The sequence below is a fragment of the Oryza brachyantha genome, chromosome 3 (assembly GCF_000231095.2).
Source record: "Oryza brachyantha chromosome 3, ObraRS2, whole genome shotgun sequence".
Taxonomy (NCBI): Eukaryota; Viridiplantae; Streptophyta; class Magnoliopsida; order Poales; family Poaceae; genus Oryza; species Oryza brachyantha.
The window spans coordinates 18,148,211-18,220,299 of NC_023165.2; the positions used below are offsets into that span (position 1 = coordinate 18,148,211).

The 72,089-nt window shown below is 41.4% G+C and overlaps 3 protein-coding genes across 4 annotated transcripts; all 3 read right to left on the reverse strand.

Moving 5' to 3' along the window:
- Positions 1-1,224: 1,224 nt before the first annotated feature.
- Positions 1,225-9,253, reverse strand: LOC102717882 (potassium transporter 27). Its single transcript, XM_006650202.3, has 10 exons — positions 8,786-9,253; positions 8,058-8,280; positions 6,145-6,396; positions 5,708-5,758; positions 3,448-3,708; positions 3,294-3,346; positions 3,098-3,212; positions 2,744-2,998; positions 1,775-2,577; positions 1,225-1,611 (listed from the first exon to the last, which is right to left on the reverse strand). Exons 1-10 carry the CDS (start codon positions 8,948-8,950, stop codon positions 1,357-1,359), a joined length of 2,433 nt encoding a protein of 810 aa, XP_006650265.1. The 5' UTR covers positions 8,951-9,253; the 3' UTR covers positions 1,225-1,356.
- Positions 9,254-18,439: 9,186 nt separating this feature from the next.
- On the reverse strand, positions 18,440-24,028 carry LOC102718161 (probable potassium transporter 16). Its single transcript, XM_006650203.3, has 10 exons — positions 23,686-24,028; positions 23,295-23,517; positions 22,951-23,199; positions 22,765-22,815; positions 21,990-22,250; positions 21,717-21,769; positions 20,791-20,911; positions 20,419-20,673; positions 19,240-20,048; positions 18,440-19,113 (listed from the first exon to the last, which is right to left on the reverse strand). Exons 1-10 carry the CDS (start codon positions 23,866-23,868, stop codon positions 18,859-18,861), a joined length of 2,460 nt encoding a protein of 819 aa, XP_006650266.2. The 5' UTR covers positions 23,869-24,028; the 3' UTR covers positions 18,440-18,858.
- A 29,475-nt stretch (positions 24,029-53,503) lies between these two features.
- On the reverse strand, positions 53,504-56,854 carry LOC107303866. Of its 2 annotated transcripts, none has more exons than XM_015835111.2 (3): positions 56,622-56,854; positions 54,130-55,879; positions 53,504-53,990 (listed from the first exon to the last, which is right to left on the reverse strand). In XM_015835111.2, exons 2-3 carry the CDS (start codon positions 55,029-55,031, stop codon positions 53,972-53,974), a joined length of 921 nt encoding a protein of 306 aa, XP_015690597.2. In that variant the 5' UTR covers positions 55,032-55,879; positions 56,622-56,854; the 3' UTR covers positions 53,504-53,971. The 2 variants fall into 2 exon arrangements, with proteins under 2 accessions (XP_015690597.2, XP_015690596.2); XM_015835110.2 differs by having other exon boundaries at positions 54,088-55,879.
- Between the last annotated feature and the right edge of the window lie 15,235 nt (positions 56,855-72,089).

Consider the following 72,089-nt stretch of genomic DNA (forward strand, 5'->3'; position numbering starts at 1 on the left):
GGCGACGTACATGTCACCGGGCTGACGGCGCCCGCCGTGTCACCCTCGAACACGATGGTGACATCCTCACCACCGTCATCCGCGTCGTTGTACCACCACATGACCTCCCCAACGCGCACGGCGATGACATCGCCGGCCTCGAGCCGCACCACCCTCTCCCTGGCTTCTACCCCCACGGGGAGAACCCCGACCACCGCGCTGCAGCCAGGAACGTAGCCGAACTTGCCAGAGTCGGCGTAGTGCGGTAGTGCGAAGCCGAGGGGCTTCAAGACAAGCAGCCCGCACCCGAGCTTCTCCCCGACGACGGTCGGCTGGTCCTTGCCGGACCAGGCGAGGTACGGCCTCATTCTCGACGGGCGGCTTGCTGGCCTTGACGAACACATCAGTCACCGCCATATCTCGAATCAAAACTTCAAAAGCAATCATAGCAAGAAGAAACTTAACTCGTTCTTGGCTGATCAGCGCTACATACGTCCGCTATGACCAACGCGAGGAGGAGAGGTAGCGATTTTTTTATTTTATTATTAGGCTGACAGGTGGGCCCCATATTTTATTGGGTATTTTTTCTGACTTGGCAACTGACAAGTAGGTCCATAAATATTTTAATATATTTTTTTGCTGACTGGGATGCCACGTCAACAAAACCATCCTCCAATACTGCTAAGGGACCTAACTTGAACGGTTTTCGTAACTTCGAGGGCCAATATTTCTGGTATTACGGTCGAGGGACGATTTTGATACTTCGTGACAACTTGAGGGACCTAATGCGAACTTATTCCAAAGAAGAAAAATGACTTGAACCGGTCGTTGATTTAATCGAAACTTTCAGCGATTTTTATTTGGTGAATTTTTAATCTATCTCTTCTGAAATTTCAACTGGACGTCCATTTAATTTAATTGCATTTGGCACAACAAATACGAAACACACATTCACGGCCTTTAGGGTGAATAATTAAACATTTCCTCTTGGTTAATTAACGACCAACTGAACCAACATGCTTTCTTGTAATTCGATTTAACTAAATGATTTATTTGCTTAGGACAAAACATGGGATATTACAGGTAGCTCTCCAAATGATTGGTATTATTGGACAATGTACTTTGATGGTTCTCAATGAGTTTCGGGGCAAGAGAGAGCAGTTGGTGTTGATCTCTCCTGATACAAAAAATATAAAAACGTTTCGGAATATAAAAACTTTTCGGCAGTTTTGGATAAATACTCGATTTGATAGTTTTATGCCATTTAAATATTATAGCCCATCGTTGCAATGATTCATGTTAGAATTAAAAAAAACCGTTACAACAATGTTATGTGAACAACATCAACAACCATGCATCTCTATCTTATACATATTCTTATATCTCATATGCGATTCCAACCTTTAGAACTTGGCTACGAGGAATAGATAACATCTTCTCGCCATTTCTACAGTTCTTTCTAAGAAAAGAATATACATAATTGACAATGATCTTATTCAAGAGTGAGGAGTGAGGTCTCGCCACCATGTCGCTCTCACCAAATATGTACACCACACCATTTTCCATCTCTCTAAGGATGGCCTGCTGCTCCTGTTGGATCTTCTCAATCTTTTCCATGTTCATATTCTCTACCTGTTATCCGATTTCAAACCAGCGTTAGTGAAACTAGTAGCCGAGAGAATTACATAGCATTGAAAAGTAAGCAAAGTCATTTAAAGTCATGCTAACTCCATTTTGGTCACAGATAGGACTTAATGTTTCTTGATAAAAAATTTCATAGTAAAAAATTTGGTACCTGAAATTGTTTGAAATGCTTGCTCCTACCACTAAGCTGCTTTGTGTGCTCGGAGAAGGATTCGGCTGGTGTAAGCATCTCCTCTGCATACACTGCATGCCCAGAGTGTTTCTCATAGCTGGCAGAGCTATCAGCAACAGAACTGGCGTAGCTGGTGGTCCGGAACATCTGCTCACCACCCATAGCATAGAAGTTAACATCTCGTATGTAGTACTGAAGGTTCTCAACAAGTGCATCAACGAAGTCCTTGGCCTCCTCCACGGGATCCCGGTAGCCGTAGCGAGCCACGCACTGGAACACCTTGTACTCCTCTTTGTCGACATGTCTAAAGATGAACCGCTCTGACCTATCGACCGATGGGATCGGGAGGTGCTTGATGGAGACGAAGATGAGCACGGAGTGGATGGAAGGGATCTTCTCGATGAGGTGAGGGAACACCGGGGGTATGCCCTGCACCAGATCGGTGTAGAAGAGCCCTACTCCAGGAACCCTCTGTATGTCACGGCGCTCTAAGAGCTCTTTCACCTTGTCGCGGGGCACGGTGTGCTCGAGCTCAAACTCATACCTCTTCACATGCACGTAGTGCCAGACAGCCATCACGATCATCAGCACCACTGACATAGCCACAGGCACGTACTCACCGTGCACAAACTGGTACAGGACTGCTGACAGGTAGATTGACTCCGATGACATGAAGACGATGAAGAAGAGTGCGACATACCATATGCTGACCTTCCACACTAGGAGCATCACTATTGTCAACAGGAGTGTTGTGATGATCATCACAAGGACCACACATATTGCTGCATGAAAAGAATCGACAATATAGGTTACATATGTGCACACACACACATATATATATACAGATGCATGCACTGTGTAATTTGATTGGATCATTCTCATTCATTCTAATAACAATTAATCAATTTGATCAGAAAAACAATTAATCAACACATTAAAAAATCTTACCATGGGCTTCTCCAATGATAACGGTTGTCTTGAAACAAATTGTTACAAGGCAAGCACCCACACAAAGCAGGAAGTTCACTTCTGGAATATACAGTTGTCCTGAATATTGCCTTGATGTGTGAAGTATCTTAACTCGAGGGAAGCAGTCGAGTGTCTGCAGATGTGAAATAGTCGCGAAGGCGCAAGATATCATGGCTTGGCTTCCAATGATGGATGCAGCAACTGCCAGGATGAACGTTGGCCAAAACATCACATCTGGAATTTTTTCACATGTGGAAAATAAATTAAATTCAGTTCAAGCAGACAGATGTATATATGTATGCAGTATTTGCAGCATGACCATTCTACACATACTTGGAGTTGATCTGTAAAAAGTGTTGGCTATATGCTCTGGATGTTCTCTCAAGTATGCCGCTTGCCCAATGTAGGCGAGCAACACTGAAGGGACCAGGCCAAAGCTGAAGCTTAGCTGAAGCAGAAAGAAACAAATTAATTGCAGTTTGATTCATCCACTGTTTATAGTCGGTATAATTTGTTTGAACATCCTCACCTGAATCGACCTAATGCTGAAGTATCCTAGATCAGAAAACAGAGCTTCTGTACCTGTGGTATGGACGCAGTATGTTTCTTTTCAGTAAACTGAAATACTGTGTTGAGATATTATTGTTTGTTTCAGGATTTCTGAAATTTATTATGCATGGTACCTGTGAAGCATAGGAGTATGCCACCGAGAGAGATCCATCCATCCTTCTTGTTCCTTCGGAAATAGTCGATGATGTATTTGAGATTGAAGGCCCTCAGCACACCGGTGTCAAACTTGATGGTGTTGTAGATCCCAACACCCCCAATGAGCAGCAACCACAGGAGTATGATGGGCGCAAACAAGTACCCAATTTTGTCTGTGCCAAACCGCTGGATCGCAAACAGAAACACTAATGTAGCCACCGTGATCCACACTATTTCATCTGTTGAAATAGTCAGGGAGAGCTCACTGGTCATTATCATGCTTTCTGTAACAATTTATATACTTGCAAGTGATATCTTGCTTTCTACCCTCTTCGTTCCAAAAAATAATTTTAGTTTTCGCTCGTGCTACACGTACTAATACAAAAGCAAAAATGTTACTATATCATCCACTTTATTAAAACTCAGTGTTATTATCATAATCTTTTTGCTTTCTCACTTCTACCAACTCCAATGTAATGATTGATCCAAAGATGAAACTGTTTTAAAGCAAATAAGACGATGAAATATGAAGTGATTTTAGGACGGAGTAAGTAAGTAAACACGTTTGGTCCACGTTCTAGTGCCATGAGAAAAGAAAAAAGAAAGGTAAGAGAGACCTTGAAGGTGATTTGCTCAGAAAAGTCATTACTTGTATTCGCCGCCATCGAAAAATTGACAAACAAATATATTTATGGAGACCGTTTCTCTCAGAGATGCTACGTGTGGTGTAAAATCAAGTCCCGTGTACCATACTAGCTAGTACAGTGCTGCTCCTATTAGGTGTGTACGTCCATACACATATGTAGAAGTTGGTGAATGATCAGTTAAACTGGGCCATGAATCTTTGTAGATTTGATTGGATGACATCAACAATATTACTCGCAACATTAATCAAGATATATAACGGTTTTGATACGAGAAACACACCGGCCACACATACATATATATGCCGTCCTATTAATTGTTAACAATGACAGTTTGCTCAAAGTCAGGCAGTCCAAGAAAGTCGACACCTCAACTTCAATAATAGAAGCGTGTGAACAGGACACCACTCTCAAATTATTTTTACATGAATATATAATTTTCCTGTTCTTTTTCCAAAATTTGATATGCTAGAGAAAATCAAAGTACACCATTTGTACAGTAAATGTTTCACAAAGGCTTTCAGTTGTGGATATAGTTTGACATTTACATTTATACAGGCATTTAACTGTAGGCATTAGGGCTGAAAACGGAGCGGATAGTTTCCGTCCGCTCCGGAAAAAAACGGATATGGAGGTAGCTCGGAGCGGATATTTCCCGGATATTTCGAATACGGATAATTTTCTTCGGACACAAATACGAATACGGTATGACGGTTTCCGACGGATATCCACAGATTGTAATGAGCGGATATCCGTGAACACCTAAAATCAGTTCAGCCCACTTGATTCGAGGTCTGGCCCATCAAGACATCAATCAATTTACTACAAATTGCTTTTGTGCTATTAGACTATTAGTATTTTTTGAACTCATTATATGCTATGGGGTGGACTTATGTCACTTATCTGTTACCCATGAAACTAAATGTAACGTGTTTAATCTATGATGAGGCCTAAAATGACCACTATCTCGATTAAGTTAGCTATATATATGTGGTGTTATTTGTTTTTATGAACGGTTTGACTGGTTTGTATCTTCCGGGAAATATTTGTTTTCGTATTCGTGTTCGACTAGTAATTCGTATTTGTTTCCGTATCCGAGATATTCGTATCCGTTTCCGTATCCGCCTAAAAATATGGAAACAAATACGGTACGTGTATTATCCGTCCGTATTCGCTCCGTTTTCAGCCCTAGTTGGCATTATAATTTAAGAATTTTTTTACCATCCTCGATGTACCAAATATTTTAGTGTAAAAACATAGTATCTAATATACTAAAGGTATTAAAATTTTGCACTAAAATTTTTGATACCTCAAGACAATTCTCAAGGATGGTAAAAAGCCTATAATTTAAACCCCAACAATTTTGGATAAAGTGATTTACACAACTCTACCATAAAACCAAATATGCTTCTCGAAATTTTTATTCTCGGGGGGGATAAGCGTTCAAGTTGGATAATTTATTACCCTCGAAATTTTTCTACGAGACAACGAAAGGTCGGTGTGTAGAGGCCATGGCCATCACCAATAACCCAATGCATTTAATGAAGGAAAGAGGCAGCAAGCGCTAATGTAATTTGTGTTTGGTTTTGTATACCTGTTGTCAGATTCGGTGCTTTCTCTTTCAGCCCACCAACTGCAGACAGAACTGAAAACATTTTCGCAATTAATTAATGTAATCTAGAGCAAAAGCAAAGTTAATATAATTCAGATGAAATTATTAACCATTTGAGATATATATACTCACTCTATTTCACAATATAAGCGTTTCTAGCATTTTAAAACTTGTCTCAAAATTTAAGTAGTTCTATCACTATTCGCAGTATTAATAGTTATCTTATGGATCATTTCCTATTCATTATATTATTTTATCTCTCACATCTCTCACGGTATAGTCTTTTTCTTGCTCTATTGAATAATCTAGACACATGCTTATATTTTTTAAGACGCATGTAGCTAGTATATACACATTCTCCAGTTTTGAGAGGGAGAAATTAATTTCTGTGGTTAGTTAATTAGTACTCTAGTACGTACCTGAAATGGCGGGTGTAAGGACGGCATCGCTGATGACCATGGCGGTGGCGAGGATGGTGAGAAGGAATAGCCAGATCTTGACGGCTCTGTTGGTCTCCAGCAACTCCTTCATCCACCGCGCTCTCCTCAGCGTCGCCTGCGGCTTGCCGGCGTTGTGCTTGCCGGAGACGAGCTCGTCTTCCGCCTGCTGGTTCGGGATCAGGCTCACCTTCGCGTGCCGACTTATCAGCGTGTAAAGTGCAAACGTTCCACCTGATCGACAGTACGTACATGGATTTTTCAGAGCGGTTAACAATAGATAACTAATAATTAAGATTTTTTTTTCAAGATTGATGCTAAATTTGCACATTTTATTCAGAGGGTTTTTATTGTACCCCAAATGCCCTATATTTTTTAGCGTACAACTCGATAGGTTTAAATTGACAACTTTTATGGTTCTTTATGAAATATGTAGTACCTACTATATAAAGTTTTACACCAGAGAATAAGTTATCTCCCGATATGTTCTGGAAGTTGGTAAAATTATCCATCAAATTATTGTATCTAGGGTGTACCGATCATGCATTGCAACTTGCTGCAGGAAATGGTAGTGACGTCCAATAAATGCATTAATGCTAACTGGATGAAAACTAGAGGCCGGGAGACATGGAATCGGAAAAACAATCATGGAGGACACGGCAATGACATTTAGTTTAAGCTAGCCGGACAGGGCAAATCAATAGCTATGTTGTTGTATATATATAACTTAATGATCCAGTTTGCTTGGACGCAACATGCACATATTAACTAGATTAGGAATAGTACTACCTAGCTAGGATACATAGAAAGAGAGCATAGATGTAAACGATATAAGTGATGGACCACCTCACTGAAAATGTTAGTTTTCACAAAAGTATATAGAGAAAAAACTTGCATGTGCATACAGATGGTAGACTAATTATTTTTCCAACTTAATGTATGCATTTTTTCCATGTTCAGAGAGACTCTTATAGTTCTTTGACCTTACTTAGTTGCCATAACTTTCCTCCTTAATGGGTGCAATTATTGTAAAGTTTGACAAGAATCCATCACCCACAAGTTTTAATCCTAGGCAAAGTTTGTTTCCCGAGGAAAGCAAGGGAAAAAAATCTCCTCTTTTTCTGTGAACATGTAATCCAAACGGTCGTATGGAACACTTTTTATATAAAAACAACTTCTATCTAAATGTTATTTTAAAAATTATGTTAACTATATTTTTTTTCCAAGTTTGCAATGTCTCGTACGTTTTACATCATATTCTACTTCTTCTCCCACACTCTCAAACATAGTAAGGCACCCTTAAGCTACAACATTATTTACAGCATATATAACCAAAATAAATAAATATATGTGTTATATGTGTATATATGCATCTGATCGACAAAGTGGTTGGAAAAGGACGATTAATAGTAATCTATCCTGAAATATAATATTTCCTCCTATTAAAAATATTTATCGCTTACTATAAGATTTGGTCAACTTCTAAATTTTAAATTTCAACATAGAATGTTATGTCAAAATAAATTTATAAAACCTAATATGTTTACGATACTATGGTAGTATTTTTTACGAATAATATTTGTATATCATATTTGCCTTGTATTTAAAATAAGCGTTTAATAAATAATCAATGACCGAAATTTCAGAATTTGTGACCACATTTTATCCCAAACAACAGACAAATAGTTTTGCCCAAAGTCAGTACATATAGCAAGACTATAGCAACTCGTGAAGACATATATATGTCCAAGTCAGGCAACACCACGCGCTACCAAATCTAGAAGATGGTAACTCATTTGGGTGGAGTAGAGTAGAGGTACTGGTAGAAGGGCGATTAGTAGAATGAATTACTACGAAGAGTGGACTAGCTAGCTAGGTAGAGTTAGGTGTAGTACCGTCGCCGTCGTCGTTGGCGCGGAGGGCGATGAAGACGTACTTGACGATGGTGAAGAGGGCGAAGCTGTAGATGATGAGGGAGAGCGCGCCGAGCAGGTCGTCCCGGTGGCGGACGCCGTCCTTGAAGGTGCTCGAGTACACGAACAGCGGCGACGTCCCGATGTCGCCGTACAGTATCCCCACGCACTGGAACGCCAGCCTCATCGTCCTCGCCCAGCTCTCCTGTTACCATTTCATTTTATAATTTATATGTAACAAAAGTAAATCTTCCAGGAATTTCTTGTTGATTAACTTGGAAAGTCAATTGCCTTTAGTGTATTTCTCAAAAAAAAAAATGGATGCCACTCGTTTTTCTAGAAATTGTGTTGCTCGGATGTGGAGATGCATACAAACATGAAATCTGCGTCTCTATCAAGAAGTCCTAATAAAACAAGCTTTAATTCTGAATCCATGATTCGTCCATGGATATCCAATTAAACAAAACCCTTAGTTTCAGTATTCACAACAGAATTAATTTATTCGAGGTGTCGATGAATACAGAAAAGCTAGCGATCATGCATGCATGCGTGTTAAATTTGCAACATGGCAATACCATAATGGGATCGAGAGATCATAAGCGCTGGGCAGTACCATATTCAGAAATGAATTGAATTGAAAGGAGCAACGAAGATGGTAGTAGTAGGATATGAATCAAGAAGAGTACGTATAGTAGTTGCGCCAAACAAACCTGGCCTCCACGGTGGTTCGCTCCGCCGGCCCTCGTCGCGTCGACGTACAGAGAGTCCTGCCGCCGCACCGCCGGCACATCCTGATGACCATCGCCGTCGTCGACGATGTCGACGAGGACGATCTCCTCTCGACTCCCTCCTCCCAGGAGCACGGCGTCAGCCATGATTGCTCTGCGGAACCTCCTTCTTCCACGTACGGAAAACAAACTGATATGGAGCAGCTAGCTAGCTAGCTTAGCTAAAGAAAATCTTAATTAACTGCATAAACTACGTCGATCGGTAAACATATATATAAAAAAGTAATCTCTCCGTTAGTTCTGAACGAGATGACAGCCAGCAGCCTCATGCAGCTTCCTTTTTATAAGCGATCTATATATGATCTCCCGTCCTATGGCCGTCTCTCATGGAAGCAGCAGCTGTGGTCGCTCCACGTGTTCCAAAGCTTCTTCTGCTACCTTATCAGGGATGATAACATGTGGCTCCAGATTCAGATCGAAACAAACAAATCGCGCTTTCACATCTGTTCTCGATCTACACTCGTCTGAAACCTGAAACCCTCCCTTGTCCTGTTGCAGGTAGGTAGTTTCTGACCTGCAGTGTCTCTGTGTGTATTTGTGCCAGTCCATCGCGCGTATCCACAGATATATCGACCGATCGACATATACAAGACGCTGTGGTGGCGGCAGATCACGTGCGTACGCGCCAAGAAAGTCGCGGGAAAACGTAAAGCTTGGCGCGCCCATGTCGTTCGCGTCGGCAGTTACATCAGGTTGCAGTGACTGTGACGGCTAGGATCACTGGCTACGCTGCCGAATAATGGTGTGTTCGTCGCTTTGCTCATCCCAGTCAGCGTTTTCATACGTTAAGAGCAACGTATGTAACTGCTACAACGACTGCCCTAGCTTATGTGTGATCAGTCTTCACATGATGGAGCAACTTTTGGGCTGCGTTCTTTTGTCGAAGATAAAATATTATTTGCTTTGCATAATAGGTATATGTTAGAGTATAAATGATGAAATTATTTACTATAAAGTTAAAATCTATTTTATAAATATGAGATAATCAATTTTTATGAATTTTTTTGCAAAAATATATTATTTAACCGTTCGAAAAACGTACGTGACAACAAAGGAAAAGGCTGAGAATAATCTAATAAGAAGAATGCAGCCAATCAGTGTTAATTGTACTGACATATTTAAGTCATATTACATGCACCTACCAGCTGGTCTTCGTATCACAGTAGCAGAATGTTCTCTGTTGAAGAAGAGCTTTGACAGCTTGGTATATGATCTCTGTACATACCTTATTTAATTAAATTCGATGGAATGCATATATTGATAAACTGCATTCCTGCCCGCCCTGGTCGATAAGTAATTCTAGCTCACCTGTCAAATTGGAGACTTCAGACTTGGCACCTACCTAGCTACTAGTAGTTCTTCAGTCAAGAGGTGAAAAGTATGCTGCCGTCAATTAATTAAGATAAAGTTGGTTTGGTCAGGCTAATGAATTTTCTGATGAAGTTGCATCGTACTGTCCACATCTATGTACCGTTGTGCTCTGGGGCAGGCTACATTTGATTAGCGACCGGCGAATTGAAAAGGCTCGAAATGATAAATCGTGAATTCTCTGAGGGCATGTAGCAAAAGAACACAGCGCATATATGCTGACAAACATTTCAACAGTTTTTTGATAATGTGGTGACGCACGAAGAGATGTTAAGGGGTTCAGATCAGAGCGGCCCATTCCTGACAAAGTACAGTATTCAGCAGACAATAGAACTCCCCAGGGGCCAATCAATCCTTGGTATGCATAATCCGCAAGTCCATAATTAGCATGCATGATGTAGAAAATAGAACTTCTCCCATGCACCGACTAGTGTTTTGTTTTGATAAAGAACGGCATCATCATCTCAATGTCATATATGATTAAATTAATGTAGCTGGTGATATTTCACTCTTCTAGATCATATCAAGGAACATCATATCAATGACTTCTAGATTTTGGACGATAGATTTATGATACAAAGTCTCCCTATCTCTTAAGGACTTTTTTTTACCTTGACAAGTATCTTCGGTACTAAAAATTTCAGTATAAAATTTTGGTATTTTAAGATATATTATAACTCAAGATACTAAATTTTTACATTAAAAAATATTGTATCTCTAGATATTTTTTTGAGGATGTAGAAAACACATTTCTTAAAGTTATATTAACTATTTATATATTTGGATGACTGTTTATGGTGCAAATCATAAAAACGAATTCAGTTACTAAAAAAACCCACTATACCTCATTTTTCTAATTATTTTCTTTTCAACAACTAATCTATTGGTGTTATAAAAAACATATAGATCTTTTATAGTATTTGCATTCCTAAAATGACAAAGATCTAATAGCTCACGACAAAAGGTACCTCATAAATGTTATTAGAGGTACAAAGGTACTAAGGGTTAATTGACCACAGGGGTAATTATGTCCAACAAATAATTAAGGTATTAGTACGCACAACGTAAGTGGAATCAAAGGTACTGAGAGGTACCACGTCAGTATTATAGGAAGGTAACGTAAAATTTGATTTACGTGGTGGGATAAAATATTATGTTCTCTTCTATTCTATGATAAATCTTCGTCGTTCCGAGTCAACCTGTTTCCAAATTTTGGCCTAACGTGGTACCTAACAAAAACATTACATTTTTTCCTAGAGACTCAGCTAGATCCAATAGTAGAAAACGATTTTGTACCATGAGTCATTGGTACCTCAAGGTACTTTTTTTTTTACCAGAACAAATCTCTTTTTTCTAATATCTCTGGCTCTAACAAAAATAAGATATTTTTCTCATAAGAAGGGTAATCCTTTATTTATCCATGTTGCTGTTTTTTTACCTTTTTGTCAGCTAAAAAAGGTCATATTTACAGGCAATTAAAACCATGTTCTATGGGTCTATTGTTTAATCTTGTCAGTTGAAAAAAGCAGAAATAAACCTCCATCGCCACCATCCATAAATTGTCATCTGATTATTTATGACTTAATTACGTGGTGGGACAAAAATTACGTTGTCTTCTATTTTGTTATAAATCTTCGGCTGTTTTGATTCAATCAGTTTCCAAATTTCGGGTCCTCTTCAGCAGTTCCAGACCACTTCCTCCAGGTCCTCTTCATCCGCCGCCCCCCCCCCCTCTACCAGCCCACCAACCTTCGGTCAAGCCCCTAGTCACGCGAGACATCATTGGTAAATCATAGATCAAAAAAAAATATGAGAAGATTTACGTATACCGGCGAACACATGAAGTATAGGACTACCTCTGCCGACGAATGACTACAGTCATGGGCCACTTCCACCGGCGTCTCTTCCTCTGCCGTCCCTCCCTCCAGCCCGACCTCAACTTGCTCCCCTAGAACGAACTGAACATAGCTCTCTAAAACAATACAACGTAAATACGTAATAGGGTAATACCTCCTTAGACCTTTTTATTTGCATGAAATACACTTATTCCCTTCTAATAGCATCATATTTACATTAATGCTACCTATTACAATTTTTTCTTTTTATACCTTGCCCCTCGCAGATCAACAGCTCATGTCGCCCCATCTCCGTGCACCTACTTGTACCTCGCAAATACTGTAAATTCCCTCAAAAACATATGATCAATTTACTACAAAACATTCACCTTATACAAAAAATCATTTTTACTGCTGGAATGCAACACTTTGGTGTACCCGGGCTAGCTTTCGCGTCATCTAGATACAAATCAATTCGGCGTATATATGAAAGCAACAACCTTTCCCATGCATAAATTCAAAATCCTCTAGCCTCAAACTCCTCTCCTTTAATATTGGGGGACCATCTGCACATGCACTGTGTCGTATTCTTCTGCCTCCGATTGCGAAACCATGCATATATACAGCAGATGCATTATTGCACTATCAAAATGTACGATCGCTTTGCACATGCACCTATTAATTTGTTTGCTTGTTTGTGCTTCTCTCAGCAGGCTGGTTAATTTGATGCAGGCTCTGAGCTAGTATGATCGATATGAATGTTCTTTGCTCCCCTTCTGCCAACTTGTTGTGCAATTAGGGGGCTGAGATTATTTGGCTTTTTCTGTTAAAAAATCCAAACAACATATCTACAAACGAAAATAATTTATAAATAAAAATTTAATATATGTACTTTTATTGATCTAAAAATTAAGATGGTAAATTAATTAATATAAATGAACCTTAAAATTAATTTTAAATTTAAGATCAAAAATTTAAATTTTAGTTTATAAAGCGCCTTCATTTTGTTTAGTTTACGTACTGATCCGAGTCTTAATTGGGTTGTGGAATAATATGCTGACCCCGGTGAAGCTTCCTAACCAACGGCACATTATATAGCAACTAACCTGATCAAATGCGTGCACTGTACGAACAGTAGAGGTACAGTTTAATTAATGTGAGAATCAAGAAAGGTACATATACTTAATATGCACGACACACTATTTGCATTTGATTTAGAAAAATGAATCCTAATTAATTATAACTATGTGAAGTTTCTCGAAACTCAGTTCAGAAAAAAGAGTTTTTGTTAGGGTAGTCCCAATAGTGCATTAACGGTGATTTCTATTCTTATTAAATAGCTTGCCACATAAGCAAAATGATGACATGATAACATAATTATTGAGGAAAGAGAGAAAAAAATTTAGAAATGGTTTTTCTTATAAAGAAGCCAAGTCTTCTCTTTTGCCAATGCACCAAGAAACCATAAATTCACTATTCGGAAGAAACTATTAGTTTCTAGGGACATGTGTCATATTCATAATTGGTAAAATATATAGAGTTAGGAGAGAAACAGAAAACCATTATTACTCAAAGATATATTCATTGTGGAAGATGGTTTCTAATGATGATTTGTTATACTATGGTACCCGTGTCGGTTTTTCCATTGAGACCGCCCTTACCGTGCCTTCTCTGCTCCACGGGTTCTTACTGCTGTCCGTTCATTTGTTCTGCATATATTTCAAATAAATGGTTTAAAATATAATTCCTTGACGGTAGGCTAGAATAGTACTTTTAAATCTAGTAGTGGTCTTAGGGCAAACCCAATAGCTCATGCATCTCAGTATCCATATTGAAAATAAATGATATGAAGGAAAAAGCAGTCTGCAACAGATCATGCATCCCATCAAACAAAAATAGATGGTCATTTAAATTTAGATATTCTCTCTTCTCCATCTATATTTTAACTTCCAATCATAAGAGGAGAAAACAATATCAATATGAGAGTAGGTGGATGTAAAATATTAATAAAATAAATATGGACGTTGTATTATGGATGACCTCTTCAAGTGAAGGTCATATGGATGAGAAATTTTTTTGATGGTCATCCAAATAGCTATATAGATGATCACATATGAATGTGCTGCTAGGTTTGCTTTTAGGTCAAGTGGTACAAATATAAAAGAGTAGAGATTCTACTTCATGCCATTGAGTTTGTCCTAGTTTAATAATTTACCATTAATATTGTCTCTTTCTATACTATTTCTATACTATAGCACTGAGTTTACCGTCTATTATGCGATATGACACTGAGCTAGTTATTTTTTTTCCAAAAATACCCAGATGCCTTGTAGACATAACGGTTGACAATTCATTAGCCCTGATAGGTTTTATTTAGAGAATTATGGATTTTTTGTGTAGTCTCCTTGCATGATATTGAAGCTTATTTTATTTGTTTCAAGATTATTTTCTGTATGGTATGAGAGGAGTCACTTAAACAAAACATAAACGTATATATTGCACAAAAATATTTAATGTAGCATAGAAAAGATAATTTACATCAATAATATCAACACAAAAATATTTTATATGTCACATAAGAGATAAATTATAATCTATAAAACATAGAAATTGAAAATAGTGAAACTTATACATAACTTTCATGTTATGTGTAGGATGGTACACAAAAAATATTTATTGTTTTTGAAAGTTACAATTGTTAACCTTGTATAACTATAAGGAAATTTCTGGCATTTGCAAAAATGGTGGCTATGCCAATGGCATATCGTAGAACAATTAGAAAACTCGACGGTATTTTATAGAAAGTAGCAAAATCAGTTGCAAATCATTGAATTGAGACAAACTTAACTTAGTGGCATAGAGTAGTTTTTCTCATAAAAATATTCTAAATATCAGTATTTTTTCTAGTGGCAGTAGGGGCGGAGCTAGAGCGAAACAGAAGGGGGTGCCACTTATTTATTTTTCAGTGCTTTGAACTAGATTTAGATTGCTATGGATACCCGAATTTGTATTGGGGTGATGCATATATGGTGAAAATTAATAAACTCTAAGCTAAATTTTTTTCCAAGAAGGGTGCATGGGAACCCCCTCGGAACCAGCAGCTTCTCCGCTGATTGGCACTAGTCACTCCTTTAGGTCAAACAACTTGAATGTTTTGCCAAAATAGTATCATTGGCCATGTCAAAGGTGGGCACGACAATAGTCTATGAAATTTGGGCATCATAATTCAAGAGTTAATACTTCTCTTTCAACATGAAAATATTGTATAAAACTTTCTATAGATGCATGAAGTGATATTATCCGCTACATTTTGATAAATCAACAATAGGAACTAGCATAGCCCAATTTATGCTTTTCTTTTGAAGAAATGGGTTCTAGGTTTCATGGTTTGGGAAACCTTCTTAGTATTTATCCTATTATAGTAAAGACAATTGTTCCATGAATATTTTAACATGTAGATCGATGCTCCATAGGCGAAGCATAAAATTTCTAATTGTAATAATGAAGAGGAGCTCAAGTGCCCTATACCCATATGTGAAAATATGTTTATTTTCAGCGGCAACTCTATTAACCACTGAGCTGTAAAAATCTATTTCCACAGAAAATCTTGCACAGGTTGTGTTGGCTACTGTTCTCAATGGCACCCTCTTAGCACTCATCTAGACTTGCACAGGCTGTGTTGGTTACTGTCCTAATTTATGATTGTGGATTTTGAATTTCGTTGAGAGAGTGTCAATCTTTATTTAATTTGTATTGTGGATTTCAGTGTGTAATGGTTTAATTCTGAATTTGATTTTTTTAGAATGTATGTGTGTTTATGCTGGATATGATTGTTAGCTGTGATTGCAGCCAGTAAGCACACATACCATCATCACCATGTTGACTGTAAGCTCATCATCATGGATCCGTGTTGAGCTTAAATGTTACAGGTTGCGGTTCACCTAATGGGGCAACTATTAAAAATTGAGTCAATTTAATAAACTATATATAGCTTTATAAAGCTAAAGCAAAACAACAGATTTAAGGGTATGTATAAAAAATCTACAGATTCACAGCAAATTTTTTTACAAAACTATAGATATAAAGTATTGTGTCACAAAACTACATATTTAACGTCAATTTTATCACCAAACTATAACTTTGTATCTTAAAATAACAATAGCGGAACACTAAAACCAATAGTTTCTTGATAGCTTCACCACTAAATCTATAGTTTTCTAATACGACTTCTGCGATCTATAGTTTCCCGAGAAATTTGGTGTTAAATCTATACTTTTCTTATGCAAAACATTAAATCTATTTTTTTGTGATAGTTTGGACAAAGTAACTATTGTTTTGTGAAATTTACTTGAAAAATTGATTTTTACAGGTTGGTCTCTTAGGTGAACGCCTGGGAAAAATATTCACATGCCTTTAGTTACTAGTGATCTACTCTACCACCTACAAAATGTTTTTTGATGGTCTGATCAAAGCCATTTTCTAGTAGTAGATTATTCTGGATTTATATTAGTATTCAAATTACAAAAAGTTTTTATGATTCTTTGTTATAGATAAATATCTTAACAAAAGCATGCATGTCCTTGTGGAAAATTGCGATACCACGTAATTCTCCGAGGTGAAAAAAATATGTGCCCTTGTGGATATACCTTTTAAGGGCATAAGAGGAAACAACAACATATACAAATAGGATGCTGTCCTTATCATCAATTATAGCGTATTTCCACTATGGATTACAAAAAATCATAATATTCGTTGTTTAATTTAAAATTGTACCTTCATGTTGGTTATATTTGAACATGACAATAATATCAAAATAACTAGCTTCGATGATTATGATGTATTAGTATCATCCAAGTTAATTAAGGATTTCTATGTTCGTGTCCTTTTTTATATATTGGATTAGAAGAAACCGTGTGTCTACGTTCCAAGGAGGATGTAGATGGCCGCAATATTACATCACCAAGCACTTAGACTTATAAAACGCACACACCAACAAAAATCAAAGGGTACACAAAAGTTTGAAGAACTTCCAGCAACAAATACAAAAGCCACAAAGAAGTTAAAGCACTAGGCTTCTAATATAGCTCTTGAATTCCATCAAGATTTAGAGAAGAACTCCAACATGTATGCTTCCAATCTTTTACACCCGTTTTTTGACTGCCTCTCCATTATCATATCTAAGTAGCAAAGCCTAGTCATGGGCGGCCCAATGCGGCCCCCTAAAAATAACTTTTATAAAAGAGTTAGTTGTTGAGTCATTAAATACAAAATCATTCATAGTAAGTCAAAGTGCCCAACACATTGCCATTGCCACCACAGAAAGCTACTTTCTAAGCTTAGATACTAAGTCCCTCAGCCAACCACCAAAGAGGCTATAACAAAACAAGGCACTTGACAAACTACTAGTACACAAAGAGCATTATAAATTGAACGAGCTACATGGTAATCAAATAGAGATGTTGAATTGATTGTTCACAACTGCAGAAACAACAGTTAGTAACTTCCTTTCCATCTCCTTTTGGCCAAGTTGTCCCTAGCTAAAATCACTCCATTTTTTGATATACGAATGGAAAATCTTGATCTTTAGTGGAATTGTGAGTTTCCACAACCTCCCATTGTACCCTACCAACGCTCTTAAAGGCCACCTTGAATGGAATAGTACCCATCACCTCAAATTGGTAGTTAAAATATAATGTCAGGCATAAAACTTATCAAAGAAAATGCCAGAGATCTTCCCAAAATCTCAAATGTTCTTAATTTCCAGGATCGTAGCTACAAGAAATCCTTTTTAAAAGTCATGAGCCCAGCCCAAAAATGAGAGCATCCCAACCATTTTTTCACTTTAGTAATTGTATTTTTGCTTAGGTACTTTCTTCTAAGCAGATTTTGCGACATAGCAACCACATTGATAAGATTATAAAGCCACTTTCTTAACGACCATTTCTTCTACAGGTCTAAGTAAATTCTAGATGGCAACAATACATGTTCTCTGGGCTTATAAAGAATGCTTATGTCCTCTTGTGTTCATCAATTTGCCAAAAAAATCTAGATCGATAGCAGTCAAGCTTCTTAATGATACACTTATGTACATCAAAAATGGACAACAAGAACACTGCGATTCTTGAAAAGGAAATAATTTTTTCACTTATTTATGAGAAGGAAATAGTTTTTTCACTTATTTTTATATAAAATAAAAATATTTTACCATTCTTGAAAAGGAGCATGAATGTACCATATCTAGTAGTGTACAAACTTGATAGCTCGAGGCACGGGGTATTTGGACATACTAAAAATTTACATAAAAAAATGATATCTTTGTGTACTTTCGGAAGCACCATAAATTTTCTATATAATTAAACAGTGTAATGTTTTCAACTATAGTACAGTCCAATTATTGAATTTTCAACAAATAAAACATAATCTAGTATAGTCCAATTCTTCCTTGACTGAGGGCACAACTCATTTTGTGGTAGTAGTCACAGAAAAGTAATTCAAAAAGTAACCCGAAATGGAACAATCCTAAAAAAGCTTGAAAAGTAGATGCACATGCATCGTTGTATCTTTATATCCCATTGGCACATTTGTCAATGACATTTTTTTCTTTCTTTAGAGTATGTGCATGTAATTCATTTATTTTTCTGTCGTGTGAGTCACACAAGCACACACAATCCATGAGGTACATTTGCATGTACGCCAAAACCCTGCATACATGATGTATGCTTGTTTGACAAATCCACACCATTTTGTGTGTACAAAATTAAAGCCACCATCGTACTGAATGTGTTGGCATGCCTAGATTTCATATGTGATGCCAACCTTGAGCAACTTTCGACGTGGAATCGACAACATCTTCTCTCCTTTTCGAGAGTTTTTCCTCAAAAAGTTGAATATGTAGTTCACAACCACCTTCTTAAGGAGGTTGGAATGTGGTTTCGCTACCACTTCAGTCTCCCCGAGAATGTAAACCACGCCATTATCCACTTCGCGTTGGATCAACTTTTGGTCTTCCTCGATCTTCAGCATCTCTTGGAGGCTCATCTTTGTTGTCTGATTCAAGAAAAAGAAAAAGAAGGATCAGCATCCACGCACAATACAATAACAATTCATAATTGCCATAATCTTGTTCAGCTATCTATGCCGTTAATTTAAGACATGCATCTAATTAATCCTTACCTGGAACTGTGGCAACCGGCTGCTCATACCAACGGGATGCATGGTGAGCTCAGAAAAGGATTGGATCGGCGTGAGCATCTCCTCTGCATAGATGCCATGGCCGGAGGGTCGCCTGTCCCAGGAGGAGAAGCTCTCGGCTCGGACGCTCGGGCAGCTCCCCATCCTGGGTAGTGCCTCCGGCGCCGCCGTGCTGTACAGGTTCAGGTCGCGGACGTAGTACTGGAGGTACTCGACGAGCGTGCCGACGAAGCCGTCGGCCATCTCCAGCGTGTCCCGGTACCCGTACCGCGCCACGCACCGGAACACCATGCACTCCCGGGGCTCCACCTGCCGGAAGAGGAAGCGCTCCGAGACGTCGACGTGGGGGACGGGGAGGTGCTTGACGGAGACGAAGACGATGACCGCGTGGACGGTGGGGATCTTCCCGATGAGGTGCGGGAAGATGGGCGGGATGCCCTGCACCAGCTCGGTGTAGAAGAGCCCCACGCCGGGGACCCTCTTCAGGTCGCGCCGCTCCAGCAGCTGCTTCGCCTTGCCCGGCGCCACGGTGTGCTCCAGCTCGAACTTGTAGCGCTTCACGTGCACGTAGTGCCACGTTGCCATGATCGCCATGAGGACGGCCGACATGGCCAGCGGCATGTACGGCCCGTGCGCGAACTTGTAGAGAACCGCCGACAGGTAGACGGTCTCCGTCGACATGAAGACGACGAAGAAGGCGACGATCCACCAGATGTTCACTTTCCATACGAGAAGCATCACCACGGTCATCAGGATAGTCGTGATAACCATCACAAGGATCACACAAATTTCTGTTTGGAGAGATCAGAGTAGAAGAATGGTCAGATTGCATCATCACTAGTTGATCGATATATCTTGACTATACCCCAGTTTTTTTACCATTGTTAAAAAGTATCTCGAGGTATTATATTTTTCAGTGTAAAAATTTAGTATCTTAAGGTACTAAAATTTTTTTCTGTCTCAATGTATTTTTCAAGTATGGTAAAAAAACCCGAAAAATTATTACGTCAAGGTATAATTTACCTTAAGATACTAGAAAATTTTGTACCTCGCGGTACATCTCAAGAATGGCAAAAAATTCCCTTAAGTGTATAGTTAGGGCTTATAGAAATTCCAAAAAAAAAATAATCTTGTTTTGGTACATTTAGGAGGTATCCTTACCATGAGCTTTGACAATGAAACCAGTCGTCCTGAAACTTAAGGTGATAACACAAGAAAGTAGGCAGAGGACGAAGTTCACTTCAGGGCTGTACAACTGGCCTGAATAACGCCTTGATGTGTGCAGTATCTTAATCCTCGGGAAACAGCTTAGCGTCTGCAGGTGTGACATGGTTGCAAAGGCACACGACACCATGGCCTGGCAACCGATGACTGAAGTCAAGATTGCCAGAACGAATATTGGCCAGAACAGAGGCCCTGAAATTACAAATTAATCGCAATGATATATTCAGTCAGTTTGTAATGAACCTCGACTCGAAGTTTATGATACTGGATAGTGGATATGTACATGTATGTTAATTTCGCTTCACATACTTGGAACGGAATTGAAGAAAGCGTTTTGTATGAACTCCTTCTCCATGTGTTTCCTCAGGTATGCTGCCTGCCCAACATAAGTGCACAACACTGATGGGAGCAAGACAAAGGTAGAGCTCAACTGAAACATGACAAGAGAAAAGGTTGATCAACTCCAAATGTATATGATATCAGTACAACTGTTTACTGTCTATATATATATATATGCTCCTATATATATCAGAGAAATATTAGCAAAACAGCAGCGGTTGAAAAACTCTCTATCAGTAATGTATCCTTTTCTTTGTTCAATCCATCAAGTCAAACTATGGCAAAAACAATTAATTTGTGGTGTACTACATTAATTAATTGGGTCTACTAACAGAGCCACTGGGCTATATTTCGTTTTTCCAACCCTATTCACTTCTGGCTACTCAATTGAACAGGGAAGAAATTAACTATAATTCTTGAAATAAAATTCAAAGTATTACATTTGTATCACATTGAAATTATGTTTCAAGACTCTTCTATGACTCTTCTATGACTCTGCTATGTTTCAATACTCTTTTATCACATTTGTATCACATTGAAATTATGTTTCAAAACAGCAGCGGTTGGAAAAATATTATTTCATTATATACAATTGCTTGTAAGCCAAAATTTAAATTTTAAAACATAATTTTAGACTTGATTTTGTGGCTTTATCATGGTTTATTTTACAATTGTTGCTTTTCCGTTGCTATGGACACGTATATAATGTTTTACCCATAAATTATTTTCGTTAACAAAATCATGGTTTTGCTTCTTTCAAATAGGGAAACGATAGGGGGGCATAGTTTAGTTCAGAGCAACATATTTTACAACTATAGTACGTATAGAAACTAATAAGTAAATCTCTCCAGTCCTTGTTTTGAATAATTCAAAGGTTTGAAATAATAATAGTGTACCTGAATTGATTTGATGCTGAAGTATCCTAAGTCAGCAAAGAGAGCTTCTGTGCCTGTTATAGACGAGACAATTCATTCCATTCAGTAAAAATATACGTCCTAACACAAACTACGCTATATACACACATCCACAATCACAGATACGGTTAACCAAATGAGCAAGGTGAATGCAATATCATCTGAGGAATTAACGTTCGTCTCTTCATTTCTCAGTGACTCAGTCACAGGCATGACTCGCAATCAGTACAAGTAGTAATTAATTAGTAAACTCACCTGTGAATGTAAGTAGAATTTCGCCGAGCTGGACCCATCCTTCCTTCTTGTTTCGTCGGAAATAGTCGATGATATACTTGGGGTTGAACGCCCTCAAGACGCCCACATCGTACTTGACCGTGTCATAGATGCCAATACCTGAGATGAGCAACAGCCAGACCACAACAACTGGGGCAAATGTGTAGCCAATCTTGTCAGTGCCAAAGCTCTGCACCGCGAAGAACACCACCAGGATCCCCACCGTGATCCAGACCACTTCACCTGTTCAATATTAAATCAGTCCAGCGATTTAATTAACTCTGTGTATGCATATGCACCTGGAGAATTTAGCAATTTGTGACAGACGCATAAGCATGTACACCGAGTTAATTCACACACGCTGCAGTAGAACTAATTAGTTAGTTAATTACAGTACAGTGTTTTTAATTACAGAAGATCTCCTAATCTTCTGGACGATTATTTATGTTAGTTTTGCTGCAAGTTGGTCACAGAAATAATATTAATTGTGCGTGCAGTTCAGGGAGAGTGAAGGTGGATCTGCAATTAATTATGTTAGACCTAATCGTGTTTGCATCCAATTTTGTCACATACAACCGTGTGAACTGAAAGAAATGTATATGGATTGGGCCTTTAATAGTCTAGCCATCTATTAGCACCAACAATTTGTTTTTTCATGTTTGATCGATTCTCGACTAAATACCTGCCCTTTTTTTTCAACTGAATTCAGGGATAATGGTACAAAGCCTACTGCTTTCTGTTTTCTCACTTAATTTACCTGTTGTCAGATGATGTGCTCTGAGTTTCAAGCCGTTGACCGCCGACAGTACTGGAGCAATCCAAACAAACACACAAACACCAAAATCACGTCAGGTCGCTCGAAAACTATAAAATCGAACTAATCAAGAATACATTAAGAATTACTACGTGCGATATATATGCGTTAACTAATTAGCTAGTGTACCTGAGATTGAAGGATTTAGCACACAGTCGCTGAGGGCCAGCGCCGTGGCGAAGATGGTGAGGAAGAAGATGGCAATCTTGGCAGCCTTCTTCTCAAGCAGGCTCTTCATCCACTGTGCTCTCCTCAGCGTCGCCGACGGCTTGGCGTGGTCGTTGTACCCTGTCACAAGCTCATCCTCGGCCTGCTGGTTCGGGATCAGGCACACCTTCGCGTACCGCGAGATCAACGAGTAGAGAGCAAATGTCCCACCTGAGAAAGAGAAGAAAACAAAAAAGGTATAACTCATATTGGTGATAGATAGAGTTGCCGTATGTTTGATCGATCGATGAGATGGATGGACGCACCGTCGCCATCGTCGTTGGCGCGCAGGGCGATGAAGACGATCTTGACCATGGTGAAGAGCAGGAAGCTGTAGATGATGAGGGAGAGGACGCCGAGGATGTCGTCCGGGTGCTTGATGCCGTACTTGAAGGTGTTCTGGTAGACGTACAACGGCGACGTGCCGAGGTCGGCGTGGAGGATCCCCACGCACTGGAACCCCAGCCGTAGCGTCCTCATCCAGCTCTCCTGCACGTACACATCCATCACGAACTCTCTCAACTTGTTCATTACTTGATTTTCACGAACTCTCCGGTGGAAATCATGGGTGCAGGCAGCAAGCGCAGGTTCATTTTGATTCACCATGTTCATCGACGGCAAAGTGCTAATGCTTGGAGAATCTATAGCATATTATACCTGTCCATGGTGGCCGTGCGCCGGCCTCGTGGCGTCGCGGTAGAGCGAGTCCTGCCGCAGCACGTCCAGCGGCGGCGCCTCCGCGTCGCCGGCGCTGACGCCGCTGCCGGTGCTCCCGCCGCGGGCGGCGGCGAAGATCTCCAGTCTGCTGCTGCCTCTCGAGCCGCCTGCTTGTGCCGCCATCTCTCGATCTCCAAAACTAACCTTCCTTCCCTCTATAGTACTAGTGCTGCGATAAGTAGCCTGAGCCTCACCACCATGCACTCGTATATACGTCTCTCTGCCTTTTATAAGCAGCTACATATATGCTACCACGGTGTGTAAAAATACTCAGCAACGACGTACGGTGTGTGCCGTGTAAGTTCCCATCCCAGCGCAGCTAAGCTCATGCCAGCTCCTGCTGCTACCCTGCCTTTTATAAGCAAAAGCTACTACGGCTTAGGATGAGTCCTCTACCCTAATTTTACTTATTTAATTTCCGCCCACCTTGTTGGCAACGCAGAGCTGACCTTGGAAAGTTCTTGTCTCTCGAAGGAGCTCTCACCCACTGACGGACCGAGATCAGGCTCGGTGTATTTTACTGGTGCTACAATTTAATACATACTGTTTATTCTATTTTTATCGAACGGTTGTAATTGAATTACAGTACCAATAATATTAGGTGTAGTGGAAATTTGAAGGGGTAATATCATCTTTTTTTATCTTTATTGCAAAAATAAAACAAATACAAAATACTGCTAATCAAGTAATTAACAAAGTAAAAAATACCCCTTTTCTATTGGTAGTATAATACTACCAGTAAAATGTACTGGAGTATTGCCTTATAAATTTACGGGTGTTCGAAGATGCTGTCTATTGTTGATAGAACTAATATAGGCCGTTTATTTTTTTCTAATCCAATGGATCAGATAATCGGATATATTTATACTACCATAATAGTTACTGGTACTAGAATATTTTTTTACTGGTAGTAATATTTTAAATCAATGATCGAGATTTGTATATCAACAGTAACACTAATAGTAATAGGGCTCATATTAATATTGTAGTCGGGCTCTATAATTTAACTTGAATATGGCCTACCTTTAGGCTTAATTTGCTCTTGCATGCTTGCTCAGTTGCTTACCGGGGGAGAGGGTTTAGTTACTAAGTTAGCAAATCGGCCAAGTCGTCGTCGACGACGACGACGAAACGAACGATGCGTATCCTGCAGCCGAATCGTCAGGCTTGACTCGCTCATCCGGTCTCGATTTGCGACTGGGAAGTCGAGCGCCACATACTACACGACGTACGTCTCTGCAGCGTGGGCAGCCTTAGTTTAGGATGTGGACTGAATCACACACACGACCCACCCAACCGAGGTGTTCCAAGTAGCGGGCCAAGACGCTAGCTTAGCGATTGGTCTGCTCAAACAGTTAATAGCAGCAGGTTAAATAAGGCTATAGCGACTAAGAGCAAGGCTAATTACATAGCCAACAACTCGACGGTAAGACTACTCGCTGTTCACATATATAGTAGTTAGCTCTTTATCATTAATACATGATTCACTTTTCTCTCTTACCGAGTTTTTTAGTTCTTGTGTCTGAACTGGGTGTAAGCTTGTAGCCTGCTTCTCCTCTTTCTCTTCCTATCTCTCCTCCGCCTCAACATTTAGCTAGTTTATAGTCTGCTATTATACTTGCTCTAATAGCGACTAAATTGCATGTACGTGGGAGCAAATAGTTAGAACCTCATCAAACAGCTATAGCCGGAGATTTAAAACCATGCCCAACCGCCGACTCTCTCGCAGAGGCGGTAGCAGTTGTTGTGGTGTCGTCTCCGGATCCTCCTGGCTCTTGCTCTTGCGCCATCTGAGCCGGGTAATTAATTAACGCGCGCGAGAGATCGCTCTCAGTAGCGCTAGTTCAGTCAGGACAAAAGTGGTTCAGTTTCAGACATGACGATCTTGAGATGGTCAAGAAATTAACTGACAAATTAACTACCTCTACGAAGAGAAAGAAGGTGATAACTGCTTTGCCTTGCTTGCTTGTCTTGTGTATATGCACGCATGTGCTGCATACTTTTACTCTGAATTCTGAAACGCAGTGGACTTTTCACTGTCGATGAACCATCGAAAGCTTGGTTTTGCATACGGTTTCAAATCAAATCAATCGACGCTCTGTGATACTCCCTCCATATTTTTATGTATGACACCGTTGACTTTTAGGATTACATTTGACCATTCGTCTTATTCAAAATTTATATCCAAATATACAAAATTATAATACATACTTAAAGTTCCTATAATAATAAATCATATTATAACAAAATAATTAATAATTATATATTTTTTTTAATAAGATGAATGGTCAAACGTGAACCTAAAAGTCAACTGCTTCATATAAAAAATATGGAGGGAGTATGACATTTACATTCGTCCGTGGAAAAACCCGGTGTTATTGTTAATATATGTATAACGTGCGAAACTAAAATCTTTAAAAGTATATATGGAACTAATTGTAGACTTCTAGTAGATTGATTTTACTACCTGTTATAAATTATTATTTTTTGTTTCTTTTACATCATCTGTTTGGGATATGATTTGCCAATCGTTTTCGACACTATGATTTGTTTACCTGCGTGGTAAGGCATTGAGGAATTTTACTGAGAATTTTGCTCTAGAGAAGCGCCACGTGTCCAGTTATTGTTCTAAGGATCTCTACCAAAGTGGACTTTTGGGGTTTCAGTTGAATCATGATTGTGGTAATAATGCTAAACGTGTTACGTTGGATTAGATGGAAAACACTACGTTCAGGATAAAAGCAGCATTTATGAGCATCGCATGATATCAGAAAAATCGGTGGTGCAGATTATATAGCGTGACAAATCAAAATGCAGCTGCTCATCTTTTTCTTGGTGTGTATTAGCTTGGCCATCGCTTTGTACATGCATCAGTCATAATCACAAGTTCCAAGTACTACTGGCTGGTAATTTGATCTTTATATAGATTGCTTTGATTTAACATGATCGTCACAGCGTATACGTCGCTGTTATGCTTTTGCTATATCAAGAACATCCTGGTTTTGTTATAAAACTGGCTCCAAAATCAACGTTGAAAACCGAATGATTAATTAACCATACGATAGCAAATCCAAAATCGACGATGACATCAAAGAATGATATTTGTTCATGAGGTTCAATCACATAGCCTAATTCTTGGGGCACCCATCATGGGCACTCCTCTTCAAACTACCATATTACAGTGTACTAGGATATCCACAATAATTTATTGGTAACACCGCCAAGCAACCGTACCCTCACCAATGTTTAAGTTGTTTTAGTCATCGTGTGGTTTTAGTAAGAGACTAGGTTAGAGCTCAACTTTATTACTAACCTAACATATACTATAACTTTTAAATCCTAAGTAACCAACTACGTACACATGTAAAAAACACTAACAGCTTTATCAACATTTTTAATATCATCTGCTACGTACACATATACAAAACACTAACAACTTCCTCTTTTTCTTCGAGCTCTACTTCTTTGAGGGCTACAAGTGCCGGTTGGCTTGCTTGGATTTTGCAAACGTGGCCTTTTACTTCGAGGGCTATAGCAAGCCACAAGTGTGTCAATTGTGCAGGACAATTTCCACACAAAAGGAAACAGAACGAGAAAAAAGGGTGACAGTGACCCAAAATGGCCAGAAAATAACATGATATATACAGCGTTTTTCAAACTCCAGAACAGTTCTCGATCGGTGAAGACCAGACCTAGGGGATAAGAAAAAAAAGAAATGAAGTCAAGCAAGTAAGTTCGTCTAGTCGGTACTCCATCTGAACCAAATTAATGGGAGCCTCACAATAGTACTCCCTCCATATTTTTTTATATGACATTGTTAACTTTCAGATCCACGTTTAACTATTCGTCTTATTAAAAAATATATATAATTATTAATTATTTTGTTATAATATGATTTATTATTATAGAAACATTAATTATGCATTATAATTTTGCATATTTGGATATAAATTTTGAATAAAACGAATGGTCAAACGTGATTCTAAAAGTCAACGGTGTCATACATAAAAATATGGAGGGAGTATATTGTACCCCTAAAACTGATCACTTAACTTGAAGGGCGACTAATATGATAAGCTGTGCTTGAACTGTTCCTGATACACGCGGCTATCGTTATATATACGTACTTCTCAAAATATGTAGTGCTGAAGAAACAGCACTGCAGAAATGTAAGAAAAGTTATATATATTCTCTGTCAGGGAAAGTTATAAAATCTATACGTAATTAGTGATGCAAATACAGCTGGATAATATGTTTGAATTAATGTCAGTGTATTTCATTGTCATACAGGTTTTATACTTTTTTTAAAAGTTAAATAGCTATATAAGAAATATCGGTTGTCAAATTGCAAAATTAAGTCAAGTCAAACCAATTTACTGGTATTAATTAATTTGCATTGTAGGAATTGTATATTTGTTTCTGACCCCACAAAGATAAGCCTATCACATGTATACTAACAGAACGCTGAATGAGCCACCATGTTTGATCATCAAAGTTGAAATGATCACATTATTAAATGATAGAGGCAATTGCAAATTTATCACTGATATTAATTGTAATTTCAAAACTGTCTCAAAAAATACAAAAAATACTACTAAATGGTCATTCTAGTGGTATCCCTGCAATTAAAAAAACGCTGTCAAATTTTCGAAAGCCCCTAAATAAAAAAATATATCATAATATATATATGTTTCCTTGCTCATGGTGGATCTAGATATTGCTATAGTTCCATAAAAACAATGTATATCTACGAAATAGTAATATACATAGTAAACGAAATAAAAATCGACTATCAAATAAACCATGGAAGCGTAGGTCGTAGAATTTGATTATAGCTATTGTCCCAATAAAAAAATTCTTTATATGCTCCTGAAATTTTATCCGGTCCCTTATATGCCCTTGGATTTTGCTAGTTCTCTTACATGCTCTTGAATTTTTATTTTGATCCGTTTCATGCCCTTTTGGTCAATATACCATTAGTTGACCATTTAATTTTTATAAAAATGTCAATTTTGCCATTATGCATGGAAAGAACAAGAATTGAAATATGTGGAACATAGTTTTAAAAGCTATAAGTTTGTTCCATTTGAATATTATATTCTTTGCGGTGTAAGGTATTGTTCATGAAAAAACTATAATAATTTAAAATACATCTTATTTTTTATAAAAAGGTATATGTAATGTATTTTTTAAATGGTAGTACAATAGATCTACTACGTGTATATAACTTGAAAAAATACTATCTGTAACATAAATTTATTATGGTTACCATTTTAAAAATCTTATATATATATTTTTTAATATATATTTAAAATGTTACTGTATAGTACTTTCACATACATCGAACTTATTTTTACAACAAAGTAATCTATTTTAATATGTAAATACTATATTTCATCATTCCTTACATATCCAGGGGTAAAATCACCATTTTACCGTCAACTAACGGGAGAGGTACAGAAGGGGTTAAAACAAATATTTAAGGATATATAGAAAAGTGACCAAAACTCATGGGTATGCAAGGGATTGGCTAAATTCTCAGGGGCATAGAAGGAATTTTCTCCTAAAACAAACCAGTGTGGTATTAAACTTTGGTGGACAACTCCATCTAGCCATACTTAAATCCTTATATATTTATAAAATATTCTTTTCATTGAAATACTTTAGAAATATATTTGTCCAATCTTCTGGCGAGGATTTTTGATATAAACTGCTCTCAGAGAGAGAGAAACTTAGGTGATGCGGCAACCAGTAGGGAGCATGTGCACATGAAATTTTACAGACGGCCTATTCAAGTGGTTTATATGAATAAACCCTCTCAGAGGGTGGGATGAGTATATTTCAAAACTATTTCAAAAACAACATATGTATATGTAAATTTAAAAAACAAATATAAAAATTTCTTTTAATCGGGATTTTTGTAAGATCACCGGGCTAAGTCTCCTAAAAATGTTTAGAGGAGCGCACTCTGTAATAAGAACACGCGACCGACATTACCCATTTTGAACGATATGATCCATGGCCCTCATTCGAACTCAAATAGCTTAATTTTCAAACCACGTACGAACAAGAGGATAACGTATTAGAAACATGTATAATGGGCCAGATAACGTTTTAACAAACGGAGTCACGCATTTATCTGATGAATATTCTAGCCACACAAGTTAAACTGATTTAGGGATAAAAAGGGGAGGTACAAATATATATGTTGGACGTTACTTTCAAGACTAAAGTTCAATCTGGAATGTGTCAAAAGTCAAGAGACTTTCGGTAGAGATATATGTGTGCTATCCATAGTCTATTAGTCTGTTCTTCAAAGTATATGCCATCAATTTGCATTGCATGACTCTAAATTTGTACACTTCTTTGCGGACATATATGCCATAAATTTGCACCTATTCAAAGTTAAATAAAACTAGGAGAAAATTGCACCTGTACCCTCTAAATTTGTGTCATTTGCCCTCTAGGACACTCCAATTTTGTGGTTATAGTTCTGTTGCTTTACTATTGGATACTCCAGTTTTTTGATTATTTACTAAAAGACACTCCGACAGAAATTTTTGAAAAAAGATGACTTTTATCAGTAGGCGCTGATCCTAGTCTGATTTAATTTAAACAAATTTTATCTAAATTTAAACACATTTTGCATAATCTAATGCTTCCTCTAAATTGTGTAAAAGTTAAAATTTTTGAAAAATTGGAAAAAATGAACAGATAATGGCTGAATTTAAACAACTGGTTATAAGTGTTTTCGATCTCCTAGGAGAATCCAGTCAAAAAAATTTCAAATTTAAACCTTGCCAATTGTCACACCCTGACCTAAGACCAAGGACGACATCACGTTGGGATTGACACATGGGAACAAAAGTTAGGTGGTGTTTGGTTCTTTAGTCCTAGGACTAAAAATTAGTCATTGGACAAAAATCATTAGTCACTATTGTTTGATTAGAAAGACTAAAAGCACATCATATATAGAAATTTTGGTTAGGGGACATGTGTGAAACGAAGTTTTAGTCCTAATAAGTACCTCTAAAAGAGACTAATACGATTTTAGTCCCGTTTAGTTCATCATGTCTGAGTTTTTAGGGACGAAAGGAGGCTAAAGTTGAGGGACTAATGGATTAGTCACCTAAACCAAACAGGACCTTAGGCTCCCCTCTCACCATAAACCATTCTTGCCCGTGCCAATTTTATTGCAAAACAAAAGAGTTGAATTTCATAACACTAAAAATATTACTAGATTGTACCTCGTTGCTTTTTGGGTAGACCCTAAGAGGCAAGGCAGGAGCAAAACATCAAAAATAGAGGGATTTTAGAGTGTTTGCAGGGTACAAGGAGGTACCGGGAGGTGGGATGACGTGAGCCGTTGATCTATGAGGAGCAAGATATGGAAAGAAAAAAATATAATAGGTGGCATTAATGTAAATATGATGATATTAGAAGGGTATAAGTGTCTTCTATATAAATAAAAAGGTATGGGGAACCATAGGCAGGGTTACTTGTTTTTCGTTCCCATACGTCGTCTTCCATAAGATCACCTCTTTAACTGCTTCGAGGAATCGCCGTGGTGGGCACTGGCGGAACCACTCGTCTTTTACGTGGAAAGTGTTAATCTACGGAATGACTTGCATTCTCAGGGGGATGGTTGTTTGGCCGTACTACACTATACGGGAGTTTCCATCTCTATGATTGGAGGAGATGATTGCATTGTTTCCCTGTTTTGCTCTCGTGTCATCGGTGTCAGGCAATCTAGTCTGTACGTGCTTAATGCATGTTGGTTTTACCTTTACTGTTTTCAAAACGGACATGCCTGACTACCAATTAAAAATCATATAAGTATATATATATATATTGTATGCATATAATTTAGTGTATATATTTATACTAGTTTACATTGTCGTACTTCATAAAGGAATTATATTTAATACGGAGATAGGTAGATCAAATTATAAATTTTATTTCTAGCATACCAAAAAAAATAAGCTTTAAATTAATAAATAGTCACGGTGTGATAATTATATATTTTTATTTCCTTTAACCTTGGCCGGTTGCTGCGTTGGTATCTTTTTGGGGATTTTTTTATTTTTTTTGTTGTGCAGTGCGTGCATTCCAGATTTTGTTTTTTCTTTACCTTTTGCTTCCTGGTGAATAACTTGAAAGAATTATCAACATTCCGCAAATATAATCTATACCATGTAAAACAGGCTGAAGTACGTTTTGAAACTGAATGAAACAAAACACCGAAGTTTGGAAACCGAATAGTATGGAATGCAATTTCTATTCCCACCACGAAATTCATATTTTAAGTTATCCTCCTAAACTAAAGGGCGGTACCTCATGGTACCTTTAAATTCACTTACATCATACATTTCAGTACCTTCTTAATTTATTAGACATAATTTTCCATGTGATCAATTAAGTTTTTACCCTTGGTATCTTTGTACCTCTAATACCTCTTACAGGTACCTTTTGTCGTGGGCCTTCAGATCTTTGCCATTTTAGAAATACAAACACTATAAAATGTCTCTAAAAAATAACAGGATTTAACACAGGTAGCACAACAATCTACAGGTAATATCGTGAGTCTAGGGACGAAATCTAAACCTTCAACATCTTCAATCTAAATTTAATGGGAGGAGAAAAAGAACAAAATTAAAGAGTGAGTAATTTCATACTAGCAAATTATCGGAAATGTGACTATGCAAGCTGCAATGGGAGCCCATGTTTATTTCACAATCGTTTTAGTTCAAAACAATTCTCGAAAACTCTAAGTATGTGTTTCTACAAAATCAGTCAAAAGGAGATTGTCTGTCTACGAGTTAGTTTGCAATAACTCAAGCAGAGAGAGAAAATCCTTCGTTAACTTCAACCATGTCTTATGTACCGTGTGCCCGCTCGAAATCATCTATCACCTTCTTATCCTTTGGCTTCTCCTTATATGCAAATAAGCTTTATTTATTTTGGGTTCTGTTAACACCAAAATTTGGTAAATTTTCGTATTGGATTCGGATAAGGAAAGGTGCAATCGCCGATAGAAATTCTATCCGGAAGAGTTCGAATTCAACAGGAAATCGTGAAGACCAAGACTTGGCAGTGTAATTTTATCTAGTAGTTAGAGTTAGTTAGGATTTTATCTCTAAGAGATTAGAGTCCGATCGGGACTTGTTTGTTTTCTTTTATCTATTAGAAACCGTGTCGTGTTAGAGATAGAGTTTGTTATTTCTTTTTATCTACTAGGAGTCGTGTCCGACACAGACTAACATCCACCCAAGGGTATAAATATGTATGCCCAGGACCATTGTAAACTATCTACACATCAATTAGATCAACTATTTTCGGCGCATCGCCATCCTCTTCCGAGGTTTCAACTCCGGCGGAACTTGGCACCTAACGTGGGGCTGCATCGTCTCGATCTCCGACGAAGGGTTAAGTCCTACGTTCCACCGGACCACGGTAATTGTTCGGCTAGATTAAAACTATCTTGGTTTGGTCTGATCTTCTAATCTAATCTAGTTGCGTGATTGCTAGTTATCGTATCAGTTTCAACTTAGATCACTTACGTGTTTTGAGTTGATCTGGTCGACCACTTTGAGCGATCTATGTTGATTTCGTATTCGCTATTTGACATATTCAATCTAGTACCATCTCGGTTAGGTCCGATCTAGTAGATTGCGTTTGTCAGATGGTTTATATCAGATTGATGAATTTTACTCGTTGTTTTATTGGAGTACCAGCCGATAAATTAACAGTCATCGGCTCATTGGTTTGATAGCAATCTAGATCTGTTTAGTATCTATCTTGACATTGCTAGGTTTAATATTGAACTGTCTCGGTTGCGTCCGATCTTCTATGATTATTGCAATCTGGGCTAGGTATTTTATAGATCTTAGTTGTTTGTCCGCCGTCTATAGCTGATGATTTTCACCGATCTACATGCTTATCATATTTACATCAATAGTATAGCCGATTGCTTTACTGCATCATTTATATATCAATCGGTTTGATTTAGTTATATCGGCAGTTATTTATATTGCATCGGCTTATGAGAATTACATACAAATTGGTTTTAGCTGATCGTCACATATGATACATTGTTTATTCCAAGTAATTCATCGATTTATTTATTAGCCTTATCGATCTTCATGTCTCCTATAATCATATCATGCTTGATTGCATACTATCTTGGTTAAGTCCAATCTCTGTATGTCTAGTTCGACCTGGTTATAGGGGCTTGTCCGATCGACTAAGATTAATAAATGACTTGGCGGGTTATGTTGGTTTAATATTTATTTCAAGCTTATTTCGATCAAGTTTCTGGCCGATCCAAGCTTTTTATAGCCGATCATTTATCCTATCGGCTAACCGTTGCAGCATCAATATCTGATCGGCTGGATTATTAGTTACCTATCGGCTCGATAGCCGATTGGCTTGTTTTACCGTTCATCTTGTCAGTTGCAGGATCAAACTGACTGGCACGCCCGCGCACCTTCTATGAATTTAGGTCCTGGACTGGATCTATCTAAGATTGACTCCCAGGCCTTCGTGTGTGACACGTCAACGTTCACATTTTGATGTCAACAGGTTCCTCTTGACAAGCCTACTCTATGATGCTTTTACAACATCACGGAACACACAAGCTTGTTTCTAACAACTTGGGCTAGCCATCAGTCGTCCATACCAATATGGTAGTGATTTTCATCACAATCAATAGAAACTACACTAGGAGAAGCACCCACTACTACAGAACCAAGCGAAGTAGACGAGCCATTCATGATCAGGCCCATAGCCCGTCAAAGACCGATGATGCCTCACATCCATGATGGGCCATAACTTACAACCCGTCAGAGATGTCCATGGTCACATGCATGAGTATTTTAATATTTTAGTTAAGCTTTCCAGAGTTTTAATATTTCCACACATGACGGGGAACTAAGGTCGGATAAACATCAATTCTACAAATTCATGACAAGCCATGTCCTCTGCTAACACATGAATACCCCATGCTACAAAAGTTTGTTGAGTCCACGAAAAATATCAGGCAAGAATAACAATCGTCTAATCAAGATAAACTGGGGAAACTTAAACATATGTCCGTTTGCCACTCAGTGGTTCAGCCCACAAGGAGGGTGTAAGTACCACAACTTTGTCTCCACATCTTTTATGTTCCACAACCACTTATATACAAGATATCCCTATGACAACTAGGTACTTAGCGAAGAGCACCTCATAAACACCCGTAGTCATACTGTAATATGTTCAGATGTAATTTCTCAGGGGATGGGTCCTTAGTTATGAATATGAAACCAAATAAGAAAGAAAAATATCCATCACGAGATTTCAAAAACCATCTTTTGTTTTTTGAACCACCAGCTGAATGAGTTGGTTTTCTCTTTTTTTGGCAATGAATAGCATAATATAGGGGCAATAAGAGCAGACAAAATAGCAAACTATAAGCCAGAAATAAACATATTTCAAGGTGATAAGAGAGGAGAGAGAAGAGCAACGAGCTATAGATTAATTTGTAGCCGGCTGTAGCACGGACTCCAAGACGCAATGTGTATATGACAAGTGGGACCATATGACATGTGTAGTATATGTTTTGCAGGTAACTATTGTATGAATTGGCTATTAGATTGATTATAGATGATTTAGAGCTAGTAGTTGGCTATACTGTTGAACTTGCTCTAATATTCCTACTGAATGAGTGAAGATTTCGAAGAACCACAATGATGGGGCCACATGGATAGGGCTTAAGAAGAACCTATGGAAAGTAATGCAAGTACTAGTTTAATTTGTCGGATGCACGCAAAGTAAGGTCAATTAAAATATTTGTCTATACCAGAGATGATATTGTGAACAAACACATTTTATAAGGTGGGAGCCAAGTTGTTAGTGAGAGAGAAGGGAGATATATTATTCTAAGGTGTGTTCCACATGTCATAGGAAGAGAGGGTAGGAGAGACACATGGTTGTACCTCATTGGCTATGGCTAATGGTGGTGAAGGCTGTTGGGAACAAGGAGGGAGGGAAGGAGGATGCATTCTGCCTCCTACTTGATGTGCCAATATATGCACAGGGGTCATTGCCATTGTTGGATGGCAATAGTGAAAAGCAATGGCAGTGGTGAGAAGCACTCAAGCGATGTAGAGAAAGAGAGGGAGTGTCACGCTCAGGAATTACTCACACGAATTTCTAAACTTAATTCTGTATTAAAATCCCTGTCCAGGACAAGGCAGGGTAAACAAATAGACAATGTTGATTACATAACCATTGTTCTTAGAAACAACTGAAAATAACACTTATTCTAACGAAAATGCAGCGGAAAGAAAGGTAGACTAACTCCAACGGGTACGGCTCTAGTCCATAGGCAAACTTCGACGGCAGACTAGCTCACTCCTAAGAGTCGCCTCCATCGGACTCAACTTCTAGCTCTGCAGGGGGAAACTGGACAAGGCTGAGTACAAACCACCGTACTCAACAAGCAGCATGGAAAAGAGGGTAATAAATAATACATAAGGATCATCAAGGGCAGGCTAGGGTTAGTTGCAATAAAGCAGCATTTAAATAAATAACAGCTATTCAGAACTAGTAATGATTAAGTGTGATCCCATGAGCTACTTCTAAGCATGGCTAAGCATTAACTTAGGCCTAACTCTAACCAAGTTACCTCTGGTACAACATGAATAAAGTTGGGTAAACTACAGCACAATAATAAGGATTACCCGAAAATAAATACAATAAATACTTTAATCAAAACAATGCATATTTGAATAAATAAAGTGAGGAATTTGCAATAATAGGTTCAATATAATCAAAGATGAGTGCCACTTGCCTTGCTCTGGCCCCTAGGGAACATCAGCGACGATCTCAAAATAAACCGGCTCTTCGGTGGGGTCCGAATCTAAGCGACAAATCATAAAAATAAATAAACATGCACAAACTCTACTGAAACAGTAAAAGAAAGTATTTTTAGTGGATTCTTCATAATTTTATAAGTTTAATGAAATTTGAATGGACCTAAACGGAGACTAGACGAATTAGATATGAATTTTAGAAGTTTTCTGGGTTTTTTAACTAAACAGAAAAGTCCTAAATCAATTATTACACAATTAATAGGGCTGCTGACGTCAGCGGAGGGGTGAGGTGGCGCCGACAAGTAGGGTCCACCTGTCGATGAGGGAGAGGGGAGGAGGGACTGACGCGTGGGGCCCGAGGGGAGGAGAGAGGTGAGGGGATCGTCGCCAGCCGACGGCTGGGGCCCGCATGCCAGAGGGAGAGGAGGGAAAGGAGCAGCCGATAGATGGGGCCCCCCTATCGGTGGCCCCGGAACAGAGAGGAGGGAGAGGCGATCTTGGCCGCGGAAAGACGGCGCCGGCGACGAGCGGGCGGTGGGGCGACGATGACGGCGACAATGCGAGCGAGCGTGGCGGCGACGGTGCGACCAGTAGCAATGATGAAGACGGCTGCCGTGCCAAGAGGAAGGCAACGGAGGACGGCGCCGGCTCGGGGAGGAGGAGGCGACGACGTGCCGGGCCCGGCGGCGCTCCGGAGGCGGCAGGGCCACCACGGCAGCGGCGAGGCGACGTAGACGGCGGGCGGAGGGGCGACGATGACGCCCAAGGCACGCACGCGTGCAGCGGTGACGACGGCCTCGTTGACGGCCCGCAGAGAGGAAAAGGAGGGAGAGGGGGGACGGCGACGGCCTACCAGTGGCGGGAACGGGTCCGCCGGGTCGGCAATGTCACGGAACGCGGCGTGATGGCCGGCGGCGAGCGGGAGCTGCTGCGGCTCGGGTGGGTGAAGAAAAGGTGGCGGCGGCGCGCGAGGAAGCGGGTTTTATAGGGGGTGGCGCGGCTTGAGCGGGGACTGCGCTTGGAGACCGTGTCGGCCACGACACGGTCTTGGCGGCGGCCGTTGCGGTGGTGGTTGCAGCGGCGGCGCGACGGTGGCACGGAGCTCGGTTCGGACGCGGCGGGGAGGCGGCGCGGGCACGCTAGGCCGAGCGGCCGGCGTCCCAAGCGGGGGGGGGGGGGTGGAAGGGGAGGCGCGCGCGGGGCGGCGGGTAGCTGGGCCGAGCCGCGGCTGGGGCCGGACCAGGAGGGAGGAAGGGGAGGCGCGCGGGAGGAGAGGAGGGAGCGGGCCAGCTTTGCCGGACCGGGCCGGGAGAGGAAGGAGGGGAAAAAGAAAAGGAAGAAGAAGAAGGAAAAAGAGAGGAGGAAAATTGTACTTCGGCTCAATTTTGGGAAGGAGGGGAAAAAGGAAGAAAAAGGAGGAAAAAAGGAAAGCCTCATTTTGCCGAATTTTAGATTAATTTCTTTGGTAAAATTTTATATTTCTCTAATTCGAGTTTAAATCCAGTTAATCGATTTACGAACTTCGATTTAATTAAATTACTTTCTTTCGAGAGATTTTTCCTGAGTTAATTAAGCCAATTATTATTTACGAATTTCTTTTACGAATTTAGGCTTAGGATAAAACTCCGGGTGTGACAAACCTACCCCCTTAAATGGAATCTCGACTCTGAGATTCGGAGGTGCTGGCGAAGAGGTGTGGATGAGCGGCCTTGAGCTCATCTTCTCTTTCCGAAGTCGCTTCTTCTTCTGAGTGGTGACTCCACTGAACTCTGCAGAATTTGATCACATGGTTCCGCGTCTTCCTTTCACTGGTTTCCAGAATCCATGCTGGCTTCTCCACATAGATTAGGTCTTCCTGTAGATCGATGTGCTCGGAGTTGGTTTGCTCTTCAGGCACACGTAGACACTTTTTGAGTTGCGACACATGGAACACGTCATGGATTCCGGCCATGTTAGCAGGGAGTTCTAACTGATACGCAACTTCTCCCCTGCGTTCCATTATTCGGTATGGTCCCACGAACCGTGGTGCCAACTTTTCTTTGGTCTAAAACCGGTGTACTCCATGCAAAGGTGTGACGCGGAGGTACACGTTGTGTCCTACTTCAAAGGCCAAGTCCCTTCCGCGGTTATCTGCATAACTCTTCTGCCTGGTTTGAGCTGTTTTTAACCTTTCACAGATTATTCTGACTTCTTCTTCCGCCTGACTCAAAACCTCAGTTCCAAAAACTTGACGTTCTCCTGTTTGATCCCAGAAAAGGGGTTTACGACACTTACAGCCATACAAAGTCTCAAAAGGTGCCATCTGCAAACTGGCTTGATAGCTGTTGTTGTATGAGAACTCTACATACGGCAAATTCTTATCCCATGTTCCCCCAAAGTCGAGGGCACAAGCTCTGAGCATGTCTTCAAGAATTTGATTTACCCTTTCCGTTTGACCATCCATCTGCGGATGGTAAGCTGTACTGAAATTCAGCCGGGTTCCCAACTCTTCCTGTAACTTCTGCAAAAATTTCGAAGTAAACTGACTTCCTCGGTCAGAAACAATCTTTTTAGGTACTCCATGTAAACACATGATCCTAGCCAAGTAAATCTCGGCTAGTCTCTTCCCTGAATAGATGGTGTGAACTGGTATGAAATGGGCGACCTTCGTCAATCGATCCACGATTACCCAAATCGAGTCGTGACCGGCAGCGGTCCTCAGTAAACCAGTGATGAAATCCATCCTGATTTCTTCCCATTTCCATTCTGGAATCTAAAGAGGCTGCAACAGTCGTGCTGGCCTTTGGTGTTCTGTTTTGACTCGTTGATATACATCGCACAAGGTGACATATTCTGTAATTTCTCTCTTCATACTAACCCACCAAAACTTTTCTTTCCGGTCTTGATACATTTTTGTACTCCCGGGGTGGATAGAGTACTAGGTTTGATGTGCCTCTTGAAGTATCAACTCCTTTAGTTCCTTGTTATCTGGTACACACAACCGGTTTCCCATCCAGATTGTTCCATGTTCATCTTCTGAAAAATCTCGAGCTTTACCAACTCGCATATTCCTCTTTAGCTCTGCCATTAGTGGATCAATTGCTTGGGCCTGACGAACTTGATCCACCAAAGTTGGTTGCGCCTCTAGGGCTGCCACAAAAACTTGTTCAACTATACCCAAATTTAGTCGTGCAAACTCCTGCTGCAACTGCTCACAAACTTCCGTTGATACAACGGCATTACAGTAATTCTTCCGGCTCAAAGCATCTGTAACTACATTTGCTTTGCTTGGATGATAATGAATACTTAGATCATAATCCTTGATCAATTCCAACCATCTTCACTGGCGGAGGTTCAAATCTGGTTGTGTAAAGATATACTTTAGACTCTTATGATTCGTATAAACTTCACACTTGTTACCAGTTCAGTAGTGTCGCCAGATTTTTAAGGCATGCACTACGGCTGCTAGTTCCAAATCATGGATCGGGTAGTTACCCTCATGTGGTCTCAACTGACGAGAGGCATAAGCAACCACCTTTCCTTCTTGCATCAGCACACATCCAAGTCCTGATCTGGAGGCATCACAGTAAACCTGGAAGTCTTTCGCCTGATCTGGCAAGATCAACACGAGTGCCGACACCAATCTTCGCTTGAGCTCTTCAAAGCTGTTGGCGCACTCGATAGACCATCTGAACTTCTCTTCCTTCTTTAACAATGTGTCATTGGCTTGGCTATCTTCGAGAAATTCTCGATAAACCGGCGGTTATAACTTCTGATCTGGGAGACCGTTTTAGGTGGGGTCCACTTGGTCACTGACTCGACATTACTGTGATCCACTGCTACTCCTTGAGCATTGATCACATGACCTAAGAACTTCACTTCACGAAGTCAGAAATCACACTTGCTAAACATGGCATACAACCGGTGCTCTCTTAGCTTCCCTCGCACGATCCGCAAATGTTGCTCGTGCTCTTCTTCGGACTTGGAGTAGACAAGAATGTCATCAATGAAGACGACCATGAACTTATCCAAGTATTGCATGAACACCTTATTCATGAGATTCATGAAGAATGCCGGAGCATTAGTAAGTCCAAACGACATTACCATACATTCATACAAGCCGTAGCGAGTAGTGAATGCTGTCTTGGGAATATCCTCTTCCCGAATTCTCAACTGATGATACCATGATCTCAAATCGATCTTGGAGAAGACTTTGGCTCCCTTCAACTGATCAAACAAATCATCAATCCATGGCAGAGGATACTTATTCTTGATGGTGACATTGTTCAAAGCACGATAGTCCACACACATTCTCTTGGTTTTGTCCTTCTTCTCAACAAAAATAACCAGGGCTCCCTAAGGCGAGGTGCTCGGTCGGATGTAACCTTTCTGAAGCTGTTCATCCACTTTCTTCTTCACTTCTGCCATCTCATTAGCTGCCATCCTGTAGGGTCTCTTATAGGTCGGCGCAGTTTCCGGTACCAAGTCGATACGGAACTCGATCTCTCTTTCTGGTGGCATCGTTGTGAGATAATCTAGAAAAACCTCCGAATACTCACAAACCACTAGTATGTCTTCCAACTTCTTCGGGTCTTTGGCTACTTCTGAAGGTTGCTCTTCTGCATCCATCTGATTCAGACTTGTTTCGACTATTACTGACTCCTGCGACTGATAAGTCACCACTTCACCGCCTTCACTGGTCAAGATGATGGTACATTTGGCACAATCAATCACTCCTTGATGCTTGGTAAGCCAGTCCATTTCCAAAATGACATCTAGGTTTTTGGATTCGAGAAGGATGAGATTGGCTAGAAAGGATGTCCCTTGGATTTCTATGGGTACATTAGGGTTATAAAGGTCCAAAATCATACTATGCCCTGGAGTACTAACCCGCATCGGGTTTCTTAACTCTTCCCTTCTTATCCCAAGCATTCCTACAAACTTTCTTGAAATAAAAATGTGTGTAGCACCAGAATCAAAAAGTACTGTAGCAGGTACGAAGTTGACAGGAAACATACCCAGTATTACTTCTGGCGCAACCCGTGCTTCTTCTGTAGTGGCGTGGTTGACACGGTCTTACACGAACCTCTGCCCGCTGCGCTTTGGCTTCAGGCACTTGTCGGCAAAGTGGCCTTGGTCACCACAGTTGTAGCACACCCTAGGCTTAGAACCTGTATCCTTCCTAGCTGGAGGAGGCTGAGCTGTCGGTGGAGGTGCATTCTGTTGCAGAGGAGGTGGTGCTGGGAGAGCACGTAGAGGTGGAGCACGCTGGGACGAGCCACCGTTGTTGAAGTTGACTGCACAGGGTTGGTCCATGCTGCTGTTGGTTGTTCTGGTGCTGGTTCACGAGCTGTTGTAGCACCTGTTGATGCTGTTGTTGCTGCTGCTACATCTGCTGCATCATTAAGGTGAGCATCTGTGTCTGGCTAGCAAGGATCTGAGCGAGTGACGGATTCTCTGGTGGAGGAGGTGGGAGAGGTCCTTCGGTGCTGGAGTGGTCGGTGTCGCGGTTACCGTTGCGGGTGTTCACCATCTGCAGGAGCAGGAGGGAACAGAAAGAGAAAGAACAAAAAGAAATGACTAAGCAAACATGGGCTTTATTTAATTAATAAACTGTAATTGTCTTGCTTAAGAAACACGGTTAAAAATCACACAACTCCTGACCGTACAACCATAACCCCACTACTGCTATGGTTCACCACTAGCCCCAAGCGAAGCAAACCTAACACACTAAACCTAACACACAACGACTAAAGAACAAAACTAAGGCGACGTCTAGTGCGCGGAAGGAGAGCGACGGTCGATGGCAGGGGACGGATCTTCTTCCTCATCTTCGGAGCGACTCCTAGAGTTGTTGGGGAGACCGTCTTCATCTTCACCAGAGGCGGACTCACTACTGCCAGTGACTGTGATGGTGCCATTGCGGTTTCTTGCAGTGTTGAAGGGGGAGACGCCATCCTCGGGAACCGAGGTCGGAGACATTGGCACCATCTGCATCAGCGGTCTTGGTTCATCCGGGGCATCGGGGTGGGACTGAACTCTTGGTGGCCCGCGGGTTCGCTTCCTTGCTGTGAGGCGAAGTCTCGCACCACCGGGCTCAGGGAGTCCTTTGAGTCTGGCATTCTCCTTCTTCAGGCGGTCAATCTCATCCTGCAGTCGGACGATCTGGGTGAGCTTGGCGTCGTTTAGGGCCTTGGACGCTTCATTGAGGTCGTGATGCATCCGGTCGAGGCCTTGCAGCCCGTGCACATCCTACCGAAGGTAGGGTCTTGCTCACTCCAGGGAGACCGAAACCTACTGACCATGGAATTGGGTCCACGACCAGGGTGATATCGGTAAGCCGAATGCCGAAACGTCAGGTCATGCTCATCAGACTATAGGCGGCCTCCTGGCAGGCATGCTCATGCGAGCCTCTGGCTCCTTCTGCTTCCATGTTAGGAAGGTAACCGGGGATCCCGTGTAGCTCTAGTCTGACGCGGTGGGGAAACTCGCTTTCGAGAGGGTGGATTGTGGTGTACTCCGATTCGTAGGGGTATCCTGCCATGAAGGACACCCTTGCCAACTCTGCCACGAACCCATCCATTCCAAGTCCACGGTGGAATAAGGGGTGGTTGGCCATCTAAAGAACAACAAGGACTTAGAATCAATGGATGCAAAATTTTGTTTCAAGATAAATAAATCATAAAAGAAACAAAGTAATAAAGTTTTACCCGTAAATCAATTTACTCACGCTTTTCAACCAGAGAGATTTAGCTTTTAAATAACTCACCCCTTTGAAAAGCACTAACCCATTTCAAAGCAACTCTAACTTTCACAAACTATGCACAAACATGAAAAGCAGAGAGCTCTTAGGGTTTCCATTGGGCTGATCCTACAGTCAAAGGAGGCTCTGATACCAACTTGTCACGTCTAGAAATTCCTCACACGAATTTCTGAACTTAATTGTGTATTAAAATCCCTGTCCAGGACCAGGTAGGGTACACAAATAGACAATGTTGATTACATAACCATCGTTCTTAGAAACAACTGAAAATAACACTTATTCTAACGAAAATGCAGCGGAAAGAAAGGTAGACTAGTTCTAGCGGGTACGGCTCTAGTCCACAGGCAAACTTCGACGGCGGACCAGCTCACTCCTGAGAGTCGCCTCCATCGGACTCAGCTTCTAGCTCTGGAGGGGGAAGTTGGGCAAGGCTGAGTAAATACCACCGTACTCAACAAGCAGCACGGAAAAGAGAGTAATAAATAATGCATAAGGATCATCAAGGGCAGGCTAGTTAGTTGCAATAAAGCAGCATTTAAATAAATAACAGAGATTGAATTAAACAAAGGTAATTAAATAAATTAAAGAATAAGTAAATAACAGTTGTAAAATACCACAACACTGTCCAGCGTTATACCACATTGTGACAGGCCTAACCACTACTCAACGTTACACCACATTGTAGTAGTCCCAAGTGAAAACCAGTTTACCCAAGTCATTAAACGTTCACTAATCACAGTGAAGCTAGGAGTCCGCCCATAACCGTGGGCACGGCTATTCAAATAGATTATACTCTGATCAAAGGTGTACTACTGTACCCACAAGACACGACTCCACTACACTTGAACGTGTGCCGACATACCACCATGGCATACCGGAAAGAAGACCGTGATAGGACCCATCACATAACCCTCCCTATTCAATCGCACCGTACTTCAGGTTTCACCCCCTCCTTTACACCAAGTCGGGCAGTCCCCTCTTGTGCCTTGGTAGATCCGGAAGCAGCAGACGCTTTCGTTACACCACGATTGCCCGTCCATACTCCATCACGCCTACCCTTACCTTGGTACGTTAAATAGTTCGAAGCCATGCTCCAGATCCTACCTTACCCATTCGGCATGTGGTTAGCACTAACTTAGTTCTAGGGTTTCCCTTGAACTGTTCTTAATTGCCATGGGTACGACTCTCAAAACCATGCACCCACAGCCCACCATTAGCAATATTTTAGTTGACATTAACCCGAACCGAGTAATGAATTACAATTAACAGCTATTTAGAACCACTAATGATTAAGTGCGATCCCATGAGCTACTTGTTCTAAGCATGGCTAAGCATTAACCTAGGCTTAACTCTAATCAAGTTACCCCTGGTACAGCATGGATAGAGTTGGGTAAACAACGGCACAAGAATAAGGATTACCCAAAAATAAATACAATAAATACTTTAATCAAAATAATGCATATTTGAATAAATAAAGCGGGGAATTTGTAATAATAGGTTCAATATGATCAAAGATGAGTGCTACTTGCCTTGCTCTGGCCCCTAGGGAACTTCAGCGACGATCTCGAAATAAACCGGCTCTTCGGCGGGGTCCGAATCTAAGCGACAAAGCACAAAAATAAATAAAACAGACACAAACTCTACTGAAACAGTAAAAGAAAGTATTTTTAATGGATTCTTGATAATTTTATGAATTTAATGAAATTTGAATGGACCTAAACCCAGACTAGACGAATTAGATATGAATTTTAGAAGTTTTCTAGGTATTTTAACTAAACAGAAAAGTCCTAAATCAATCATTGCGCAATTAATAGGGTTGTTGATGATAGCGGAGGGGTGAGGTGGCGTCGATAGGTGGGGTCCACCTGTCGGTGAGGGAGAGAGGGGACGAGGGACTGACGCGTGGGGCCCAAGGGGAGGAGATAGGAGAGGGGATCGGCGTCGGCTGACGACTGGGGCCCGGCAGTGGGAGAGGGGGGAGAAAAGGAGCGGCCGACAGATAGGGCCCGCCTATCGGCGGCCCTGGAATAGAGAGGAGGGGGAGGTGACCTCGGCCGCAGAAAGACGGTGCCGGCGACGAGTGGGCGGCGGGGCGATCGCGACGGCGCGACTCGGCGGCGCCGACGACGCGAGCGAGCGCAGCAGCGACGGTGCGGCCGGCGGCAATGACAAAGACAGCGGCCACGCCAAGAGGAGGGCAACGGAGGACGGCACCGGCACGGGGAGGAGGCGGTGACGACGTGCCGGGCCCGGCGGCGGCGGGGCCACCACGGCAACGGCGAGGCGACGTAGACTGCGGGCGGAGGGGCGGCGGCGACGCCCAAGGCGCGCACGCGCGTGGCGGCGACGACAGCCTCGGTGACGGCCCGCGGAGAGGAAAAGGAGGGAGAGGGGTGACGGCGACAGCCTACCGGCGGTGGGAACGGGTCCGGCGGGTCGGCGATGTCGCGGAACGCGGCGTGACGGCCAGCGGCGAGCGGGAGCGGTGGCAGCACACGAGATCAATCGATGGCGGTGGTGGCTCGGGCACGGCGGTGGCTCGGATGGGTGAAGAAAAGGTGGCGGCGGCGCACGAGGAAGTGGTATTTATAGGGGGTGGCGCGGCTAGGGCGGGGACAGCCGTTGGAGATCAAGTCGGCTACGACGCGGTCTCGGCGGCGGCCGTTGCGGTGGCGGTTGCAGCGGCGGCACGACGGCGGCGCGGAGCTTGGTTCGGACGCGGCGGGGAGGCGGCGCAGACTCGTGTGGCGCGGGCACGCTGGGCCGAGTGGCCGGCGGCCCAGGCGGGGGGGGGGGGGCGGGAGGGGAGGCGCGCGCGGGGCGGCGGGTAGCTGGGCCAAGTCGCGGCTGTGGCCGGCCCAAGAGGGAGGAAGTTGAGGCGCGCGGGAGGAGAGGAGGGAGTGGGCCGGCTTGGCCCGATCGGGCCGGGAGAGGGAGGAGGGGAAAAAGAAAAGGAAGAAGGAGGAAAAAGTGATGATTAATATTGGACTTCAGCCTAATTTGGGAAGGAGGGGAAAAAGGAAGAAAAAGGAGGGAAAAAGAAAAGCCCCATTTTGCCGAATTTTAGATTAATTTGTTTGGTAAAATTTTATACTTCTTCAATTCGAGTTTAAATCTAGTTAATTGATTTGCGAACTTCGATTTAATTAAATTACTTTCTGTAGAAAGATTTTTCCTGAGTTAATTAAGCCAATTATTATTTACGAATTTCTTTTATAAATTTAGGCTTAGGATAAAACTCGGGGTGTGACAGGGAGGTGGGTGATGAGTTTTCGCAAGAAGAATCATCGGGGGAGATTTTCTAGGCAGCGAGATTTCGTATGCAGCGCGGAGTGGTGAGGTATTGGCTACGCTAGTGCCGAGCGGGTGGTCGGGCTAGCTGGCCACACTGACCGTGAGGCAATGGACTATGATGGTGTTGTGTGGCATGCAGGAAAGATTAAATGGCCCAAACAATGCAGTGGGGAGCGCGGGATGGATGGTGTGGCGGCGTGGAGTGAGGAGCACATTGACACAACATATCAAGTGCTTGGTTCCTAGGATACAACAAGGTGACATGATGCAAGATGTGACAAATGGTGGTGACTTTTAGGATACGATGCGACAAGGGTGACTCTGAGGATGATGAAGATAACATGACAAAATGACATCACTCTACATCGATGCAACAACACGATGATAACATGTGTCGGCACAGGTATCGCACTTCCCTTCGGGAGACCAAGAAAGGAAAGAAAAAGTGTGGAATACGAGGTGGGGTATGGGGCTTGGTGCAACGCATGGGAGGGATAACTATGGTGCAAAATGTTGTGCAATTGGGTGGTTCAGCGGAGCAATTTTCCTAACATGCTGCCGGTATGGCTTGAGGAAGAAGGTGACCATGTGGGATAGGGTGGACAATGGCCACACCACAGCGGTTTTCAGTAGTTTGGCCCATAAGGAAGATAATGGCTAGATGCACTCACAGTGCAGTAGCGGTGCACTACTTTTTTCTGTCACCACAAGTGGTGGAAGTTTGTTTGATAATTCGGTATAGAAATCCTAGGATCTTTAGGAAATTATTTTATATTTTAAACTTGACAGTCATGACAAGGGTTTGAATTCAAATTCAATATTTGAATCCTTCAATATTCCAGGAATATTAGGGATGTTATATGTTGAGTGAAATTTAGATAAAGTTTGAATATATGGGATACGATGGAATAATTAGTGGAATTTCAAGGATGTTTTACATTGCATCTTTGATATTTTGGGATTTCTACGATACGAGTCATATAAAGGACTGCTTCGACTTTTCAAAAATGAAATACATAACTTTGATCAATTTCATAGGAATGGTTTTGGAGGAAGTTCAAGAGTGAATATTCGAATATCAATACTTTTATTTGTGAGGGCATTCGGGGCGAGGAGGGGAGGGGTGGGTGAGAATTTAGTTTTGCAAGGATCAAGTAATTGATATCGTTGGAACTAGACCATTGGTACATACAAGGAACCAAAACATTTTTAAATGTACGATTTTCTTATTCCATCCTCTCCGGCCAATTTTTGAATATACGTCTTGGAGCACATGCTATAAATCCAGAGCGTCTTGAAACAAATTGGTCGATACCACATCAAGTTAAACAGTAAAAATGGATGGCATTCATTTGATTCTTTCTCTAAATAACTAATACAAATACGTAGCAAAAATAATGTGAAATAACAATAAATTTTGCGAAGAAGCATAAAATTAACATCTGGATTTAACAGAATCTAAGCAAACTTTAACCTAAGTAAAACACTAATACATATTCACTGAACTATATATATAAACCATAGATTGATTAAAACTAACTGATGCAAATATGCAATAGCGTTAATGTTTCAAGAATAAACAAGGCTTCAATAAGAAACTACTAATGTTGTTCCACCCAAATATGATGGCTGGATCAAAATTCGGAAGAAATCTAACATCGTTAAAAAGCCTATAAAAACGTACCCTACGCGAAATCTAAATTAGAAAACAAGATTGAGGATTCTCTTCTTTATCGATCAATTCCTACATCAAATTAAAGTGCCTAGAAAAGCATACCATCTCTCTCAGCTGTTCTTCTACAAAACTTAAAAACAACGATTTTTATTTTTATTTCTCGTCATCTCTATATGTCTATCTACCTTTTATATTATAAAGTACAGATTATCTTATAACCAAAACCCCATAATCCATGAAAAAACTGAACTACCAGCCCACAAGCTAGTGCAACTCCATCATATCCAAACACCACATACCCAATTTGGTTAGAACATGCCTAACCAACCCAGAGCAGAAATTCCATCCTAGTCTTGGTTCCTCATCACTTCCAATAACCATCTCATCACTTCTTGGTGCATTAGTTACAAAGAAAGAGCAATTTTATAGTCGTTAAGATGGTACCAGGAGGTAACACTTTTTCTATGTAAAATTTTGATACCTCTTGATACCTTAGGTATTAGAAGGTACAAAATTTTACACTAAAATTTTAATTACTATAAAATTGCTCACAAAGAAAACATATACATGAAACAAGTTTTTTTTCCAATTTAATCCACATTAGTCCAAATAGAAATATTTAACTTACTAATCATTGATCAAACATGTTACATGTGGTCTCTAACACAAACCAATTAAATGTTTTTTAGCAATTTATCACATATTATTTCTGAATTAACATATTACAGCTCTTTGTTAGCAGTATATATACTATGATTGTATCATTTTTGGTTCATGATTTGTCCAATTAAGGAAGAACTGGAGAGGCAGATAAAGGCTTCTTGAGAACAACTGCTACCCTTACCACTCAAATAGGAATGTTTATATTTAAAATGGTATGGACAAGGATGCTTCACAAAAATAATACTGCCTCGTGTCTACTTAGTATGTGTGACATCACTACACCCTGACCCGATTAGTAACAGAGTGAAACTACCCCAGAAAGAAAAGTGCTTTGCAGGGTACTACATCGCCTCCGCGTTTTAATGTACGAGACGGCAACTTTTAAACTCGATGTTGGTCATTCATTTTATTCGTAATATATATTAGTACGATATGAAAAGATATATATTGTACTTACTTATAGTAATTAAATAAGTAATAACAAAATGATGTTTAAAAAATTAAATAAGATGAATGGGTTATTAAAAGTTAAAGCTCTGCGCATTTAAATATGGAGGCAGTATCATATTTGCCGTGAATACGTTTCCTGACGGATATATACGTGCCAACAACTATATAACCGGTAAAATGCTGACAGCAGATAACTTATGCCAAATCAAAATTTTACCGATGATATTGTGTGTCGACACGGTGTACTAAAGTAAGAAAGTATTTTTCTTAAAGAAAAAACTAAGAAACGAGAGACATGGTACTCCCTCCATATTTATATGTATGACACCGTTAACTTTTAGGTTTACGTTTGACCATTCGTCTTATTTAAAAATTATATCCAAATATGCAAAACTATAAGACATACTTAAAGTTTCTATAATAATAAATCATATTATAACAAAATAATTGATAATTATATATTTTTTTTGAATTAGACGAATGGTTAAAAGTAGACCTAAAAGTCAATAATGTCATATAAAAAAATATAAATGGAGTAATAAGTAACCAAAACAATGACCCAGCATCCCTCCGTACTTAAATAACGCCGTTAACTTTTTTATACAAGCTTGACTATTCGTTTTATTAAAAAAATATTGTTAAAAATATTTTTAAATATATATTTCCATTTATTGTTCCATTTATTATTAAATATATTTTTGTGCATATACATAGCTTTATATATTTTTAAAATATAAATAAAATGAATGGTTAAACATGTGTCAAAAAATCACGGTGTAGTACTACGTAGCAAATTGAATCACGAATTACTTTATTTGACGAATGTTGTAACCACACAGTTTCCCATTACTACGTCAAGGAGGTACGCATTCATAAATATGTGTGACTTAATTTACTTGCAAAGACTAAATTTCAAACTGGGATTTGTCAACAGTCAAGATACTTTGGTGGTGATACATGACTGTATTGACTCAAATATTCTGTGTACTCCCCCCATATTTTTTTTATATGACACCGTTGACTTTTAGGTCCACGTTTGACCATTCGTCTTATTCAAAAAAATTATATAATTATTAACTATTTTGTTATAATATGATTTATTATTATAGAAACTTTAATTATACATTATAATTTTGCATATTTGGATATAAATTTTAAATAAGACGAATGGTCAAACATGATTCTAAAAGTCAACGGTGTCATACATAAAAATATGGAGGGAGTATATGAAAAGATTATATTATTCATTTTTTATATATAAATTGTGTATATAAGCTAATCGATCTGTACTTATTTATCGTGTACTACATGCAATCAATTTGTATTCTAGTGTTTATCAAGTAATTAATATTCATGGTGATTGAAGCTACATCTTGATAAAAGTACAGTCTGAAATCAAACAAACTAATTTTACTTAAAAAATTAGTAATAAACCATTTTTTTCTTATGTAAATCTGAAGATATATACTCGACAGGAGCTTTATTTTTTATTTTCTTTCATGGACCTGCAAAATCTAGTTAGTTCGGTGCGTCTTTTTCTTAATAAAACAGCTGCTGGCCCTCAAATCCTCAATCCATATATCAACCGGGCTGAAATAGGAATGTTTCGAAAACCATGTAAAAAAAACTATACTATTAGAAAAATAATATCGCCTTAGACTGTAAGCTTATTGGTGTGTGACTTGACTCGTAGCAGAATGAAACTGCCCTATATAATTGCTCTGCATGGCCATATATTAGCTGCGAATGTGTTCACCGGGCACTTAATTATCAACAGCTAGCCTGGTAAGATTGATGCTGATGGCGGATAAATTAATCAAAAATATCATGCTCAATGGTTAACTGCACATGATTATATGTCACGGTGTACTTCACTCCGTGAACTAAGAATGGAGAGACAAAAGAGTTGATTGTTTAGCCTTTTGAGGAAAATTGTAAAACGATATATTTAAAAGAAAGTATGAATAAAACTTATATATATATTCTTAGCGATCTAAAAGCAAAGGCTAAAAAATAAACTACGATAAAAAAACTCCAAAATCAGTTCTATATTCAATGCCGCAAATTTAAATTTTGGGTTATAAGTATAAGTAGAAGTTAAAAATTACGCTGAAAATAATTAAGCAACGAATTCAATTCAATGTGAGGTGATGACCACGACAATTTGCAGGTAAGAAACTGAACTACTAATTTATTATCTACCTGATGAATCCACATGCATTTATATAAATGAAACTTTACTTGCAAGACTAAGATTCAATTTGGAATGTGTCAAAGAGTCAACACAGTTCTGGTGAAGATGTGTGCATATGATTTGACTCGAATACTCGTCTCATGTGAAACCGAGTACTCTTATGATTTCTCAGCTAACATACTTGTGTTATGGAGCATTCAGATCTGCAGAGGCTATATGGACTGTTAATCTACAGAACGGCGTGCACACCGTAACAAAAGAAAAGGTAAAGTAATTGAAAAAGAATGAAAAAAAACGAGTATTTGGCACTGGAGCACCAAGGAAAAACATGGCTCAGCTCTTTAATGGCATTTTTTAAAGTTGACTTCCGTTTTTTTCAGTTCACTCCAAGAAAATAACATCATATTGCCAGCTACATCATGAAACAAACACTGGATTGAATTTCAATAACAAAAAAAACGAGTATTTGGACCCCGACTCACAGAGCAGGCCGTGAGTTACAACTCACCGCAGCTAGACTATATATATATTTATATCAAGCAGAGAGCAGAATGGTTTAACGGTAAACTTAGCAGTTATGAGACGACTGAATAACATTGTACACTATAATTATATAAGACTGGAAAAATATGCCATTTAATTAAGAACTCAGTTTCACAATATAAATATATAATCATTAAAATCAGATTAGAAATTTTAAAAAATAGCACTTCGATATGTTTGCTGGGAAACACCAGGGGAAATAAAACTGAAAGATGGACAAAAGAAGGGGAAGGGAAAGTGAAAAAAACAGGAATTAAATGACCATATCCAACGAGATCGAGGTAACGAACGAACAATCCAAAAGGTCGACGAAGACAGTGGCAGATCCAACTCCCGGACAAGTCGCCTAATTCGCCTCCACTGCAGACCGTGGTTAATGTCCAAAAAAAGATTAGTTGATATCAGAAAAAAACACAACTAGCTAGTTTCTCAGGGATAACCGTGTTTTTGGCACTGCAGCTAGACTAAAACACAGCCATTTCTTCTAAAACACTTGATATGCAAAAAGGGTTTTCGTGACCCAAGGTGTTCTAAACTTGATGTTCACTAGCTCCTATGACCAGGTTCTTGTGACAGCCACGATCTCCTCCCGGCCCTGATATTTATATATGTTGCCAATAATACTTTTAAGAGGTGGCCATCCGTGTAGAGAAATAATGTTACAAAAATTAAAGGACATTGTTGATATGATGTCACTTTTTTTTTACCGCCCCAACAAAGTGAAGATTCTGCGTCATCCTGCACGAATTTAGGCTGGACACATGTTTAATTACATGTTAATTGCAAAGGAGTACGCATAGTTGCACCAAGCCAAAACGCTGAGATTATAGAAGTAATCCAAGGTGCTTCGTTGCAAATATGTGGGAAAGTTTTCTGATCCCTTGAGGGGATGTCCCCTCGTCTCTTGCATACTACTCCCTCCATCCCGTTATATTTGACGCTCTAGTCCAGTTTGAAAACATTCTTTTTGTTTGACGTCGTAGTGTTATCTCCAGCGCTGATTCCATTTTTGCCCCTCCCCACAGCTTTTCCTCCACTGCGCTCGGCTGCTAAGCTACGCGGCTGAATGGCCGCGGCACTCCGCGAGGATGTCTCCGAGGAGACCTTGATGAACAAATAAACCAGCCGGCCTGAAGTAGGTTTTCCATCCACATTCGTGATTACTCACGAATACTCAAATTCAGAGCCAAACTAAGTTCAGACATACTGTTATATGTCTTCCCAAACTAAATTCAGACATAGTGACTTACATCAGATATACTATTATATGTATTCCCAAACTAAATTCAAAGCAACCAACCAACAAGCTTGCTGCTTCCATGGAGATCGGATGTCACCAGCTGATCAGCTATCTGATCAGAGTACTCCACTACAGAATCATCAATTAATCATCAGAGTTAGCAATGTAGGCTAAGTGCAGACATGAACCAAAGAGTTTTCACTCCCAGCTTCATGAAATTCTTCAGGGTTCTGATTCCAATAGGAACAACACTTGATCTTACAACTCACAAGCAGCAATTACTTAAAAGGGAAATTGTCTGAACAATCACTTGTTTTTGAGCTGATGGAGCACAATATCAAAAAGAATGGGTATGATAACACCAAAAAGATAATCTGGTCTCTACCTCCAGCACACCAAAAAAAGACTCAAAAGTACATAATTGTGCTTCTTCGATTCAAAAAAGTACTCTAGCAAACATGAATTTAGTGGTGCTATTTGAGCAAAAGACAAGCAGGTGAACCTCCAGCAGCTTGCAACAGTTAGTAGCACTCTAACAACAGCTTCCAAAAATTTCAGACCAGCATCATCTTCAGGTATCTGCCATTGTCCTAAAAGAGAGATATAAATGTCACTAATCAAAACACATCAAGCAAGTTAACCTATGAGTATTTCATTGAGAGCAAGGCTTATAAAGCGAGTCATTACCCCAAAGAAACTCTAGCATCATTTACTGACTTAGCATCACACCTTAGTTGCAAAGGAAGGTGACCTTGCCTTTCAAGCACTCCTTTTTTGATGTGTGGAAGATCAAAAGAGTTGCCACCATGTACTTTTATGATTTCCCTCATGCATGCATGAAGAGACAAGAAAATCCTGTTTGACCGCCTCACTGAATAATCTTGAAATGCTCGATCAACGCCGGCTACAAGTTCTTCTGTTGTTGTTGAGGTTGACTTATACTGGATGGCCTGAATGGAGTTGAAGAAACCTAGATCCAAGACATTCAAATCTGGAGAATTTGCCGGCTGGCAAACAAGTTTGATGTTAAAGTTGTCTTGCTTCGCAGCCTCACAAAACATTCTGTCATCGGGTGCAATATGGGGCCGAGCATTATCCTGCTGGATGTATATAGGTTTGTCGGCATCTTCACGAGGCCACTTAGCACGAACTGCCAGCAAAACCTTTTCTATCATGAAGTTTCGGATTACTTCCTTTGTGATTGACTCGATGGGCTTCATCTCGATCGTCCCTGCAGGACGGTTCACGCTTGACCTCTTCGTAGCTGTGTGTGTCACAAAAGGGAAGCATCCAATTTTTCCATAGAAAGTGCAGTTTCCATTTGAGTCAAACCTTGGTCTGGCAGGAGCAGTTAAGATCATTATTTTGGGGATGAAGTTTTTGTTTTGAATTGTCCTAATGCGACTCGCGGCAGTTGGAGCTGCGTAATATCGCACCGTCTTCCTTGTGATGTTGAACCACTTTTCATCTATGAAAATGTAATCAAATAGTGGTTTGAAAACAGGATTGTGAGGCACACTCCTTGGGTCAAGCATTTCAAGACACCACTTTAGCCGATCAATTTTGTTTTGATCTATCAAGTAAGGATCCAATGCTCTCGATACACGCTTTATAGCACCTTCTTTTTTCATTCTATGCACCTTGCTTTTGCTAACGCCAAGTTGGGTAGCTACATCTTATATTGTGGTACGGTTCGATATCGAAATATCTTCAAGCTTGGACACATCCACCACCATCTTTTTACTGCCACACCTATATCTTCGACTCACAACATCAACTGGAATGCCTTGATCCAAACAACTTTTGCCTTTTTTCCATATATGCTATACAGTTCTGATAGGCACTGAGAATTCCATCGAAACCTCCTTGCTCTCACGGCCCTTTAAATATCCTTTACTTGCCTTTACAAGCATAGCTTCAAATATTGCTCTCCGTTTGTCATTATCAAGAACGACATTCCTGTGTGTATTCTCCTGAGGAACTGAGTCAACATCATCAACATCAGAGTGAAAGAAAGGATCAAACTGAGGTTGTACATTCTCGTGGCCAGGGTCAAGACCTGTCTCCTCTAGAGTTACTGGGACAACATCATCGGCATCACCTATCTCTTCATCCTCTAGAGCGACTGAAACAACATCATCGACATCGAAGCATGGATCAAACCAATGTTGTGCATTCTCCTGGGGAACTTATCAATACTAGAGTTGACACCACTCTCTTCAGGAACAAGAACAACACAAGGATCTTCATCTTCTACTTCTACTTCCACATTCAAATCAATATGCGACATCTTTCTTGGAGCATATGGTGATTTTTGATATCCTACTAACGGTGACCTTAATCGTACTCTAGGTAATTCAAATCTTGGGGACACTAACATTCTGCTCAACGGAGATCCAAAAATTTTCATGCTCAGGCAAGGGGACTTCCTCTTCTTGCCTCTTTGCTCTCCTCGAATATTAGACATGCCTTGTGCAACCTGCAAGAGCATCATTGTATAAGAAATGCAAGGGCATAGATCTTAACAATTAAATGGAATATATTTCTTTATTGCTGAAAGTATCAGGGTATTGAGGATCTTAACAATTGTCTAGCCTAACACTCAAATCTCACAACTCAGCTCTATCACTCTCTGAAGAAATGAGTACTGCACAAAACTGAAGAACTGCTACAGTAACTGATCAAACTAAAGAACAAAGAGGAGAGAGAGCCTTTTACCAAATTACATAAATACAATGACATTTACTTGTGCCTAATTACTTCATTTGACTATAAATTACATAAACATGTGAAGAATGTAAAGCAACACATGGACAACCCATCCAAAACTAATTTCCAAAATGTGAGTCTGCAGCTATGTTCTAACTAAAACTGAATAACTAAAAAACTGAAAACCAATTAGACCACTTCTGAAATGTGAACCCCCTGTGAATGCAGCACGAGCCAAGCTCTAGTTTATTTGAGTAGTTTAACTGTAAACAACGAGATTATATTCATCACATAAGACAAAGTGTAGGCTCTGGATTTGTCTAAAATTCTAAATTCTAGATAAACAAGACAGCAAACAAACTCTGAACGACGAAACGACATAACAAGCAGAACTCCATGTTAGCAGCAATGCATTTCTTGAGGTTGTAATGCCATTCCACTTGATAATAATCACTAAAATTTATTCTAGAGCAAGATCAATCTAAGACATAGTGTACTGATAGAAGACAAACCTTGGGGAGAGAGTCGTCGAAGACGAAGCTACACCGGCTCACGCGGCCATGGCAGCGGAATGGTGGAGGCAGTCTTGTACATGGTTGTGGCTGCGATTGCCATCGCTAGCCTGCCGTGTGTATGTCTCCACCACCTGAGGATGAGGCTGCTGGGGGAATGGTGTCGTGACATTGGTCGATGATCCGCCGCCGCTGATGCCTTTGTGTGCCATCTTCTTCCATGGCGTGACGAATTTCCGCTGCCTAACCACCCCACCATCCATTGTCAGTGTCAATGGGATATCCGGGCTTGAAAGAACGCCACCGGCGCCGCAACAGCGCCGACGGCCCAAGAGAATGGCGCAGTTGCCGGTGGCTTCGGCAAGAAGGGATGGCAGTGATGGCTCTGGCGAGTACGGGTGGCGGCGAAGGCATTTACCGGCCCGAGAGGAATGCCGTCGGCGCCGCTGCAGTGTTGGGGGAGGGCACCGGCGGCTCCGGTCAGTTGGGATGTCGGCGACGGCTGCACTTTTGTTTTCTTCCGATGCGAAGCCGATGCGTGATCTCCCTTCTCCGGGGTGCTTGGACCAAGAGGAGGGCCTCGCCAGTGTCTGGGGGTGAGCCCCAGTGGCTGGCGCGGCGGCCGGCGTTTCTTCAGGTGTTAGGGATTTATGTGTTGACGAGGAGAAGGCACAGGGACAAAAAAGTCATTTCATAGCTTCCTTAATTTTCACAAGGCTGTCGGAAACGACAAATATAACAGGATGGAGGGAGTATTCTAATAGTCATCAAAAAATTTTTAAAAAATTATAAAGATAGATTAATACAAGATATATCACTACACAAACATGCATGTTCAAATATGAATTCTACAATCCATACCAAAAATAACAAATTGAGCTCTAAATAGTATATGTATAATCACAGTCATATTTGTTATTTTTGCTATGGACCGTAGAAGTCATATTTGAACTTGCATGTTTGTGTAGTGATATATCTTATATTAATCTATCTTCACAATTGTTTTCGAATTTTTTGATGACTACTTGGATAGCATGCAATAAACGAGGGGATATCTCCTCAAGGGTTTAAAATCCACTCCCCAAATATCTCGCCGTCCGTTAGCACTGAAAATAAAAATTCTTTCGGCATGTCGAAATTTCGACCATTTGAGGACCAAGTCACCACGAAATTTGCAAGTTGGAATGGAAGGCTGTTAACAAGTCAAAGTGGTCCACACATCGCTACCAGCTGTTACCTATCAGCACTAAAACCGATCACTTGCAATTCTGCTAAAATCCATACAAAAATCAAGGAATTTCCTTCAGAAAGAGACTGAGGCACCCATCGGTAGGGATGAAAACGGATTGGATACGGATGGAAACTTTAGCTCTATCATATTCATTTTTATATTTTTTCCGAAATCAGAACTCCGAATACGAAAATGAAATCAAATATTATCGAATACAGATACGGAGCAAATACGAAACGGAACGAATACGGTAACGAATAATTACCGAAGTATAAAAACCGGCTGCACGACGTTCCCTGGACCCTTGCTCTCTCCTGTGGATGCGGCGTGGCGTTCTCTCGGTCTCTCCTCTGGATGCGCCGCACCGCACGGATGCACAGCCGCACATGGGCCTTCTAGGCTTAACTGGTTATGGGCAATTGGGCTTATCAAATGTTGGTCTGTGGGCTATGGCATATGGGAGCTGCGGATATCCGATAAAAAGTTTCGGATAGTTTCCAGTCGTTTGCGCTATCCGCCGCATAACAGCGCTACCATATCCGAATCCGTATCCGATAAAAAATATCCGAATTCAAATCCGAATCCGAGAAAATCCGAACCGAAGCTATCCGAATTAAAAACAGGTCCAGAACTCGAAAACTATCTGTACCACTTTTATCTCTACCCATCAGAGGAAGTGCAACAGTAATATCACATAAACCTGGTCAACCCACCTCCATGGCTGGAGTGGACTGGACATCGGTCCTTCCATCTTGTAAATTTCACGCACTCATTGGCAACAATGGGAAATACACGGGCACAAGTGAACGCGCACAAACAGTTGGTGTATAAAAACGGATCCGCGCACCTTCCTGGCTAAAGCATTTGTAATTGCCAACTGACACAAAAATGGCTTTTTCGCTAGTACATAAAACCATATATATACGCACACACGATATCAATATATATATATATATATATACACGCGCGCGCGCACATCCGAGGCATTTTCTGCCGTCTTGAGCAGAGTACACGAAACCACCAGAGACCTCCAAACCGACTGACAACGGAGCTACGGTTATCACACAATTAATGCGAAAACCAGAATCGATAAATTTAAATTTGAAAACTTTGAATTCAAAAACCGCGAAGAGTGAAATCTGTGGTTAAAAAATTCAAAGAGAGAGAAAATAGTGTAAAATTATTTAAAAATAGGAAACCTAATAGGCTATAGTTGTAACATTTATGACATGTTATTTTTTTTATAAAAAAAAGAAACTCTGGCATGACCTCTATTTAATTAGGGACATTGCAACAATTATATATATGACAATTGATAAGTGACAATTAATATAGAACACAAATGGTACTTCAAGTATATGGGTACACCACAGTAAGTAGCGCAAATGTTGTACTATCCATTTTCGTATGAACATCTCCCTAGAAAGTACAAATGTATAACTAAAGATAATTCAAATAGTAACTATTAACTGACAAGTGACTAGTATGATTTTCATTTTCCATATAAGTTTAACCTTACAACATACAAGCATATGGTTAGAGTGCTACACATTATTCACATACTAACGACTTCGCAAGGCAGCGAGGGCAGCAGCGGCAGGGAGCAGCAGGGGAGCAGCGAGGGTGGAAGCATGGTGTGGCAGGAAGCGGGGGCGAGCGGTGGCCGGCAGCAATGGTGCAGGGCAGTGGCACTAGTGGTTCCGCTGAGAGGGGCTCGAGCACATGAATAGTGAGCTCGCAGGAGGCACACGTGGCGAAGGGAGGAGGAGGAGGAGGCTGAAGTTTGGACGAAAAAGTCAGCGGTGTGTGGGCTTCTATTTATATGGGAGGTTAGAGATAAAACTGATCTAACAACCCAGGAATCCCATCCCTATAAAAAAGGGAAAAGGATAAAGAAAAATGGAATAGATAGATTAGAGTACAAGTGATTTTACGGATCACATGAAGGGAGGAGGGGTTGAGTTCGGCCTAGGGGAGGGAGGAGGATATCCAGGGGCGACCAAATACATGGGGAGCGGTAGTCAGCCGGCCTGGGCCAGACCCGAGGCCCACAAACACCGTTTTTGGCCCACGAAACCCTAAGGCTAAAAAACGACGAGCAGATTGCCAACTTTTCTTTAACTTTGAACTGTTTTTCTTTGGTGAAATTTTAGACCATTTTTTCTGAAATTTTAATTTTACGTCCTATCAGTCAAATTTGACATGACGAACACAAAAGCGCGTATCCGCGGCCTTTGGGTTGAATTAATTAAATATTTATTTGATTTAATTAACTCTTGACTACACAATACCACTTCTTTTACTTTGAATTAGAAATTTGATTTCTTAGTTTAGGAAAAACTCCAGATGTTACATACCACATGTTATAGATGGTGGTCTCTCTATTCTTGCAGTATGCCAACAATACAATTCTTTTTATGGCACAACATGGAGAAAGCTCGTAAGTTGAACCTATTATTGTATGATTTTGACCAACTCTCAGGTCTCAAGATCAATTTCTATAAAAGTGAATTCTTTTGCTTTGGTGAAGCCTAAGCTTTTGAGGAACAATATACTGGGCTTTTTTGGTCATTCCATGGGTCAGTTTCCATTTAAGTATTTGGGTATTCCTATACATTATAAGAAGCTAAGAAATGCACACCAGTAAAATGTAATGGAACACTTTGAAAATTACTTAGTAGCTGGAAAGGAAAATTCTTGTCTACAAGTGAACAACTAACATTGATTAATCCAATGCTTACTAGCCTACCAATGTAGATGTTGTCTTTCTTTGCAATACCAAAGGGTACACTATCCGAACTTAACTATTTTAGGTCTATGTTTACTGGAAGAGTGATGATCAAAAGAAAAAGTATCGCCTTACTAAATGGACCATAATGTGCCAACCTAGGGAGCAAGGGGTTGAGGAATTCATGACCTCAACATTAAGAATTTAGCTTTAGTAAGTGGTTATTCAAGTTCCTCACCGCAGAAGTAATTTCGCAACAATTGATAATTAACAAAAATTGGGTGACAAACCACTTTCACAAGCTCAGTGGAATGTTGGAGATTTACATTTTTTGGAAAGTCTCATGAACGTAAAACGAGATTACTTTTGGTTTGGAACCTTGATAGTCAAAGATGCTCCTAAATTTGGTTTTTCGAAAGCGAATGGTCGGGGTATGAAACTTCGAGGAATCAATATCCGTGTCTTTACAATATTGATAAGCATAAGCAAGTTATAATATTGAAAATTTTCCATACTAATCCCCCAAACTTTTAATACAGAATAGACATAATAGGGTCGAAACTAGTGACGTGAAATAAGTTATCACCACATATCACTAATTTAAACAAAGTCATGAGAAAAACGAACTTCGTTGGAACTTGACAACAAATGAGGAGTTCTCTGTGAAATATTAATATCTTGCTCTAGTGCACATGGATGTGCCTAATTTGAATGAACCTATTTGGAAACTGAATGTGGCTTTGAAAGTCAAGATCATGATTTTTCTTTGGTATTTACGACGTGGAGTGATTTTGACAAAAGATAACCTGGCCAAAATAAATTGGAAAGGCGATAAAAATTGTTGCTTTTGTCACAAAGAAATTAAGTTAGATCCAGCAACAAAAAAATAACTGAAAATACACTTGACATTATATGGTCATATACCAACAATGGCTCCGTTTGGGAGATTGAAAGCTTGAGAAAAAGTCACAGCTAAAAGTAGCAATGACAACCTTTACTAAAAATTTTTTGGAGAATGGAAAAGAAGCAGAAGTGTTGTGACGATGAACTGTGACAGAAACACATGTTTGATGCTAGCTTTATACAAGGGGACGGGACGGACTGGGAGTACAAATAGATTTGCAGCTGCATTGCTACTGCAATTCGATGGCCGAAGATGACGCCTTTCCATTTTACACCTATGAACATGCCTTCCAAATTTGGCATGGATAAGCCACGAAGAACATACCTTTTTTCTTCCATAAAAGCTTTGGAAAGGTGTAAATCAGTGCATCGGCAAGAAAGCAGTTGCGTCCTTCTCGGCGTCGTCACTTCTTACCATTTTCTTCTTGGCAATCTTCTCGCACCAAGAACCCAATGGAGGCGAAGAAGCGTTGCAGTGTCGGTGGCGACGTGCACGCACGCATGAGGGAGGGGTTAGGGAGAGGATTACGTACTGTACTGATAGGGTTTGAGAGGCTTTATGTACTGATAGAGGATTACATACTGTTTAGTAATTGTGCAGCCTCCAGTACATTGAAAACAATTACTTATGCATGGGAAAAACAATAGTAGCAAGCATTCACGCCAAATACCTTGCAATGTGAGTGAACCCTGTGTATTACCATGGCTGCCTTCATAATTGTGACAGTCCCTATCGGTCGTCGGAAGTGGAGAGAATCCACCAACTCCAGATTGGTGCGAGAAATATTGAGTATAGGATGAGATGGCAGAGTAAACTGTAATGTCCATCAAAATATTAACATAATATTAGCATTTGTTGCTGTAGATATAGAATGTGTACACGATAGTTTAACTTTTACCAGTATCATATACGGGCAACATTGGCTCATCAGTTGTTATTCCTATAAAATGAAACTATTTATACTCTGTACAAGATATTTTTCAGCGTGAATTTGAAACAAATCATGGTAAGAAGAACTAGGCTGGAATGTTGAGTTAAATTGTCACGCCCTGAGTTTTACCCTAGCTAAAACTCAATAAAATAATGCACTAAAAATAATTTGTTAATTAAAGTTCAGGAGAAAAACAGTGTATAAATTAATTTAATTTAATGGAAGCTTTTCGGACATTCTAAAATGTCCCAAAACATTTTAAATTATTAACAGGATTTATATTTGAATTGCAGTCAGCAAAATTTGCTTAAATAAACTTAATAAAAATCGGCAAAATTTGAGACAATTTCTTTTTTTCCCTCCTTCCTTTTTCTTTTCTTTTTCCTTCTTTCTTTTTCCCTTTTCTTTTTCTCTTTTCTTTTTTTTCCTCCTGGTCCCACCTCCTCTTCCCCTCCCCTCCCCTCCCCTCCCTGTTGTGCGATCTCCTCTCCCTCTCCCAAGCCATGACCAGCCACCTCTCTCACTTAAAAACTAAATCCTATCAATTAGGATTCTCTTTGTTATCTCTTTGAAACATTATCTATTCCTTTCTAATAGGAGATAGATAACTAGATTTATCTCTAACTCCTCCCTATAAATACCCCCGTACACCCTTGCCTCTTTTCCCCGTCTCCCTCTCTCGTGCAACTCCTGCCACCTCCTGTCCAGCAGCAGTGCAGCCGTCCGCCGGTTTCCTTCTCCCGAATCTCAGGTTCGCATCTATTTTATTCTTGCGAATCAATCTAAATTAATCTACCGTTTAATTGTTTAGGTTTACTAGCCAAACAGCGAGGAACAACCGCAATCCGTCGCTGATCTCTTCACCAAATCTCAGGTTCGCATGCGTTTTACTCATGCGCATCAATCTATTTTTGATCTATTGTTTAATTGCTTAGAATTTCTAATCTAATTAGCTAACGTGAGATTGATCTATAGTGTGGACTTTAATTTTGTACGTGTAGATTGATTTTACGTTAAAGTCGTCTAATTCTAGTTTAGCGAGTCGTAAAATCTCGATTTAACGGGTCGTTAACTCCTATAGTTGTTCCGCTAACAGTTCGCGGTTTCGCGTTTTGAATCTAATTCGTCGTGCGCATCTCTGATTCGTGCACGTTTCGGTTGTGTCATGCGAATGCACATCCTGTTCGTAATTTTTCGAGTCGTGGTCCAACCCGCGCTCGAAGTCCCCATCACCTCCCCGGCCCATCTCCCTCCTCTCCTCCCTTCCGGCCTCCTCTCCCTCCTCTCCTCCCTTCCATCCCGCTGGGCCGGCCCAGAGGCCGTAGCCCATTGGCACCCCGGAGTCCGGTTTACCTCCCCCTCTCCCGACTGCCGACAGGTGGGGCCTACCTATCGGAGGCGTCTGCCCCCTCTGTCCGTCTGCTCGCGCGCACGCTAGCCGTGCCGCGCGTCGATCTCGCTGCCACCATGGCCGTGTGCCGCTCAGCCGCCGCCCTTCGCCTCCTCCCCTCATCCGTCTCGCTGTGCCGCCTCGCCGTGGTTGTCGACACCGCGTCGCGCGCCGCTCGCCACGCCGTGCCCTCGCTCCCACGCCCCATCGCCTTCCTCCGGCCGCACGCCCGCGCCGCGACGTCGCCTAGCCATGTCGGCGCGCCGCCTCATCGCCGGCCGCACTCCGCCCCACCGTGCCTCGCGCCACTGCGCTGGTCGAGCCTGTCGCCCGGCCGACTAGCCGCGTCGCCGTCCTGCTCCCCATGTCGCGTCGCGCCAGCGCCTGCGCCATCGGCCTTGCCACCACCACCTTCGCCTCACCGCCACCGATGAGGTGTTGCCGCCGCCGTTGCACGCTCGTGCCAGCCACGTCATCGTCGTCGTTTCCCCGAGCTGGCCACCGACCGCCTCTCCATCGGCCACCGACCGCCTCTCCATCGGCCGCCGCGCGTCGCCCCTCAGCCGGTCGCGCCGCCTCCGCCGTCCATCGACAACCACCGACCACCGCTCCGCCGTCGTACCGGTCGCCGGCCGTCGCCACCGCGCCGCCACCCCGACCGCCTAGCCGCGCCCCCGCCACGCCGCCTCCTCCCGTGCGCAACCGTCGCTCCGCTTTGCCCGGTCGCGCCGTCGGTCGCGCCCTCCGCTCTGTCCGCTCTGCCCGCTCGCCCGCGCAATGCGCGCCGCCTCCTACAACCCCGCCGCTCGCGCCGGTGTACGACCAACGCCGTTTTTCCCGCACCGGCCACCGCCGAATCCGTCGCCCGGCGTAACCACCTCCCCGCTTCTCCTGGCGCCGTCCCCTTTCCCGCGCCGAAGCCGCCGCTGACTCCAACTCTGTCGCGCCCGCGTGCGCGACACGGTCTCTAACCGCCGCTTCCGCCCTTGCCGGCCGTCACAACCACCTCCCGCATGCGCCAGCCGCCACCATAAAATCCCCTCCCTGGCTGCCGCTCGCTCCCTTTCGTCGTCGCCGCTACGCTGCCGCCCTTCTCCGCCTCACCCGCGCTCGGCCCTCGCCACCGCTCGAGCGCCGAGCCCCCGCCTCGGGATGCCGCCGATCGCCACCCCGGAGCGCCGCTCTCATCACCGGTGCGCCGCTGTCCTTGCGCCCTTTCTGCCATCGTCCGTCGGTGAGCCCGCTCTCCTCCCTTCCTCTGTTTCTTCGTGCCACCGCGAGTGCGCCCCGCTGCTCGCCGTCGGCCGACGTCCTCCGCCACCACCTTATCCCGCCGCTCGTCGCCGCTCCGAGCCACGCAACCCTGTCGCCGCCTCCGCCTCCTCCATGCCGACTTGCGGCCGTCGTCCCCGCCACCGGTAAGACGTCGCCGTCCTCCCTCTCCCTCTCTTTTCCTCTCCGCCCGTGGACGCTGAGCCGGTGCCGCCGCCGTGCCCTCACGCACTCTGGCCGTCACAACCGTCCGTCCCGGCGCCGTCTTCCTCGCCTCACCATCGCCGACGCGACCACGCTGTTGCCAGGGTGCGCCCGTGTTTGCCGAGTCGTCGCCGTCTCCGCCCCGTGCCGTTGGCTGATGTCCTCCCCTCCGCACCGCCCGTTGGTCGCTGCCCTCCGTGCGCCGCACGCTGTCCCCGCGCTTCTCGGGTGTCGTCGCCGCCATCCCTTTCTCTTCCCGGTCCTCTCCTCTCCCTCGCGCCGGCCCAACGGTTGCGCCGCAACCGCCGTACCCACCGCCGTGGATTCTCCATGCCACGTCAGCCCCGCGCTCGCTAACTGCCGGCCGCATTCCACGCCGCCACTAACAACCTCCCCGCCTCCTCCGCGTCCGCACCGACTGTCACAACCACCTCCCCGCCTTAGCCAGCGCCGCCCCTCCTATAAACCCCCTCTCCTTGCGCGCCGCCGCCGCAACTTTCCGCAAGCATCACCGTGCCACCATCGCCGCGCTGCCGATCGATCTCGCCGCCTGTTGCCGTGCGCCGCCGCCCACCTGTGTCACCGCCTCCGCCTCATCGACGCTGACTTGTTGTCACCCTCCACGACTCCGGTGAACACCCCTTCGCCTCTCCTCCTCACTTTCCCCTCGCCGCGCGACCGCTTAGCCGCCGCGCACGCATGCGCGCCAAGCCGCCGCCGCTCGGCCTCGCTGTCTCCGCCACCCGCGCGCACGCCTGCCCTCTCCTAGCGTCGCCGTCCCGTGCGGCGTTGTGTCGCCGCTCGCCACTTGGCGCCGTCGACCGTCACCGCCGGTTGGCCGGTCATCGTCGTGTCACGCTGCCACAACCTCCCTCGCGCCGGTCGCTGCCGTCCACCGCCGGTCATTCACCGCCGTCGCCTTGCACCGCCGGCCACCGTCGTTGCCACGTCCCGCTCGCGCCGCTCGGCCGAGCCATCTCCTCCCCCTCCTCTGTTCTCTCTCACTACCTCGCTGGGCCCACCCGTCACTCTCTCCCTATCTCACCCAAGCTGTGGGCCCGCTCTGTCAGCCTCTCTCTCATTCCCTCTCACGGGTCCCGTAGGTCAGTCTCCCCTCTCACCCCCTTTCTATCTCTCCCCGCGGCCCCACGTGTCAGCCGCTGTCCCCTCTCTCTTTCACTGCCAGTGGGTCCCACCTGGCAGCACACCCTCTCTCTCCCTGCTGACATAATTGCCTCCAATAATTGCGCAATAATTCAATAAGGTTTTCTGTTTAGTTTAAAAACACAGTTAAACTTCTAAAATTCATAGGTAATTCGTCTAGTCTCCGTTTAGGTCCATTCAAGTTTCATTAAATCATGAAAATACCAAGAATCCATTAAAAATAGTTTCTTCCTCTATTTCAGTAGTTTTATAGCCTGTTTTGTTTGTTTTGCCTTGTTTGTCGTAGGTTTTTCCCCCGTTGCAGCGCCGTCCGTTCCCGAAGTCATCGCTGAAATTCCTCGTGGGTCTAAGCAAGGCAAGTGGCACCCTCCTTTGAACATGTTGATCCCATGTTTATAAAATTCTCCGCTTTACATTCAAACATGCATTATTTTATGCAAATGTATTTACTTTATTTACCTATTGGGCATTTACCAATATATCTGTTGATTCCCACTCTTTATTATTGACATCCCAGGGTTGATTTGACTAGAAATAGGCTTAGGCAATGCTTAGTCATGCTTAGTTCAACTAGCTCATCAATTATCATTTAATTACCGTTACACTTTGATAGACCTTTAATGGTTGTAATCATTATTAATCTCCCGACGTGGATTAATAATAACTAAAATATTGCTATATGGTGGGCTATGGGTGCATGGTTTTGAGAGTCATGCCCATAGCAATTAAGGACCGGTTCTCGGGAAACCCTGGAGGTCTTACACGTACTAACCACAAGCCAGAATGGGCAACGGTGAGACTCGTAATCTAGCTTCTCCCTATTCGACGTACCAAGGCAAGGGTGAGCGTGATGGAGTATGGACGGGCAATCGTGGTGTAACGAAAGCATCTGTTGCTTTCGGATTCACCAAGGCACAAGAGGGGACTGCCCGACTTGGTGTAAAGGAGGGGGTGAAACCTGAAGTGCGCTGCGATTGTCTAGGGAGGTTTAGGTGAAAGGTCTTATCATGGTTTCCGTACTGAGGTATCGTAGTGATACGTTGGGGCATGGTAATATGCTTGGGAGCCATGTCTTATGGGTAAAGTTGTACACCTCTGCAGAGTAAAACTATTCGAATAACCATGCCCGCGGTTATTGGGCGAACTAACAGATTCACTAGGATTAGTTGAACCATTAACTTGATTAATCTTGGAACTGGTTTGACCCTATCAACGTGGTGTAACGTTGGCAGTGGTTTGGGTCTGTCGCAACTTGGTGTAGCGTTGGACAGAGGGTTGATCCTGTTGCAGTATGATGTAACGCTAGACAGTGGTTTGGGCCTGTTGCAACGTGGTGTAACGTTGGACAGTGGATGATTATTTTAAATGTTACTTTACTTTTATTTTAATCTATTTTATCTACTGCTTTGCTAAATAAATGTAGCTTTTGTGCAATTTAACCTTAGCCTATTCCTTGTTACCCTACTGCATTTATTATTCTCCTCTCTTGGGTATTACTTGTTGAGTACGGTGGTTTGTACTCAGTCTTCCTTAATTTTCCCCCCACCAAAGCAAGTGCCAGAGCTTGAGTCAGAAGTCGGAAGAAGGTTGTTCCCAAGGTTGAAGTGAGGTTCAGTCCGCTGTCAAGAATGCCTGTGGTGTGGAGCCGTCTTCGCTAGCTGAAGCTGAAGATTAGATGGTTTAGTCTTGTTTTCTTTTCCGCTGCATTTCGATAGATAATTGTTTTTATTTGTTTTTAAGTCGTGGAACTATGTATTAATTTGTCATAGTGTGTACTCGGGCTGATTCCTGGACCGAGATTCAATGCATGCTATTGTTCAGAAATTTGGTGTAAATTTATAGGCGTGACATAAATGCAGATTGTTCATGTTGCAAATTTGGTACACTTGTATTGCAAGAACGGTGCCACCAACAAGAGGTTCATAATCATTAGGTTGACCTTTTTTTTCAGACTCACAAATCTCCTTTGTTTTCAGACTCACAAAGCTCTCTAAGTTCAGACAGTGCTACCGGTAAAAAAGAATAAAACAAGTAAATGCAAATTATCCAATTGATTGACTCTCTGCAGTCACAGAAAAATGATTTCTGCAATTCTCAATCAAAAGTTTCTAAGGTCTTTACTTGGGGAAATTTGATCATCAGCTTCATAACTGGAACGCACCATGATGAACTATTTTCAGAACTTACCAAATAAATTTCACAAAAACACAGCATTTCTCAACATCTCATCCGGTGTCATTTTTCAGAATTTTGTCTCAAATAAATTTAACAAAAACACAAGAGTCGATTCTAGAAGAGAACAATGTGTCAATTATACAAGAGATCATGGTTTCAAATACATCACACTCAAATCAATGTCCATCATCTATACCTTCCACTCCAAGACATAGTATAGATAATATATGATGGAACACCTGCATAGAAATTTAGAGCATCACACATATAAGTCACAGTATTGATAATATAAGATGGAGCAGCTGATCAAATTCAGAGCAGAACATATACCATGAACCACCGACAAGGCGACAACAAAATTTGCTATTCATCATCACTTTCGACCTCACCTGTGGCATCTCCTTCTTCTTCACTATAGCACTCCATGAGTGTGTCATCTTCTTCCTCTTCTTTGTCATCGTTACGACACACTGCTTTGTCAGTTTCTTTCATCAACCGAGCAATAGTGGCAACTTGAAAAATTGGGCCTTGTTCATCATCTCTGTTTAAAGACTTCTCATATGTATTGTTAGAAACTGCTTTTCTCATTTCCTCCTCTCCACAACACTCATCCTCTTGATATGTAGGAGCATTATATTATGCAGAATCAGATTGACTCATATTGTATAGATGCCTATGGTCAAATGTTTGTACAACTTGCCAATTTTGACCCAATTTAGTGTCAGGCAAATAGAAATCCTTCTTAGCATGAGTGGCAAAAATATAGCAATCATTCCTGTACCATAGACTCCCAACATTGATGCTTTTAAAAAAGCCATCATCTTTAAGTCCAGTCTTCTTCCCATCCAATTTATACCAGTCACATTTGAACAAAACAGCTGACCTCCCATCCAAGTTATAGTCTAACTGGATTATCTCTTTCAAGGTACCAAAAAATCAATGAGTTGTCTGTTATGTTCACTTTGTGACATTACTTTACTATTTTGCGTCTTCTTATTTTTGTCACAGTCAATAGTGTTAAACCTCGCACCATTAACTATGCATGAGGAATATTTGTTAACTCTAAAATCAGGACCACATGCCAAAGAAAAGAGATCGTCATCTACCTCATCTTGATTAGTATCCCGCAACCTCATGATTTGCCGCATGCATTACACATCTATCAGAATCAATAGTAAAAATGTGGTACTCACAAAAGCTTAAAAAATATACATACCTATGAACATATATGGCTTCTGAACCAAGACTGAAATCGTAGCTGAAGTGTTCTTTCAATGTTAGGTGACCCTTGTCTCTGTAATTCATCTCTAAACATTCTGTACGTAAATAGAAGTTAGCATATAGACGTGCAATAAAAATTAGAATACAACACTATAGAAGAAAGTAATTATAACATACTCCATGTATTTCTCAACTTGACTACAATATTGTTCAGCATAAACCACACCATATGATCGATGTCATTTTCATCATACAAAACTTTAAGGCACTAAAGTGAAATGAACTACATGCCCAAAAACATCAACACCATAGGCCTCTTCATCAAAAAAACCCATGTTTCTTGGTTCTCGATTAAATCTGCTGTGAACGTCATCCATATATTTAGAACAAAAAGTCAGGCATTCATCGGCAATATATGCCTCAGCGATTGAACCCTCTAGTTGTGTCATATTCCTAATATAGCGCTTCAAAGTGTACAACCGCCTTTCAATTGGGTACATCCACCCATATTGCACGGGACCACGAAGCAATGCCTCATCAAATGTACAGCAAGGTGCATCATCATGTCAAAGAAAGCTGTGGGGAAAATTGTCAAAGAAAGCTGTGGGGAAAATTTTCTCAAACTTCACCAATATTATTGGGATTTCTTTCGTCATTTCAACCAACACATCCTTGTTAAGGGTTCTGCTACACAATCCCCTAAAAAAGTTTCCCAACTCAGCTATTGCTTCATAAATATCCTGGTCCAAAAATCCTCATTGCTACTGGTAAGATTCTTTGCAAAAGAATGTGACAATCATGTGTTTTTTAGCCCTTTATCACTGGTCCCCTTAGCATTTAAACACCTTGAGATGTTGGAAGCAAAACCATCTAGAAACTTTACCTGTTGTAAAAAATCACAGAAGGCCTTCTTTTGTTTGGTGGATAAGGTATATCTAGCATTAGGCATCTCACACTCATCTCCATCCTCTCTAAATTGCAAATCCTTTTTAATTCCTAAATCTTCTAAAACTAGCCTAGCTTTAAGTGTGTCCTTTGTCTTCCAAACTATATTAAGAATTGTCCTCAATAGGTTCTCACATATATTTTTCTCAATGTGCATGACATCGAGATTATGTCGTAGCTTCAGTTTATGCCAATACGGCAACTTCCATAAACTAACTATCCGGCTCCAAATTGGCACATGACCCCCTTATGTGTTGGAACGCTTCCTTTTCTTCCTTGTGGCTTCCTAGGTCTAACATCTTTGACTTTCTCCAATTCAGCAAGTAGCTCTTCTATAGAGAATTTAGCAGGTGAGTCATTGCTTTCATATAGGCCGGCGAACTCATTGTTTCTACACAAAGGATGTCCTTTTGGAAGGAAACAGAAGTGCCCAAAATACCCAATTTTGCTCCTCAGGCCATATGATAGAGGGTGCTTGTCATACTAAATACATGCAAAATAGCCATTTGTTGTATGCCCTGAAAGAGTGCTCAAAGCTGGGTAATCGTGGATGCACCACAAAACAGCAGCATGAAGTTTAAAGGCTCTGTCGGTTCTAGCATCATAAGCATCCACACCTACCCAAAGCTCAAGTAAATCTTCTACAAGAGCTTCCAAAAATACATCAAAATCCTTCCCGAGTGATGAAGGACCTAGGACAAGCAAAGCCATCATGAAGTTTGACTCCATGCATGCCCAAGGTGCAAGGTTGTATGGCACAACAAACACAGGCCACATGTTGTATTTTGTGTTTTTCTCTGAAAAAGGATTGAACCCGTCAGTAGCAAGGCCTAGTGTAATGTTTCTTGCATCTTCTGCGAAGTCAAGAAATTCTCTGTCAAAATCTTGCCAAGTTTCACCATCAATTAGGTGGCTCATTTCCTTCTCACTAGGCTGCCGCTTTAACTTATGCCAATGTGCTTCTTCTGATGCTTCCTTCGTTGCAAACATCCTCTTCAACCTAGGTGGCAATGAAAAATGCCATAAAACTTTTTGCAGAATCTTCCTTTTTTTTCAGGGTCTTTCCATCTTGAGAAACCACAGACGGGGCAATTGTCATGGTTGGCATATGCCTTTCTGAACAGTACACAATTATTGAAGCACACATGTATCGAGTCATATCCAAGACCTAATTCCTTTATAATACTCTTTGCTTCATGATATGATTTGGGTAGGCTATTGTGTTCCAGGAATGCTTCGGCCAATAGCTTCAACATTGTGGTAAAGCCAGAATTACTTATCCTATACAAAGACTTCACATGAA

Bases quoted from the DNA above. Each gene is read 5' to 3' on its own strand.
- LOC102717882 (XM_006650202.3), bottom strand. From the start codon at position 8,950: ATGGCTGACGCCGTGCTCCTGGGAGGAGGGAGTCGAGAGGAGATCGTC. The intron at 8,281-8,785 runs GTTTGTTTGGCG...AAATGGTAACAG, and splicing joins CGAACCACCGTGGAGGCCAG to GAGAGCTGGGCGAGGACGAT. The intron at 5,759-6,144 runs GTACGTACTAGA...AAATGTTTTCAG, and splicing joins CCTTACACCCGCCATTTCAG to TTCTGTCTGCAGTTGGTGGG.
- LOC102718161 (XM_006650203.3), bottom strand. From the start codon at position 23,868: ATGGCGGCACAAGCAGGCGGCTCGAGAGGCAGCAGCAGACTGGAGATC. The intron at 23,518-23,685 runs GTATAATATGCT...GTGTACGTGCAG, and splicing joins CGCACGGCCACCATGGACAG to GAGAGCTGGATGAGGACGCT. The intron at 23,200-23,294 runs GTGCGTCCATCC...TCTCTTTCTCAG, and splicing joins CGCCAACGACGATGGCGACG to GTGGGACATTTGCTCTCTAC.
- LOC107303866 (XM_015835110.2), bottom strand. From the start codon at position 55,031: ATGAAAAAAGAAGGTGCTATAAAGCGTGTATCGAGAGCATTGGATCCT.